The sequence below is a fragment of the Theropithecus gelada genome, chromosome 13 (assembly GCF_003255815.1).
Source record: "Theropithecus gelada isolate Dixy chromosome 13, Tgel_1.0, whole genome shotgun sequence".
Classification (NCBI taxonomy): domain Eukaryota; kingdom Metazoa; phylum Chordata; class Mammalia; order Primates; family Cercopithecidae; genus Theropithecus; species Theropithecus gelada.
This window is the reverse complement of record NC_037681.1, coordinates 95511591-95583679: the sequence shown is the minus strand read 5'-3', so window position 1 is coordinate 95583679 and position 72089 is coordinate 95511591. Positions and strand designations below refer to the sequence as shown.

The window sequence follows — 72089 nt, the reverse complement described above, 5'->3', positions numbered from 1 at the left end:
CAATATTTGAGACAAAACACTGGGTATCCTGTATTTTATCTATCAATCCTATGGGAGCATTTGGCATCTGAAGACATTTTGTCACAACTAGGGTTGGGGTTGCCACAACTACTGGCATCCAATGGATATAAGCTAAGGATGCTACTAAACATCCTACCGTGCACAGGACAGATCCTCCTTCCCACCCCGACAAAGAATTACCTGGCCTGAAATGTTAATAATGCTGAGGTTGAAAAATTGTGTTGTAATCTGCAATAATCAACCAGAAAAAACAATAAAAATCAAGGACCATGCACAGCAGCTATGAACTGTCTGTGTAATAACTTAAATAATTCACAAAACTATAGAGAAAACTTTGAAACTCTGCTAAAAAGTCAGAAGAGATTTTGTAAATATACGGAGAGATATTCTATGCTCTTGCAAATATTGTAAAAGTCAATTCTATCCCCAGATCAGTACATCCATTACACCTCTAATCAAAACTTGAACTGAATTTTTTCAGAGACCAGATAAATTTATTCTAAAATTTGCATGGAAGAATAAACAGCCATGAATAGCAAAAGTCAACTTTGAAAAAGAAGAGGGGAATCTAGCCCTGCTAGATATTAGGGCACACTATCAAGCCCTGGTAACAGAAACAGTATCTTACTGGCCCAAGAACAAGCAAAACAGATCAATGAGACAGAATAAAACACTCAGAAACAGACCCTTGCAAACTTAGACTATTTAAGAAAAGATGTCCAAAATCAGTAATAAAAGATTAAAACTAATTAAAACTCACTAATCATGTGAGAAAAAAAAAAAACAAGAAGCTACTTAATGTTACATAAAAAGATGGATTCTCTGAGGGTTTTATTAATCATTTAATTGAAACAGGACCTTTAAGGTAAAAAGTAAACCTACAAATACAATTAATAGAAGGCCATATTAGTGGTCTAAGACTGAGAAAGGTCCAAAGTACAAGCCATAAAGCAAAAAAAGACTGGTGGAATTAATTACACCAGAAGAAAGGATTCCTGGTCATTAAATGACACCATGGACAACAGGTTAGGAGAAGATACACGCAATATCTAAAGCCAACAAGGGACTAATCTGGATTAAACAAAAAACTCCAGAAAATCAGGAAGGAAAAAGAAAGAACCCTGATTGAAAAATTAGCAGTAAATATGAAAAGACAATTAAGGAAAATCCAAAAGCCTAAGAAACATATGAAGAGATGCTCAAGTTCATAGTAATTAGAGAAACGTAAATTAAAACAACTAAAAGACCTCACTTTCCACTCAACAGATTAACAACAATTAGAAAGTGGATAATGCCAGTGTTAGTGGAGATTTGCTGCTAGTGGGATTAGGGGCTGGGGAGGGCAGACTTTCAGAAGAATAATCTGGTAGTTCAGGGTCAAAAGAAACAAATGTACACACTGTGATCCCCCTTATCGTACTCCTGTGTAGATGCCCAGCGAGATTATCACAAAGACAATTAAGAGAACATGTGCAAAGATGCTTTTTACAATGATGTTTGCGTAACTAAAGTTGAGACAATGCACATATTTAGCACTAAGGGAGTGAATAGGAACACACAGTGCATCCACACAATGGGACTTTGTGCAGCAACTGGAAGTAATGAGTTAGATGTACACTGTCAGGCCTCTGAGCCCAAGCTAAGCCAGCATATCCCTTGTGACCTGCACGTATACATCCAGATGGCCTGAAGCAACTGAAGTTCCACAAAAGAAGTGAAAATAGCCTTAACTGATGACATTCCACCATTGTGATTTGTTTCTTCCCCACCCTAACTGATCAATTTACTTTGTAATCTCCCCCACCCTTAAGAAGGTCTTTATAATTTCCCCACCCTTAAGTAGGTTCTTTGTAATTCTCCCCACTCTTGAGAATGTACCTTGTGAGATCCACCCCCTGCCCGCAAAACATTGCTCCAAACTCCATCGCCTATCCCCAAACCTATAAGAACTAATGATAATCCCACCACCCTTTGCTGACTCTCTTTTCGGACTCAGCCCACCTGCACCCAGGTGAAATAAACAGCCTTGTTGCTCACACAAAGCCTGTTTGGTGGTCTCTTCACACAGACACGTGAGACATACACATAGAAGCATCTGTGGATCTTTAAAAGTATGGTGCTTAGTGGATGGAAAAAAAGAGATTTTAGCCAATAGAATTTTGTAAATTTTGTGTGCATGTAAAATTTCATGCACACAAAACAACATATGCTTTATAAAAACACATACGGCTGGGCGCGGTGGCTCAAGCCTGTAATCCCAGCACTTTGGGAGGCCGAGACGGGCGGATCACGAAGTCAGGAGATCGAGACCATCCTGGCTAACCCAGTGAAACCCCGTCTCTACTAAAAAAAAAAATACAAAAAACTAGCCAGGCGAGGTGGTGGGAGCCTGTAGTCCCAGCTACTCGGGAGGCTGAGGCAGGAGAATGGCGTAAACCCGGGAGGCGGAGCTTGCAGTGAGATGAGATCCGGCCACTGCACTCCAGCCTGGGCGACAGAGCAAGACTCCGTCTCAAAAAAAAAAAAAAAACCACATACAAAAATAAGTTGCACATCAAATACAATAACACAGTTATTGATTGTAAGTAGAGAATGGAAAATGAGGATAAAAGGGAATAAGAAAATGAAAAAGCCAGAAAGATTTATGCAAAGACTAGAAAATGCCCTGAATAAAGCAGAAGTATAAGTAATTTAGCCTTCTGCATCTGAGGCCCAAACTAAAGAAAACAAAGTGGAAAGGAAAGAAAGAAAGAAAAGGACCCAACAGGCTTGGAACAAGATGGAAAAGCAATTTCCAAGCCACAAACAACTTGAGCACAGACCACCCATTTCTTTGAAGGTTTAGGATAAAGAGAAAAAGCTTTCCCCTTCACTCTCTGAAGGTTTGTGAAGATGAGCTAACAAAAGGCAGATTAATTGAAGATAAAATGCATACAAATTTATTTTAACATGCATAAGTACAGGATAATCACAAGAGTATTACCCAATAACCCAGTGAGGTCCAGATGCGTATATACCCTTCTTCATAAAGGAAGAAGAGATGGGGAAAATGTGGCAGTTTTTTTTGAGGGATAGTAAATGGGTATTAGGGAGAATGAGTGGACTCAAAAGACAGAAATTAACTTGTAAATAATTCTCTTTGAAATTGAATGAGCCTAAGAGGCAGACATTATTTTGTGGAAAAGTCTGTCTAGGTGTGGTTGCATTCCTCAGGCTTCTTTTCTGAAACAGATAATGAAATATCAGGGAGAGGTTAGAGGACAGTTGTGCTCTCCCAGGTGGGTCCAGTCCTTATGCAGATAAAGGGGTATTAGAGAAAAGCCTCATCCTATGCTTTGGACAGACAGAGGCTTAGGGCGGGATGGGATTATAGAGAGCTCCTGAAGCTGCTGTTTTATTTGGTATGTCCACGCACCTTATTTTGGGGTATTATTTTCTGAGACCCAACATTCCCTGTCTGAAACTTTCCTAGAAGGTTTATATATTAAAAATTTAGGCCGGGCGCAGTGGCTTATGCCTGTAATCGCAGCACTTTGGGAGGCTGAGGTGGGCGGATCACAAGGTCAGGAGTTCGAGACCAGCCTGGCCAACATGGTGAAACCCTATCTCTACTACAAATACAAAAAAAAAAATTAGCTGGGCATAGTGGTGTGCACCTGTAATCCCAGCTACTCAGGAGGCTGAGGCAGGAGAATCGCCTGAACCCGGGAGGCAGAAGTTGCAGTGAGCCGAGATTGTGCCACTGCACTCCAGCCTGGGGGACAGAGCAAGACTCCATCTCAAAAAAATAAATCAATAAATAAATAAATAAAAATAAAAATAAAAATTTAGTGAGTAGCTGTGGAGAGAAAAATCAAGTTAGTAGCTGAATGGCAACGGGTCCCATTCAACCAGCCTTACACTCTTGGGAATAGACCAGTTCAATAAATGGTTGGCATTGCAGATGGGATCTCAAAGGTAGGCCTCCATATATGATTTAGCAAAAAGATCCTTCATAAGAGGCATTTCTATGGAAATAAGAAAAACAAGTGTCTGGAGTAGTCTGTAAACTGGTTTCTTTCGAGTCTAGAAGGCAGTCAGTTGAGAAGATTAGTGGCAATCTGACAGATTTTTTTTGGTTTGTAGTTTCCATGCACAAAGTTTGTCCAAATATAAGTGTCAGAGGCATCTGAACCAGAGCAACTTCATCTTGAATACAGGCTGGGTGAAATAAGGCTGAGACCTAATGGGCTGCATTCCCAGGAGGCGAGGCATTCTTAGAGACAGGATGAGATAGGAGGTCAGCACAAGATACAGGTCACAAAGACCTTGCTGATAAAACAGCAAGTGGTAAAGAAGCTGGCCAAAACCCACCCAAACCAAGATGGCGATGAAAATGACCTCTGGTCATCCTTATTGCTCATTATACGCTAATAATAATGTATTCGCATGCTAACAGACACTCCTGCCAGTGCCATGACAGTTTAAAAATGCCATGGCAGGCCGGGTGCGGTGGCTCAAGCCTGTAATCCCAGCACTTTGGGAGGCCGAGATGGGAGGATCACGAGGATGAAACCCCGTCTCTACTAAAAAAATACAAAAAAAAGCCAGGCGAGGTGGCAGGCGCCTATAGTCCCAGCTACTCGGGAGGCTGAGGCAGGAGAATGGCGTAAACCCGGGAGGTGGAGCTTGCAGTGAGCTGAGATTCGGCCACTGCACTCCAGCCTGGGCGACAGAGCGAGACTCTGTCTCAAAAAAAAAAATAAAAAATAAAAAATAAATGCCATGGCAACATCAGGAAGTTACCCTATATGGTCTAAAAGGAAGAGGAATCCTCAGTTCCAGGAATTGCTTACCCCTTTTCTAGAAAACTCATGAATAATCTCATGAGTTTTCTAGAAAACTCATGAATTATATACTAAACCCCTTTGTTTAGTATATAATCAAGAAATAGAGCCAGGCATGGTGTCTCACACCTGTAATACCAGCACTTTGGGAGGCCAAGGCGGGTGGATCACCTGAAGTCAGGAGTTTGAGACCAGCCTGACCAACATAGTGAAACCCCATCTGTAATAAAAATACAAAAATAAGCTGGGTATAGTGGCAGGTGCCTGTAATCTCAGCTACTCAGGAGGCTGAGGCAGGAGAATTGCTTGAACCCGGGAGGCGGAGGTTGCAGTGAGCCAAGATTACACCATTGCACTCTAGCCTGTGCGACAGAGCAAGACTCTGTCTCAAAAAAAAAAAAAAAAAAAAAAATTCAATAGGCAAAAATCTTTACTCTTTAATAGAGACTTAGTTTTTCAAGTAATCAAAAGAACTAAGAAAGACAGCATGAGGCATACAGAATCTGTTTCTCTCTCTCTTCCATTTTAAAATTTCTTTTGTACTTTGTGATAAAAGTGAACAAAGTCTTTTATTATCGCATATCAATGCAAGAAAATCTTATTTAAAAGGGAAAAACAAATTTTACTTTTGTATCATCAGTATTAAAGCTAATTTTAATGAAGCCTAATAAATCCATTCAATCTCAGTTTTGACCACACAAAATAACATTTTCATAAACCTTTTATAATCTCTTACAACTTTTTTATTCTCTTCCCCCAACTTTTTATATTCATTTAGTTTTATCTATTATCATTTCTTCCTTTATTCATTTATTATAAAATGAACTTTAAATAACTTCTCCCTAGACAAAAACATTTCTTTCCACAACAAAAAACCTATCTTCATACCTTATGACATCTTACTTTCCTCATATACTCTGTATACAGAATTATTTCTTATAGATAGTAGTTTTAATTACACATATTAATTATAATTTTACTTCTTGGTAGCCATAATTTCTATTAAAAACTTAGGAAGTAAGTTATTTTGAATTGTTTTATATAAGTATTTGTGGATGAAAACCTTTTTATATTTTTTAGAAATATATGTTCCTGGCCAGACACGGTGGCTCACACCTGTAATCCCATCATTTTGGGAGGCTGAGGCAGGAGTGCTTGAGGCCAGGGGCTTGAGAAATAAATGTTCCCTCCATTTTTTTTTCTGTTGTTTATTAACAGATTCAGATATGTTTAGCTTTTCTATACCATGTACAATAATATGTCAAAATATGTAAACAGAAATTTATGTTTAATAATTAATATTTCTGTATTTTAACTGAGAAATGAGTGAGACATTTTATGATTATCTATTACTTAATTGAACATGACTTGACTTTAAGATTTTAAGTTACCAAAAAGATTTTTGAAATGATGGCAAGCTTATAAAAGCATTTATCCCATTTACACTTACCATTTAATTTACTCATTCTTAACAATTATATTTGAATTGCTCAAGTTATATTTGAATGTAAAAGTTAGCCATTTATGTTATTTTTGTTTTGTTTCATTTAATTTAATTTAACTTAATTTAGGAGAGCTAAGTAATTAAACATGAGGCCAAAGTACATAAGAAAGTGGCAGTCTTTTATTGCAAATATGCGCACACTCTCGGGCGAGGTTCTCTGGTCCTCAGGTGTTGGGGGGCAGGGAAGTCGCACCGGCGCTCTTGGGTGATGTTCTCCAGTCCACAAATGCGGGGGCCGAAGAAGTCACACCGGCTCCTGCCAGCAGCGGACTTTTATGCATTGGTACTGGAAGGGGGAGGGCAGTGGGCAGGATAAGGGCGTGATAGGGGCGTCTCCGTAGGCGTGGCCGGATAAGATTTGATCTCTTCGGATTGACATCACCTGGCGCATGCTCGGTTGATCTGCATCTTCCCACGCGCGGGAAAGTTGGTGAGGAAGAACCCAGAAGCAACATGGATTATGCCTTCTTGTTCACCTTCCTCCATCTTGTCCTTTCTCCTTCACCCAAACAATTTTTTCTTCTGAAAAAGCAAACCCTGTATTAGCCAATCTCATCTTAACCAAGGTCTTTAAGATACTGGACACAGGTACCCTCCTCAATGTACCCCTCAGCCCCAGTCATCCTAGGTCCCAAATACCAATGTGGTACCCAGAGGAGTTATGAAGGGTAGGGCCTATTTGTGACCTGGATTTACATAGCAAGTGCAGAGCCCGGGACAGAGAATGGAGCTGTGAAGACAATGCATGGCCAGGAGGTAGAGCTGAGCCAAGGAAGATGTGGTCATGTTGGGCTTGGCTCTCCCCTGTGCTGTGCACACACATATCTCAAGTACTCACTATGGCCACCTATCCAGACCCCAGAATTCAAGGGCTCAAAACCAAAGATATAAGCTTGCAGCAAGATGTGTGTAGGGTTTTGGGGGAGTCCAGATGCCAGCCCTGACAGCTTTAGCTAACCAACAAATCAAGCAAGTATCAAAAATATCACAGAAGCAAGTTGTATGACCTTAATACATCAACAGAGACAGCATAAACCTGTCTAAGCAGTAGACCCAGGCAAAAATGTCAGAATGAATGTTGAAATGACATTTCAAAATTGTCAACATTAATTCTGTTTGCCTGGGATAGACAGGCTTATTTTACCAACAATTTTTGAACTAACTTTATTTACCAAAGATTTATTGAAGTGACATGAACTTGAAAAGCATTTGGACTTAAGTAAGTGTAAGAACAGGTCTTAGAAGAGCCAGTTTGGGGAGTTTTTAAGTTTCCCAGAAGGCCAATGAAGTTGTAGTTATCAGGGGTCCCAGAAAAAGAGGCCTCGTTGACTAAGAAGTTCCCATAGGAGAAATAGGACCTAAAAGATAACTTTTACAAAAATACCTGAATATCAGTTTTTAATTAAGCTGACTTCTGACCATATAGGTCTTAACAAAAATCCTTTCAAATATACAAGTGGTAAACTTTCTCCCCTGTGAGCAACTGACCTTCCCTGGAGCTGAGGAATGGTGGTAGTTGTGGCAGCAGTGGCTGTGAGAGCAGTATCTCCCCCTTCTGCCTGGGAGAGGCACCATAATTGCTCATGGCTCTGGCTCTCCTGCCCAGAAAGTAAAATAAATGGGGCGTGAGGGGTTGCGGGGGGAGTTGCCATCATGCTCTAAATGCAAACCAAAGTTTTAAACCAAAGGCATAACTTCAAATGACTCAAAACTGAAACAAATTAACACATATGAGACTAAAACCGTGAAGCCCTTTATGGCTTTAACCAAGGTCTCCAAAAGGGGAGCGAAAAGCTGCAACATTTCCAAGATCCAGACTACTCCCAACAACAACTTAAAAAAAGGAAAGTTTCACTAGCTGCAAATGGGATGCAACTCACACCTCCATCTGGACATATTCTCCAGGGTCCTAACCTCTCAGCTGGTCATCTGCATCAAAGACCCAAAAACACATGTGACCCAATGGATGGAAAATAGAAACAGGAAATCTACTGCTGTTCATGAGGGAAGAAAGGATTACAAATGACTGGATACCTCCAAAAGTCAAGAGTCATACAAATGTAAATTCAAGACAAATAATTTAAACTCTCATAAATGCTTTTTTCTCCGTCTCCTGAGTCAAAGGACTTTTATTTCCAAGGAACTGGTTCCCCTAACCAGGAATTGAACCTGGACTGGAGCACTGAAAACACTGAATTCTAAGCACTAGACCACAGGTTAGAATGCCTTGCTTATAAAATCCAAAGCAGACAGTTTGAGCATTTGAAGGATTTTTAACTTTGTTTTAAACCTAATGTCTGTTTTTCTTTTATTCTTGTCAAATAAGTCTTCAAGGCTATATTTCTTTTGTGTCTTTTCATGGGTACTAAGAAGACAGTTAAGGGAACCTAGGACTTGACAAACTGGCAAAACAGTTGTTTAAATATGGCTGATTTATTTATCCCATAAATGACTCAAACCAATAAGCCCTCTTTATGGAAAGTCCCAAAGGTAACTTTCTAGATTTACAATAACATGGGGCATTTTTTAAATGGGTGCAAAAAATGCAGCCCCCTGCCGGGCACGGTGGCTCACGCCTGTAATCCCAGCACTTTGGGAGGCCGAGGCGGGCGGATCACAAGGTCAGGAGATCGAGACCACGGTGAAACCCCGTTTCTACTAAAAATACAAAAAATTAGCCGGGCGCGGTGGCGGGCGCCTGTAGTCCCAGCTACTCAGGAGGCTGAGGCAGGAGAATGGCGTGAACCCGGGAGGCGGAGCTTGCAGTGAGCCGAGATTGCGCCACTGCACTCCAGCCTGGGCGACAGAGCGAGACTCTGTCTCAAAAAAAAAAAAAAAAAAATGCAGCCCCCATGATAAAAATATACCATGGTCACTAAACCTAAGGCTAGTCTATACAAATGTTTTTCTCCCCACTAACCTGAATTTGGAAAGGAAACAGAGACAGTGATTTTCACCATCTGCTCTATTGGATTCCACAGACAGACACCTAGGAATCTGACTGGTGAGAAATTCTTACCCTTTTTGCCAGTTTGTCAGGTCCTAGATTCTCTTGACTGTGGTTCCCAGGAGAGCAGAGTAGATTTGGTTTATCCTGTTCACAGCCTCAAATCTATAGAAGCAAAGAGAGAAAGCTTCCCCCTCCACCCTCTGAAGGTTTTCTGAAGATGAACTGACAAAAGGCAGATGAATAGGATTGTTCTCCTATTGCAATTTTATTTTGTGTACAAATTTATTTTAACATACTTAACACGGAAGAATCACAGAATGATTACCCAATAACGCAGTGAAGTCCAGATGCTTATATACCCTTCTTCATAGGGGAAGGAGAGATAGAGGAAATGTGATAACTTTTTCAAGGGGCAGTAAATGTTTATTAGAGAGAATGAATGTGCCAGGTAGACAGAAATTAACTTGTAAATGATTCTCTTTGGAATTTGAATGAAATGCTGGAATCCACGAACGTTATCTTGTGAAAAAATCCATCCAAGTGTGGTTGCATTCCTCAGTCTTCCTTTCTGCAACAGATAATAAAATTTCAGAGATAGGATAGAGGACAATTGTGTTCTCCTAGGTGGGTCCAGTCCTTAAGAGATTTCAGGGAAAGGACAGAAGGCACTTGTGTTCTCCTTGTGAAGAGGGGGTTCAGTCTTTATGCAGATCAGGGAATATCAGATAAAAGCCTTATCCTGTGCTTTGGGAGAAACAGAGAGTTGAGGGTGGGGCAGGAGGAAAGACCTTGAGGTTGCTTCTTTATTCAGCATGTCAAAGCACCATTATTTTGGAATATCGTTTTCTGAGTCCCAGTAAATGACACGGCTTTCTCCTGTGGTGAGGAACCCCACAGAGCAGGTGGGAGTTGGGCAGGGAGGCAGCCCAAGGGAAGCCATGAGCATGGGGAATCCAGGGCTTGGAGAGCATTCTAGTGCAAATACCTGTGTTAAATTATACAATAAAAATAAGTGTGTTTATCCATCCTTCCATTGCTACAAAGAACTACCTGAGATTGGGTAATTTATAAGAAAAGAGGTTTAATTGACTAACAGTTCGGCAAGATGCACAGGAAGCATGGCTGGGGAGGCCTCAGGAAACTTGCAATCATAGCAGAAGGTAAGGGGAAGCAAACACATCTTCACATGGCCAACAGGAGGAAGAGAGAGAAGGGGGAGGTGCTACACAGCTTCAAACAACCAGGTCTCCTAAGAACTGTATCATGAGAACAGCAAGGGGGAAGTCTGCCCCCATGATTCAATCACCCCCCCCACCAGACCCCTCCTCCAACACTGGGAATTACGATTTGACAGGAGATGCGGGTAGGGAGAGAGAGCCAAACCATCTCAAAAAGTATCTTCTGAATGTTTTGTCCAGTATTATGGTCTGTGGAGAATAAGTGTCTGTGGAGAATAAGTATCTGTGTCCACTTCGAGCCCCCAGTGGGAAATGGGAGTGCAGCTCTTCCCTGAGGCTGTGAAGTGGGGGCAGCTGTGGCCTAGGGAGGGTAGGTGGTACCAAAACTGCACTGAGCAGCAGCCTGGCTAAGGCTGGTGGACACCACCAAGCTGAACTGCAGCACACAGACCCCAGAGGGGTGAGTCATTTGAGGGAGAGCTGCTGAGGAAGGGGGCTGAGGCCCCTACCAGAGTTCAGCGAGGCAGAGGAGGCACTCAGGGAAACCCATTACAACTCTTACATCATATATCGTAATTTTTAACAAAAAGTATTTTTTAAACAAAAACAAGATCATAATACACTGTTCTGAAATATTATTTGGCATGAAGCAGCATACTGGTAATGTTTTCTATGTTACTAAATATTATCCTATAACCCTGCTCAATAATATTCTACAAAACCACACAGTGGTTTTACAAAACACAGTGGTTTTGTAAGTTGCATGCCAGTTTCTTTCCTAATTGCCCCATATCACAGGAGGCTCCATTTCCCAGGCTCCCTATGCCAACACACTTCCTGCTAGATTCAGCCAATGGAAACACTGCAGAAAATGAGTGGGTGGGAGAGAAGGCAGAGAATTTCTTCATCTCCCAGTCCATTCCAGGGTCCCAGTCCTTGCTTTGTGACTCCGATCCAGCCAGTGGGATTGAAGCTACTTTTCTTGATGTTGCTAATCCCTGGGTTGCTTCTCTACTGCTTGGCTTCTCAGCATTCCCATCACCTGTGTAACCAAGTCACAGTATTAAAATGTTTGCAATGACTGGAATGGATTGTTTTCCTGACTGTACCCTGATAAAGGGTGAGTGGATCCATTATATAGAGACAGTTTCTCTTTTTAGCTATTATAAGCCATATGACAGTCAATATCCTTAAAGTTAAATCTTAGTCTTCAACTATATGTATTTCCTTAGCACAAATTTCCAGAAAATTATACAAAACCTGCTGTGAGGCATATTGCCTATTTTCCCCACAGAAGGGCTATACCAATCATACTTCCACCAACAGTGTATGAGAATGCTCCCATAATCTCACCAATTTGATATCAGAAAAAAATAGGGTCTAATTTTCATCTTTCCCTCACCCATTGGCTATTTCCATTATCCTCTTAGCCGTGGTCATCCTCTTCCCTCGGTTATTGTCAAACAGGGCCATGTGAATGTTAATGGATATCACTGGGGACTTTTGATGAATTTACTCTCCAGACCTGTGTTCTGCTTATTGGGGAGAGGGGAAAGCTTGGTAGGGAGGGGACAGAGGCAAGTGCTTTTTGGATGTTCACATGAGAGCTATATATCCTGAATATGAATCACATTTGCCAACCAAGACCAGTCAGAGGCCCTGAGGGTGGCGCTAATTTCAGCCAAGCTATTTAAACAGTAGACCGCAGCCACTCTCCAGTGGCTTGAAATCTAAAGGGTCAAAGGCAACCCAGGAAAAGCTGCCTTCTAGTTCCACTGGGACTGAGTTTCCAGAAAGGCCACATGCCTCTCAAATACACACACTCAAAATCAAGACACCCATAAATTACTCATCAGGCTGGCCAGTAAGTACTGATATGACCGGAAGATGACTACACTCTTAAACACTCATGAATCACACATTTGATTATTTTGGAAAATGTTAAAATTTATTAATAGTTAACATCACATAGTTAATTAAACTAGTTATTTATTGTACATAATGACAACATCTTCACTAGACTGAGTGCTCAAGGATTTGAGATGATTCGCTATTCACCACACCCCGAAGATTGAGATCCCATGTATATTACACAAAGCAAAGCCATGTCAGCAAAGGACTGTCAACCTAATTCTGAGAACACAAACATTCAAAATTTATTTTCCAGTGTTCCTTTTTGGAAACCAACAACACATTTTTAATACCCACACACACACACACACATATCTCTACCTTAAAAAAAAAAAAAAAAAAAAGTGTAACTTCATAGATAGTACCTAATCTTCAAGCTTAAAATTTAAGTTAAAATTCATCTCTATTTTGTGGGCACCCTTTAGTGAACCTAAAATCTACGTGAAAGCTTTTGGCTTTTGTGTAGCAGGAAACACCCACATTTTGGGTCAATTAGTGCAGATGGGAGCAGCAGAAGAGCTACACCAGACAGCAAAGAGACTAGAGCAAGAGGACCAGCCCTTTGCCGCTCTGTGCTCCCAGGAGCTGGGCCATTTTCACCCAATAACACCCAACTTTGCTTAAAAGTCGTGCAATCAGACACTATTCTCAGCAGAAGTTTGATAAATATACAAAAACCGGGTGCAACTTCATCATGAGTTTCTTTCCATCTTTCCATTCTGATCCTTGTATCCAATTCAATGGAGTTACATCCCTCTTTATTATATAGTATCCAGGTTTAACGTCTGTGCTTGTGTGTATTTTAGAGCAGAGGTGGGCTTTCAGATTCAGAATCAACGGCACTCTTGAAAAGTAGGGACGGAAGTTTTTAAGCCACTCTCATCCCTCCCAATAGTTTGAAATAAATAGTGTGTATAAAAAACCCCCCACAAAAACAGGTCAGCAGACCAATGCCAGCTCAGCCTAGGGAAGCACATGGACAACAATTCTTGTAAAACATTTAAAATACAAACCCAAGGTGAAACTTGCTGGGAGGGCACAAAAACACCAAAAATGTTGTCCCTGAGGTTTTATTTGGTTGTTTAATTGTTCTGTTTTGGTTTGTTGTTGAGGATTAGATACAATTTTAAAAACTTTTTTTTTGGTGACTTCCTTTATCTTGTCAGAAAGCTTTAGAATACTACTGACTGCCCTAAGAAAAGATTTCTAAGCCATGAGTCCATTTGAAATGATTCCTTTGGTTTCCTTTGCTTAACATCCCATGGAATATTGCCCCAAGAAAATCTCTAGATGGAGGAACCAATTGCTGTGGTCTCTTCAGTCCGTTGGCTCAGCCTCCATCTCTGTCCCTGCCTTCTACACTTCCAAGACCACAGGGGAAGGAGGAGCCAGAAGCAACTGCTTTGCCACTCACTCACCCTGAAGAGGCTTCCCTTCTCTTCCCACAGGCGAATGAGGTATTTCTATGACTAGTCAGTATCTTCCCCTTCCGCCCGTTAACTACACTGAGGCCAATTCTGACAAGACTTGCATATCTATATACACAACAAATTAACATATAAATACATTACGTACAACTGACCATTACATGTCAAGATGAAGGAGCAGATCTACTTCAAGAACTAAATAAAATTTCAAATATAAATTAAAATGAAAATACAGTGTTTCCACTTTTGCAGGAAAAATTTGTAAAACAAACCAAAAACTCCCCCTTCCCCAAAAGTCCATCACTCGTGGATCATGTGTGCACCCCGCTAAGATGCGACGGCTGGCCCAACTGCAGGATGCGTCAACTTCTGGCTTTGGTTTCACTGCCTAGACTCGGGATTCCTTGATTCCAGGAATAGCAAATGCTGGAATCCACAGGACAAATGCTTGTAGATGAAGTTAAAGAGGGGCTGCTGCATGGATATCCATGGATTTCCCTCCATTGTCGCCCCTCCACCCTCCCCACATCTGCCTGTAGGACAATCAGGCTCACATCCTCAGTGGAGACCTCCCAGATCTCTGACAGGAGAATCAGTAACAACATCAGAGCTGGGGGATACACCCCACCTAGAAATGTCATGTTCAGGCTTCAAGGTGAAGCAACCATATCTTCATTAGTGTCCCCATCCTGTAGAATTATACAGGGACATGGAATTTGGCAAGGGGGATTACTAAGGGTGACAATTTTCGTGTTTTAAGAGAACCAATGGGAATGGTTGTGATGCATGTGAACAAACCCTTATTTGGAACTGTATTTATCTTAATAGGGCCAAGTTCGGCCACCAAGCTCTATGATGAGATGCAGAGACAAAACCCAGTCCAGTGGGGTCCTCTCTGCCAAGGAAAAGCCAAGGGGTCTGTCTCTGACACAAGGGGATGACATAATTTAAAACAGGGAAGAGGGAGAGAAAGAGGAAGTTCCTTCCGATTTCAGGGGTTCTATCGCTGTCCAGCCTCACGGATGCGGCAGGCCACAGCAGTGATGAGCGCTGCCCCCTTTCCGCTGCCATCCTCTGACTGCAGGAAAGACACATCACATTTTGGAGCCAGGTCCTTCACTGTCTCATGCATGACTTTGGCAAAGCTGGAAAAGGTGGGAGGAAGACACAAGAAAAACCATCTTAGCCATGATTGGTTTATATTTGCACTTAGAAATGGAAAGCTAAGAAGCGATGCTGGAAACCCAGAAATAATTAAGAAGAGGAGAAGGATGACAGCTATAATGTATTAAACATTTACTATATATTATTAAGTACCAGAAAACTGTGGCTTGGAGATACTAGTACTATGCCCAATTTCCACATCACATCAGCCATTGGAGAGCTGGGATTCAACTCTGGGACAAATGTCTGAGATCCCGGCAAATTGTGTTCTTAAAACTAATAATCAGTGAAAGAGAAGTTCGACAGCCATGGAAGCCACAAGTGTGCCTAAGAGAGGAGCACAATCTGTTCACAAACTCTGGAGGGGGAGACCAGGACTCATGAATGTGATTTTCTATCTTCCAGGCGCATAGCCTCGTATCAGAGCCACATCTGCTCCAAAATGCCATTGGAGGCAAAAGAAGCAGACTTACAGAGTCACTGCTAGGGTATCACAGTGATCACAGATCCTTCCTATATGGACCAGAGAAAGAGAGAGCTGTGATCTGTCCCAATACAACGGGGTCAGGACACCCTCCACATCTACAAAGCTAAAGATGCCATGTCCCGGGGTTGGTGGCTGGGCTTCTGTCCCCCTCCCAATCCTCAGGAAACTTTATGTACAATAACAGTCTGTGACTGTTGCCTGTCAACCCCTGCTCTAGAATGTTGAAAAAAATCTTGCTTCAGAGTTCTAGCATTACATTTGCCAGAACGTTCACAGTAGCACTGTTTGTAACGCTCAAAATCTAGAAGTAACCTAAATATCACATCAATGATAGAAAAAACCACAATATACTCAAAGGTACGCTATACAGCTCTGAAAATTAATGAACTACAACTGTATACTTCAATGAGGATGCATCTCTAAACAAACGCTGTGTGAGAAAAGCCAGCCACAGAAGAGATACCATATGATTTCATTTGTGGCAGGTCCAAAAATAAGTAAAACTAAACAATATGGATGCATACCTAGATATATGGGGGCGGAAAAGAAAAGCAAGGGACTGATTCAGCACAATGCTTACCCGTGGCACGGGAGTGTGAGGACACAAATGTGGAAGGGCTCAGGAGGGCTTCCCACGATGGGGGGTGAAACACAGGCCTATTTCTGGTTGTGAATCTTTAAACTATAATGCGTGTATTACATACACTGTTTGGAATGGCTGATAATTCACTATCAAGTAACAAAGGAAAGAGAGAAAAGGGGGAAAGAACAAAGAGACAGAAAGAAGGTGGGCAGGGAGGGCTGGGCTCAGGCACTCACTGAGGATGTAGCTTGTAGAGAGTCCCATCCACACCCACTGTCACTTTGAGAGCGTCCAGCCCACGGTTTTCTCGTATCTTGTCCACCACAGCGGCCATGCCTGCGCCACAGAGCTGGGCTGCGCGTCTGGCCACCACAGTGCACACCTCCTTAACAATGATGCTGTCATCACAGGTGCTCTCAAGCCCTAAGTGTTGCAGGATGGCGCGGACTTGCAGCAGGGCCAGGCAGTCACTGGGGTGAGAGGGAGACAGCAAGTGTTCAGTTATGCACCAAGAGGGCTGGTAGCCTACCACACCAGGTCCTGAGTCCTTTATAGGGGAGGCTCTGTGGGGGTCTGGCTCTCCAGGAGCTGGCCCCTCAGTGTGGTTCCCATTTCTAAATTCAGAGCACTGCTCATCCTACTGGACTACAATGACTCTTCTTGAGGGTGACAGGAATACAAAGAGCTCCTCATTCCACTCTCCATTCTCAAGGTAGAGCATTACTACTACAAAGTGGATACTCAAAACAAAGCAAATTCACTGTCGATCACAGTGGTCAGTTACAAAGCTCTTTCATGTCCATTCTCTCGCTGCTGGTCATGGGTCTGCAAGGCAGGAATTAACCAAGCAGCATTAGACTCATGCTTTCTTTCTGCTCTGCTGCTCTGGGTGGCCTGAACTGTATTTGTACGCTATTTACAAAGGAAGTGTAAATAAAGTTATAAAAAGAAAATAAACCCTCCTATATAAAGAAAGCCATTTTAAAAGCCTGGAATCACCTTGAACATAACAGACCTGTAAGCTAGAACATATCTTTCTATTCACTGGTGCAGATGCCCAAGGGGTCTACTCACGTCAGTTATCTAGTTCCTGTTCTTCTCTGCCCTGAGAGTAATGGCATAGCATTAATTTTTAAAGGGCTCTGAAATTCACTGTTCTAATTTGGAGCAGATTTTCCACCATTTGACTGTAGGAAGGCGGCTTTGCTCTAATGAGCCACTGTGTGGCATATGTCTGCACTGCCTGATGTTGCAACATTTACTCAATCCTGGCTGCCTGATTACTGCAGCCAGCAGTTAGGAAGGGCTTTCAAGCCGAGTGTGGATGCTTTAATAGGTTATCTTTCTCTGTGCATTTCAATTTACATGCTATGAGCAGGTATCTTTCTACCTTTGATACATGGTCTAAAACCCAACAATACCACTTTACATGACCTCAGGTCAGGCTTAGCACAAACTTTCATGAGAATGCTCTATGTTTGCCCTTAAAATGACAACTGTCCATAATGTGCTTTTAGTAAACACTATAGACACGAATGTGTTTGCCACTAAACTGACTTTTGTATGAGTCATGCCCTGAGCTGTGGAAATCCTTCAGTTTATCTGCCAGTGAGAAAAAAGAAGGAAGTGGCCCCCTGCTACCCTGATCCCTAAGCTCTCACCTCTCAATCTGAGACAAGAACTTGGTTTCGAAGATGCCCCTTGTCTTGAGCCGCTCTGAGATGCGACCTCGGAAGAGCAGCCCACGCTTGGTGAAATCGATGAGAATGTTACGGACAATCTCACCTAGGTACATTCCACTGATCATTTTCTCGAACCTGCAATGCGAGTAACATTCATGGAGGTTAAGTAGGAAGGTAGAGGGATGTGTTGAGACAGGACAGGCCAGCTTAGTCACACCCAGTGCATCAGAAGTGGCAGACAGGCAGACTCCCCTGATGGAAAAGGAATTGCTACTTGATTCACCTGGGCAGGATCCCTGGTGTCTCTGCATGCTAATTCACAACTTCAGCAACACTGACCACAGTGCCCGAGGCCGGTGGGGCTCCTGGGGAAATAAGCCTCGGAAAGGAACCCACAGGGAAAGGAACTCATTTCCTTTCCAAGGCTTATTTCGAAACTTCATGAAGCAACTCAAGAAGGAACACACACCATAACCCTACCAGACTTCTCGGAGCAGGGGAGAATGCTGAGTCTTAATCTTTAACCTCACTAGGCATTCAGCGTGCATTCTCTTGGACCTAATCATCATTACTCAAGTAACTACTGCCAGCTGTAGGGCCCCCCATCCTGGCCACTGGAACTAAACATGATTATGCAGTGACTTGAGGGTCTTTTGGTCCATGAACCTGCCTTGAAAAAAAAAAATCGATGTCCCCAGTTTCAACCAATACCCCATCGCCACCCCATCTTGGCTTGGCCCAGCCTGCCTCCTTCATTAATGCTGCCTACCTGGCCCCTAGAGGCATTTTAGTCTGTAACTTCTATTCTAGACACATTTTGCAAAGTGTATTCTGCAGAACGAGGGTGTTTGATTAATCTAGTTAGGAAACACTACAGACAACATCTTAATGAGAAGTGTATTGTCTCTCAGCTCAGACCCTGCTCCCCTACCATGCACAGGGTCTTGTGACACTGGGGCTGACCCAGTGCTCGGCACTGGAAGATGGAGGAGGGAGAGGATTTGCTCCCGTCTGCATCACCCCAGAGATGCTCTGCAGTCTGGCAGCAGCAGGTGCTTCAACTTTCTATTTGTTTCTCCTTAGAGTGCCAGACCTAGGCTCCAGTATTCTCCCACCTGTTCCCTGTTCTCCTAGGCTCTGGGGTGGGAGATGCTTCTTATGTTTACTAACTCAGAACTTTCCAGGTGCATCTGACAAGAAACCCTTTCCAAGGAAACCTCCTTTATTAACATCTCATGATAACGAGCATCCTGGGAGATGCTATTGTGGAAGCTCCGATCACTTGTTGCCATCCAGTCCTGGGACACACTTAACAGGGCCCCAGCTGGGTGCCTACCTCTGCTTGCCGGGGTTGAGTGAAAGCTCATCCACAGCCACATCAAATTCCGTGCGGAAGTCATCTAGGCATCCATTGTCCCCGAAGGCCCCCCATTCCATGTTCACACACATCCGCCCCTCTTCTCCTTCCACCAGTTCCACATTGCGCATCTCCTCCATGTAGCAGGCATTGCTGCCCGTGCCTGCCAATCACAGGATATCAGGGCCTTGCTCAGCACCATCCTTCCCACACCCGAGGCCGTGCAGCCCCATGTGGAAAGGACAGTCTGAGTCCTTACCAACGATGAGGCCAACTTCACAGTGAGGGTCTTCAAAGCCACAGGTCATCATAGTTCCAACTGTGTCGTTCACCACGGCCACCACATCCAGGTCAAACTCCTGAGAGGGCAGAAGCAGATGCCCCGTTCACAGGTGAACCCAATATTCTCCTTTCAGACATTTGCGTGGGAGATTTATAGGTATATAAAATATATCTCATACACCATGGCTGGCTCTCTCATTCCATTCAGGTCTGGGCTTAAATGTCACCGCTTTAGAGAGACCCTCCCCGCTCGTGCTATTTAACAGTGCCCTTTGCCAGCACACTTGCTCCAACTGCTCTCCTCACTCCACTTCACTCCTTTTCTTTTTTTTTTAAACTCTGTATGATCTAAAAAGGGAAGGCATGAATAATACACCCTTATTTAGCATATAATCAAGAAATAACCATAAAAATGGGCAACCAGCAGCCCTCATGGCTGCTCTGCTTATGGAGTAGCCATTCTTTTACTCCTTTACTTGTGTGTGTGTGTGTGTTTCACAGCTCTTAACAGCACCTGCCACTAGGTCATGGGCTTATTTGTTTATAGAATAAAGCTTTGCTGTGGTCACTCCTGAACCGCCAGTGCTGAGAGCATGGCTTGACACACAGTGCACACTCAACAACCCATGCAGCCACACTTAACGCTGCCCTCACTTTCTGAACACACAGACCAGGTCAATCATCGAGGAGCTGACACATCAGGCCTCGTGCCATGTGTCTCCTACCTCTCGCCGGTGGATCGCTTCCTTCAGCAGGGTCACCACGTCCTCGCCCTCACAGCCAGATGCCTTGAAGCCTTTTGTCCACTTGAGGAGGATGCTCTAAAAGTCACACATTAGCATGGAGAGGACATCAGGGAAGGGCTCCCAGGTCAGACGGATCCTCCAGTGTCACCAATCATCTCACCCACAAATTAGTCTGAACTGTTCCTAAAGTACTTACTTGGATTTATTAAGCACCTACTGTGTAGCAGGTACTGGGCTAAGCACAGATCATGTATTACATCATATAATCCTCACAGCACCCTTGTGGAACATCTGTCATGTTTATGGCCACTTTATAAGAACCTGAGGCTCTGGAGTGACTTGCTCAAGGCCTACAGCTTGGAAGAGAGAAGCAGGATGCACCCTGAGGCCCTCTGACCCCAGTGAATGGGCTCATAAGCACCATGCAGCTGCCCCTGCTGTGCAACTTCTTCCTGTGTGCTTGCTTCGCTCACTGGGCAAAGCAGTTTGCTCTGTCCCTATCCTTTACATCAGAAGGGTCGGTGTACGTCTCCTAATTTCAAACTCCACCATCTGGCGAACAAGCGCTTCACCCACAGCTGGGTGACAGCTAGGCTTCACCACCACCCCATGTCTTTCACTGAGAAAAACAACTCCGGGCTCCTCCTCAGCATCCTCAGTGGCCCCTTGCCTTCAATATGGTCCTCTGGGAGCAGATGCATGATGGCTTTGAACCTGGGGAAAATGCTTTGGGTTTTATTCCCTGATGCCCTCTCTGCTGCCACAGCCCACCAGAAAACAAGCCTCAGGGCTTCAGACCCCTTACCCAAGAGCTCGGCTTCCATAAATGAGCTGTGTGGTCATAACCCACCCACTTGCATGATTTCTTCAGGCCCTGCTCAGGGATTCAGCCCATCAGCTTGGCATTTCATTCACATCAACCTGGAGGTGTCACACTGTGTTCAGATCCCAGGAGATTCAGAAAACAAAGCGCATACCCTCAGAGAACTGGCTGGCACACCCACGACCAGACAAGTGTGTGCTTATCTCTACCCAGCTCTCCACAAGTTAGCTTCATATCTCTGACGAAAGTTTGTATTTAAAGAATGTTCAAATAACATTATTTCAGGTGATCCTTACTGATAAGGCAAGTGGAGCCCCAACAGCTGGGGAGGCTCACCCCAGGCCAGCAGCTGGGAAACACAGCTGGGGGGCCACTGAGCCCTAGGGCCTCTAAGCCCGGGGGCCTCTGCACTGGCGGGATTTCCCAGTCATAGGAGGATCTTGCCAGAGCCCACAGGGAGAAATGATTTCTGCTTTATTTGCTCTTAATTTTTACGGCTCTAGACCTAACAAGTGCTCCTCACAGAAACCTGGAACACAGAATAAAACCTCATCCAATGGCCTGGAATCTCACAATGCAGAAACAGTTAACACACCTTCCGGTTTCCCTGGCAAATATGTAAATAAATATATACCCTGTTGGCATGAAAAGTTAAGATAGTATCTACTAGAAAATATTTTGGTAGGAAGTCTAGAAGAGGATATACACTGGAGTGTTATGCTTTTATCATCCCGTTAATTGTATTTTATATTTTTCTATATCATAAAGAGATGACCATTTCTAAAGAAAAATAGTTTTAAAACTTTTTAGTCATACCACCAGTATTTTTTCATGTGACTGAAATTTCTTACAAATAACTAGTGGCTGATACTAGGCAATAAGTGGGTCAGAATTTATTTAACTATTATCTCACTATTGAACAAGTTTGTTTCTAATATTTGTTATCATAAGTAATGGTCCATTAAATAGTACAGAAGTATTTGTCCACATGAGGCATAAAGCAATGCTGGTCTGGTTAACACTAGATGAATATTAATAGGTGTTGAGAAATACCAGACTAAGCAGAATTTTTATTGCAGAACTTCTTAAAACCTTAATTACACTAGTGCACATGGGGAATTCTCTCAGATAAGGAGAAGGAGGCATTTACAGAACTCAGTGAAGCAAGTAGAGGGCCACTGTTGCAGGGACCCTATGGGAAATGCTGGTCTTTCCTTGTCACTGGGGTAGGCTTTTCTGGGCTGGCCCAGCTCTTTCTGTCACTTGCTCCCACCTACATGCCCCTCTCCACACTGGGCAGCCTGCTCGCTTTTCTTTCGCACCAACTCATTCTTCTGACTTGTTCCAAGTCCTGATGTCCCCCAGGTGTGCACTCAGATTAACAACATCTGTCTCACTACCTGTCCTGGGGGCTTCAGTATCCAGTATCCATCCCATTAGGGCCACATTCCAAACAGCAGCTCTTCCTTTTCTGAGCTTGCTTCGTCAGTCCAGCTTGTTTGTAAGCATCTAAAGGTAGGAGCCATGCCTTTTATGCCTAGCAGTGGCATGTGCAACATACCACACACCGGCAGCGTGCACATGCGCTTCTTCATGACTGAGACGGAGACACAACTGCTTAAAAACAGTCTCCTGATACCTAATGCTCAGGGCTACCAGTCATCAGCAGCAGATCCAGCACTGCCTACTCAGTTCTCCACTTCTCGGGGCACTCATGTCCAGAATATCCGGGAGTGCCAGATCCTCACGCACCTACTTCACACCCAAGGTAAGTTGAAGAGGAGTGAGAAGCAAAGACGAGACCAGAGAAGAGCCGGGGTATCCAAACAGCAGGAGATGGCATGAAAATGCCCTGATCCCATAACAAGGGCCTCAGGAGCCCCACAGCATAACTGAGAGCACAGCCTCAGGCATCAGGAACCCAGAATCCAAATCTTGGCTTGGCCAGTCCCAAGCTATTATGACCTGGGGCAAGATAGCCAGCACCTCTGTAGGGCTTATTTTCCTTTCTGTAGAATGGGTATTCAAACACGTCTCTTATATGGTTGCTGTGAGGGTTAAATGAGATAATGCACCTAAGAAGTCTAACATAGTATCTGGCATAAAGTAAGTGCTTAAAAATGATATATTCAGTAGAGATGGGGTCTTCCTATGTGGCCTAGGCCGGTCTTGAAATCCTGGCCTCAAGCAATCCTCCTGTCTCAGCCTCCCAAAGTGCTGAGATTACAGGTGTGAGTCACCATGCCGGGCAGTTGTTAACATTGAGTAACATCATCATCATTGCCCCAAAGGCTGTCACAGCAGAGCTCACCTACTTAACCTCCACCAGCCTCAACCTACTCATTCCCATCGAGGGGTCCCTCCCCACTACTAGTCACTCACGTCCTTCTTTCCTTAGTCTTAGCTCAACTTTCTCCCCTGCTCCATACCTGGCTGGTTTAGAGTCAATAAAGCCCTCAGGGGAGCCCTCCAGGAAGGTGTTATTACCTCGTCCAGGCTGTTCTGCTGGCAGGGGAAGGAGAAGGTAAAACCCAGAGGCAGGGACACGCCCTTCATGCCCATGTACTCAAGGAAGTCCGCGATGCACTGGACAATGTGGTCAAAGAGCTGCAGGGAGAAGTTAGGACACTGAGGGAGGGGCCCTGGGCAGGGCAGGCTCCCCCCAGCAGGGCCCGCACAAGACCTCAATGTTTCTTTCCACCCAGAAGAAATGCAAGCTCAGGCACAAACCTGAGTCAAGACCAGGCTGGAGCCCTGGGTCCAACTAGCCCTCCCCAGGGTCACAGACAAGCAGAGAAAGCACTGTCCTCGAAGGCAAGAGGTGACATCCACCAGGGGCCCCCTCCTGGAGGCGCCGCCCTGCTCACCTCGTCCCCGGTACCATGCATGACCTCCTGCGGGATGGCGTAGATCTTGTTGTGCATCTCCACTCCACCCCACTTCCCGTTCCGAACACGCACCAGCAGGACCCGGAAATTTGTTCCTCCAAGGTCCAAGGCCAAGAAGTCCCCTTTCTCTGGAAAGTAAGCCCAGGGAGGTCATAAGTTGGGACAGAACATGGGGAATGCTGAGACAGTACACTTAAAACTATCCAAATACACCATTCCTGTTCCATCAAATGCCAGCTTATATTACATTCTAGAATACAGAAGGAACAGAAGAGTCCAGCTCCCTGAAGGAAGCTGAAGGGAAATCTTTTAAAATGAGAAAACCCTCCCTTGTTGGACAATTACAATGTGCCACGTGCCTCACACACAGTCCTGATTCAATCCTTAGGAAGCCCTGAGAGGAAGACACTGCATTCCTCTCTTAAGGATGATTGGGATCCGGCTGATAGGTTAAATCACTTGCCCAGGGCCATACAACCAGGACAGGGTAGAGCAGGGACCAAATCCCAGTCTCTGTCTCTGGAACCTCTACCAACTGTGCTATGCTGGCCTGCTCATCGACTATCTTCTCTGAATTGGAATAAGACCACCATTTCTGAGGGTACAAGAGTTACAGCAGGGGTCAGAAATCTTCTTCTGTAAAGGCCTGGACAGCAAACAGTTCAGGCTCTGTGGGTCACGCAGTCTTTGCTGCCGCCACTCAACTTTGCCAAGACAGTGTAAAACAACAGTAAGATGGGCATGGCTGTGTAATAATAAAACCTTATGTACAAAAACAGGTGGTGGGCCACATTCAGACCATGGGCCATAGTTTGCCAACCCTGACTCAGACCAACGTGGTGATTGCAGGAGCAGATTCTAGAACCTGAATTCCTGGGTTTGAATCCCAGCTCTGACATTTTCTAGTTGCGTGAATTTAGGCAGCTGTCTTAACTTCTCTGCGCCTCAGTTTTCTGTCAAACACAGGTCAATACATAAAATTAACTGCTAATATTTTTTAAGTTAACAAAGATTAAATGAATTCATACACATAAAGTGCTTCGACACACAGTAAGTATTGAATAAGTATTGGCAATTATTACTGTTTGCAGAGGAGCACCTTGTCTGAGTTTATCAAAGATCAGAACTCCCTAGTAATACAGCTGAAGAAATGTGTTCTGGTTCAAATGTCCAATGCTAATGCTAAGGGAGTCCTCCCAGGGCATCAACACTAGGACAAAGGCCCACCATGTGAGCCAGGTGGCAACCCTGCCGCATACCTGTGCCATCAGGGGTGGCACACACGTAGGTGGGCAGCATCTTGACGGGGGCAATGGCATGAGTCTCCTTGCTTAGACCTCGCTCCATTTCCACCTTCATTCTTCTCTTGACCTCCAACAGCTGGTCATGGCTCAGCTGCAGAGGCTCCAGTGTCTTCTGGCGGGCACGGTGTTGATCGGCCAGCCGGTAAGCCACTGCTGTCACCATGGCTGCACCTTTGCCACTGCCATCCTCGGAGCGGAGGAAGCGGACATCGCAGTCGGGCACCAGCCGCCGCACGGTCTTATGTAGACACTTAGCAAAACTGTAGTTCCCCAGGGCGGATAAAGTGACAGGTGTCCATGGTTAGGGTCAATGGTGCAAATGGTTAGACAGTTGCCCACTGCCTTAGCCCAAATGCCAAAAAGCACCTGCAGGAGTGGGTGCCGCCCTAAATATCCTCTCTCCACTCTCCCAAGTTAGGAACCACTAGAAGAACATAACAACTATGACCACTGGGATTGGTTCACCCCCACCACTGAAAGGAAGACTTTCTAATAAGCCACTGTCCCCTACATGCAGTCACACAAGACCTCCTCTTCCTCACTGAAGAAGGCCCCCTGGCCACTGCTCCTCTGCCCAACATGGTACCATCAGCCTCTTTGCTGGAGCAGCCCTGTGGTATGAGGTGGTTCTGATGCCACCTACTTGTCTTGTTCCATCACTATTTCACTAGCTGCTGTCTGGGAAAGACCCAAAATTAAAAGCTAGAGATGCTCTTCTGGACTTTAGCTTCTCTTTCGCCAGTTTCTGCCAATGATCCCAAAGGTGTCTGCACAGCTAAAGACAATGGGTGTGTTCAGCCAGGAACTCTCTGGGTAGTGGCCACTTGGAGTCATGGTCTCCAGGGCCTTCCTACTCCAAGTGTGATCTGTGGGCTGCAGCCTCACTGGGGGCTGTGAGAGATGCGGGATCTCAGGCTCACCCCAGACCTTCCGATCAGAATCTGCCTCCTAACAAGGTCCCCACATGACTCACGTGCACACTCAAGTTTTGCATCACTGAGTAGGAACAGGGAATCTCAGGGCTGAGTCCTCCTGCACCAACCAGTTAAGAAAACGAAGGCACATTGACCTGGCATTCTTATTAGGTGAAAATGATGGGGAAATAAGTAGGGCACAAAAGAGAGACATCTTCTAGGTCTCAGCTGAAATGTGAACATTCTGGTACCTATGACCTGAGGGATCAAAATGTGGACAGGGCAGGATCAATTTAATACCAAGGTCAGCCAGAGAAGCTGGTAACCCCCACTGGGCTGGGGTGGCCCCTGGCAGAGGACATAGCACCTGCAGGAATCACCAAGAATTCTAAGAGTAAAGACAGGAATAATAACGCATAAAAAAGAGGATGGCAAAGACAGTGCCCAGCAGCCAGAGGAGCTCTGCGGAGAGCCCGAGTCATTGGTAACCTTCAGAAATCACCTCCACCCACGCCAGATATGACTCCCTCCCATTCCCCCTTGCCCAGGTGGGAACTTTTATTCCAAGACCCTCAGCTCCATGGTCCCTCCACACCGCCCCCCGAAATGCAAAATGGAGCTGGCATGAGGAATCACTCAGCCCCAGGTGCTCCAGGAACTCTGTGTCTCCAGGCCCTGCACACTGACTCACTGGGGGTGTTTCTTGTAGACGGAGCCGTCGACCCCAATAGTAGAGCGCAGCCGCTCCTCGCCTTTGTTCTCCTTGATGCGCTGCAGCACGGCGGCCAGGGTGGCTGCGCACAGGCTGGCGGAGCGTGTGGACACAATCTGGCAGATCCGGTGAGTGGCCACGCAGTCCTCCTGAGTCGGGTCCAGGCCCAACCGCATCAGGACCTCACGGGCCTTCCGGATGCCATCCTTCTCCCTGGGAAACAGAAAGACAGCATGTGGGCCCATGTCTGACCCACTGTGGCCAGCGTGTGTGTTGGGGGGTGGTAAGGAAGCCCTTTAGCTCCAGCAAATTCACTGCCCAGTGGGGACAGAATCCCTCTGCATTGCTCAGTCCACCTGTGCGGGGCAGGAGGAGGAGGAAGAGGGTGCAAAATACAGTACAGCCACCCTGAGGCTCCTCTCCCAGAGGCCCCACACACACGCACACGCACACGCACACACAGAGACACAGGGAGTTGAGAAAAACAAGTATTTCTTATGCATGTGCTGTGTAAAAACAAGGCCCTGTTCTTGGTGCTTTACCACCGAGTTGTGTGAGAGTTTGTGTTACATTTGCTTGTGTTAGGAGAGAGAGACAGTGTCTCTGCTGTCAGCCACTCTCTACATGTGAACCCTGCTGTGATGCCCACCTGGTTTCTCTCTCTAAAGCAGTCGGAGTCTATTGCATTTCACCATGGACTTGGCACTGCTTTAGCTTGTGTCTAAAGACAGTTGGTAAGGGGCTAGTGCTATAACCTTAGCACCCTTCTCAAGGGAACTAAATCTTGTATCACCTGGGGGTACTTGCATCACCTTGGGGTATAGCAAAAAGTAGGCCCCATTCCTTCAAGAGTTTCCCCTTAAAACAAAGTCATTCGAACTTTTCCACTGCTCCATTTGGCTCCAAAGACACCTCCTCTCCACCATCTGGTCCCTGAAACACCAGGACTTCTTCAATCTACAAGTGGAAATCTCAAGAACAGCAAACGAGGCCCGCCCAACTCTTGGGATATTGTTAACAAAAAACAAAAACAAAAATTAAGCCATCCTCACTCTCGCCCCTGCTGGGCTGTGAAAATGCAGGCCCCAGCTCTGCTTATTAGAATTAATTGGGTAGCTATATCTCTGGCCCATCCAAAGACCTAGCTTTCTATTATGAAGCAGGGGTCATGATAGAGTCCTTTTTGAGAATTGCCAATAGGGAATCAGATGTCAGAGCTTCAGGAGAAGGAAAAGGAGGCAGATGCAGGGAAGTCGTTCAGGGGCCCTCTGGGATCCTACAGCTTTAAACCCAGTGCAACAGCCCAAGTCCCTGCATATGGAGGCCAACCACCGTTTCCAGCACCATGCGTCACTGGTAGCAATCACACTCGAAATCGACAAGAGTGGAGACTGGTAAGTGAAGTGAAGCCATAGGCCTGCCATGGTCCATGTCGTGTGAGACCCTCTTGCAGTCTACACTTGAAGAGTCAAAAGGTAGTGCCCCCTCCTCATTCCCCAACTACCCGTCCACTCTTGTGGTGACCCAGTGAATAGAGGGGGCTGGCCAGACGCTCACCCTTCGATATCTGAGATGTCTTTGGTCTCAAAGCGACCGGTGTTGAGGAGCTCTGGGCTGAGCTTCCCCCCAAAGAGCAGCTCCTCCTTGGCCATCTTCACCAGGATAAGCCTCACCAGCTCCCCCATGTACATCCCACTGATCATCTTCTCAAACCTGCCGAAAGATACAAACCAAAAACATAAAGTCCCTGTTGAAGCAAAATGTGCACATGTGAAACTTTACAACTAAGGGTTAATGTGTGCTGCATGGCCCAGGAGTAAGATATGTGGAGAGGTGACAGCTCAGGGTGGCTGACTTGGGCTGTCCCTGCAGGCTGGTGGGCCTTGACCTATGGAGAAGAATAAATGAGCCTTAAACAGCCAAATGAAACACCCAGGGAGTATGGAACATTCTGGAACAGCCTGTATTTAAGTAAAGTTATGCATAGGGTGGTAATCTTTAAAAATCTTCTCTAGCCAGGAAATAATTTTTAAAATTAAAATCTCACATAGCCCAATATTTATTTACAAGAGAAAATGGCAATCTGATTAAATATGTGGCACAGGCCTAGAAATTCATCAACTCATACTGTCCACCCCTGCAAGATGTTCATGGGCTCCAAGGAAAAGGGTGTGAAAACCACCCGGGCCAAGGGATGATGGGGCAACACTATAAAGGCAGGTTGGGACAGAGAAATCCGCATTGGGCTAAGAGCTCTAAATGACAGGTCTCAGGGGTGTGGGAGTGAAACACGCTTCTGAGCAGGCAGGTGACAAGATAAAGGCATGTTTTAGAAAGGCAGGGGCCGGCCCCCAAACCGGTAGCGCTGTCGGGTGATTTAATTTTTCAACACTAGGTGGCACTGTTTTCTTGGGTAATTGGACTTTCTGGCTAGAACTGAGAGGAAACCAAGCCCTGGTGATTCTTTTTGGCAAAAGGCCCATTTCTGGGTGTTTGAGAAAGAACCTGTCTTAGAGAAGGCACCTGGGCCTGCTGCCACTAACTAGGATGAGCCCCAGCGAGGAGGGGGTCCAGGACTGAGATGTGAAAGGGATTCCAAGGTTACCTTTCGGAGAGGAAACCCAGGCCTCCAGGAAGTAGCCTGCTCAAGACCCAGGGCCAAGTACAGCAGCATGGCGGCTAGCTGAGAGCCGGCAAAATTGCGAAGATGACAGCGCGCATTTTAAATGTTAGTGCACCCACACAGGCAGAACTTCAGGAGAAGGAAACCAGCGTGGATGCGAGCCTGGCTTCAACAGTAAGGAACTCCATGTCTGCCCCAACATCTTCTCCCACAGAGCTGGTTCTACGGGAGCTGGGGGGAGTGAGGTGGGGGGTGCGCTGGGCCCGGTGGGGCTCCCAAGTGTGGGTGGTTTTTTATAATGGGTGATTTTTTTATAAGTTTTTATTCTAGTTTTTAAAAACACTTTGTTCCAGTCAACATTTGGAAGATACTTACTTGGAAATACATTACAGAGGGCAAAAAAATGGTCTACGGTGACTTCAGGGCAGCCATGGATGACAATTTGGTGGGTGTCTGAGGATAAGCCGGGGGTGTGTTGTCATGGTCTGGCTGGCAAATTTGTCTGTTGACACTTGAAAGGGCCTATAGTTCCTCGGAATGACTTGGGTGTGCCTCATTCGCGGAGGCAGACACTGAGTGACTTTTCAGCTCATAAACCTCTCATCAGCCGTGGCAGACACAACCAGTATGTTCCTCAGAAAGTCCGAGTAAAGGACTCATTTCAACATGTGAAAGAAGCTTGTGACTTAGATAAATAAACCATGCTTTGAGAAAGCAAGGACTCTCCTGGAAAGAAAAAGGTTACCCACCACTGACTTGGTTTATAGGGTTCAATTTTCCTCTCCAGGTAGAGATCTACACGAAAAGCTTTTCTACAACAGTCACAAGACAAACGATGATCTGTATTGCTCAAAATATTTTGCAACTGCTTCAGACCTTCCTGTTTCAAGACCTTCACACACACATTTGGCAAATGTTTGTGAAAGTGAAATAAGGTTTTGTAAGAGATAAAAGCGACTAAAAACAAAGGCAGGCCAGGCTGGAGAATACAATATTCAGGATCCAAAATGCTAGAAGCCCCTCCTCCAGTCCATCCAATGTCCAAGGGAAAGAGGCCAAGGAAGCTCCTCAGCCAATGTCTCCCGAGGCCATGGGTCTGCCTGCAGCTGCAGCAGGAGGCCCTGGGACCCCAGAGACCAGCAATGAGCAGCCAGCTGTCAGCCTGTCCTCTGGGCAGTGATGGAGTTGGAGCTACGAAAGGAGCTTTCAGAGACCCCAATCTTGGCCACCTCAACACTTTTCTTAGGTGGCTCACAGTCCCCATGGACAATTTACAAATAGAAGGTGGAAAGAAAGAACAGGGCCACCCACTTACACTCAGAATAGAACCTTCTAAAATGACTCCTGTGAAGGACACACATTATTAGCTATAATCTGGTGTATCCGCTTGCTCTCTGTTTTAGATCCTCTCAGCAATTTATAGTCACAGACATTCCTATGACCAGTGGCCGCCTTGGCCACCTCTGGGGATGTAAGACTGTAAAGAAACAACCCCCTGGCCCCAACCAGCCCCAAACTCAGCTCCAGGCCCCCTCCAAGCCACTCGCACAGGAAAGGCCCACTCACAGTTGCTTCCCTGGGTTCAGCGAGCCCATGTCAATCTCCTGGTCAAACTCAGTGCGAATGTCGTTGAGCGAGCCATCGTCCCCGAAGGCCCCCCACTCCATATTGATACACATCCGCCCCTCGTCACCTTCCACCATGTCGATGTGGCGCATCTCTTCCATGTAGCAGGCGTTGCTGCCCGTGCCTGCCAAAACAAGGGATGGCTATGCACACACCTGCTCCAGCCCCTTCCCATCCCTCTTCCCTCTTACACTACTGTCCCGAGACTGCCCGGCCAGGGTGGCTGGGATTTCTCACTGCAGACTCTGGGGGCATCACAATACATGGTCTAATCTTCTGCCACCCCCAACTCCATGAGTCCCTGTTCAGCTCTCCAAAGTGATTGGACCATTATCTTAAAATATGAACCAAAGGAACAACCAACTCATGGGCCCCTTCTCCCTTTCCGGCCCACACCCCCATCAGCACGGGCCCTCATGCCCAGTATTCACTCACCCACAATGAGACCAATCTCACAGTTGTGGTCATCATAACCACAGGTCATCATGGTCCCAACTGTGTCATTCACCACAGCCACAATGTCGATATCAAAGTCCTGTGGAGATAAAAGGGAGGGCTCTGACCTTCAAAATCACAGAGGGCAACTTTCCTAACACCAGCTGTACATCACTCCTCCTCTTCCACCTCCTCCTTCTCTCCCTCTCCCTCTCACTCTTTCCCCTTCCCTCCCCAGAACTCCTCCTGTAATAAGACTTTTAACTGATTCTCTCTCTGCACCATTCCACTCCCATGTCAACATCATTCCAACTTTCTTACTTAGAAATGATATTCAAGTCTTCTTCAGGTTAAGAACTAAAGAGTTGGCCGGGCGCGGTGGCTCAAGCCTGTAATCCCAGCACTTTGGGAGGCCAAGACGGGCAGATCATGAGGTCAGGAGATCGAGACCATCCTGGCTAATACGGTGAAACCCCGTCTCTACTAAAAAATACAAAAAACTAGCCGGGCGAAGTGGCGGGTGCCTGTAGTCCCACCTACTCGGGAGGCTGAGGCAGGAGAATGGCGTGAACCCGAGAGGAGGAGCTTGCAGTGAGCTGAGATCCGGCCACTGTACTCCAGCCTGGGTGACAGAGCAAGACTCCGTCTCAAAAAAAAAGAACTAAAGAGTTTTTCTTGTGCCAAGGCTTAGATTATTTATCCATTGCAATAATCTAAAAACCCCCAAAGCAGCGGATCATATGCAAAATTATTGAGTACTTGTGTCAGGGAAACGAGAACCTCTCCTTAAGCTCCACAAAAGCAGATCATGATGAGTCAAGGACATTCAAGGAGTCTTCAGGGTGGACCCAGAAAAGCCCACAGACCCCAAGCTCCTGCCACCCCACTCACCCCTCTCCGCTGGATGGCCTTCCGGATCAAAGTCACAACGTCTCTGCCTTCCACTCCACTGGACTTGAATCCCTTGGTCCATGAGACCAGGAAACTCTGGAAAAGGACCAAGGAGTGAATACTGATTTCCCACTAAAACTGAAACTCACACCATACCCCTCAAACCTGCGTCATTGGCAGAGACCTCTGCCACTGGGGTAAAGTCGTGGTTGAATATTTGTATTACTTCCTGGCTAGCCTAGGAAAAAGAAACTCAGGACAACCAACACTATAAGACACAGTTACGTGCCCCATAACAATGTTTCAGTCAGTGACCGATTGTGTATACTGTGGTGGTAACAAGATTATAATAGAGCTCGATAGTTACTATTGCCTAGTTTAGATAACACAGATATCACTGTGTCACAATTGCCTATAGCATTCAGTACAGTAGCATGCTATACAGATTTGTGGCCTAGGAGTAACAGACTGTCCCATACAGCCTAGGTGTGTAGTAGTAGTCTGTACCATCTCGGTTTGTGTAAGTGCACTCTATGATGTTTACACATAAGTGAAATCACCTAATAAAGCATTTCTCAGCACATATCCCCATTGTTAAGCAATACATGACTGTACTAGTTTCCTTACATCAATAACTCTCCAAGCATCTTTCTTCCAAGGGTCTTTATCACAACACTTTAGACTGGGGAGTTCCTGAGTTCTCACTGTGGATGGGATAAGGATACTGTGCAATGTGTGTGGGAGACAGAGTGATAAAGAGCACTCCCAACCCCCTAAATATTTCTTCACCAGCCCCCACACTGACATACACAGTCACCCAGAAAGGCAGAACTTCATCTCTACAATCCTCCAGTGCTACCACCACCACCACAGCAGGTGGCTCAGAAGTCCCTCTCGGCCCTCCCAGCCCCAAGAGTAAAGCAACAAAAGTGTCCAAAGAGCCCATCTTACCTCGTCTAGTTTAGTCTGGTGGCAGGGGAACGAGAAGGTAAAACCCAATGGGAGCTTCTTGTCTTTGATTTGTAGCTTATCCATGAAGTTAGCCAGGCATTCGGCAATGTGGTCAAACAGCTAAGGACACATGACAGGGTGGTAAGCAGAGAGGTCGAACAGCATAGAGATTAAGGGCGTGCACTTCTGGCTCAGCAAGTAACTAGCTGAATGTGTGCAAAACCCATTATCTCCTCTTATATCTTCATTTGCTCATCTACCAAAAGGGGAATTATAACTGGACCTGTCCTCATGGAGTTATGAAAAGGAGTACATGAGGCAATACATATAAAGCCTTAACATTAGTTTTTGCCCACTAAATATTGTCCTCTACTTAAGCCATTTATCTAAACTGCTGTCAAAATAACCCTGTGAGGTAGGGGAAATCATGGCCAACATTAATCAGAAAGTCACTGCATGCCTGGGGAACAGAACATTCTTTGGTGGCCCTGTCAGAAACCCATTGACATGGATGCCCAGTTGACGACCGTACCAGAAAGGCCAGCCTATCTTGCTGCCAAGAAGTATTTTAGTATCCCTGTCTGTGGTGATGGGGTCGGGGGTGGTTTGCGGGGACAACATTGTCTGTTGGCATTCTATGAACCAACTTAACAAAAACAAGCAATTTTTACATTTTCTTCTCCATTCTAGAAAACTAATCTGAGGGCAATTCAAAGAAGTTATCTTTGTTTTCTAACTTTCTAAACAGAACATCCAGTAAGTTCATGAAGAGCGCTGAGAAATAAATAGCGTTTTGTGGGTGAGCAGCCTCACAACCATGACCACATACACTCACTGTGCAGGACCCAGAGCTCCTAAGCCTTAGAAAAGCAGTATTCACAATAAACCAGGCTTTCAATCAGCTCCAAAGCCCACACTCTCCTGACTTCCTTCTTGCCCCCGCCTACACCCTCAAAGAGAAGCTGCTGACCCCTCTAGGTGTTTGAGGGCTGAGACCAGAGGCATTCTGGTGTAAAAAGTAAGCACAGGCCAAAGAGGCTGGGCAGATTCCAAGGGCCAGGTTGACTACGTGGCAAAATCTAAAAGCCAAGGTGGGTAAGAGGACAGCTATCCTTTAGATTCGACTAAACCATGGCTTTTCAAAGTGTGCTCCTGGAACAGCAACCTCAGCCCCATCACCTGGGAACATGTTAGAAATTCTAGGGTCTAGGGCCCATCCTAGACCGGCTGTAGCAGAAATTCTGGGGGCGGGACCCACTCATCTGTTAGCAAGGCTTCCATCCTCCAGGTGATCCTGGAACAGTAGTTTGAGAACCACTATGCCAAACCACAGAAAGTATTTACATTTATAAAGGAACTGAGAGGTTGGGAGAGGGAAGCTGACAGACCTGTTGGCTCTCCTGATGCCTAGGGTATGGTCAGCAGGAGGGACCCAGGAAGACAAGGCCACTACAATCTGGAAGATGGCCAGATCTAACTAAACTTCCCGCATCCATTCTGTCTGTCCCTCTGTCTGATCCCATGCGAAGTTAACAACAGCTGAGGCTGAACCTTCGACCTCCAAACCAAAACATTTTCAAGAGCAAAGGCTGGGGAGGACAAGGCTCTCTTGCCATGGGGATCACCAGTGCAGGTGAGCCAACTCCCTTGAACAGAGTTCAAGTATTTTAACATGAAAATAGGGAAATATTCAGCAAATTCTGTTCTGTTGGGAAGGTGACTGGAGTTGAATTATATGGTACGTATATTAAACAAATTTCCAGCACCTTCTTCCTGGTACTCTAGTCAAAATGATCTTTAGTACAAACAGTTTTTATCCAAAAAAAAAAAAAGAGAGAGAGAGTTGCAGAAGTTGTGCGAAGAGAGGGGGTTAGAAGGGGGAAAAGCAAAAGGGTTTCTCCTCCCCCAGCTCTGATCACTGCTTTCTTTCCAATTGCGCTCCTAACATAGGAAGGTAGAGAAAAATAGGCCACAAAGAAGCATTAGATACTGCTCTGCCCAATACAGTAGCCACTGGCCTTCTGTGGCTATGTCAATTAATTAGAATTTTTAAAACAGGCCAGTGCAGTGTCTCCTGCCTATAATCCCAGCACTTTGGGAGGCCAAGGCGGGTGGATCACTTGAGGTCAGAAGTTCAAAGCCAACATGGTGATTCAAAAAATTAGCTGTCTCTACTAAAAATTCAAAAAATTAGCCAGGCCTGGTGGTGCACACCTGTAGTCCCAGCTACTCGGGAGGCTGAGGAAGGAGAATCGCTTGAACCTGGGGGGTGGAAGTTGCAGTGAGCCAAGATGGTGCCACTGCACTCCAGCTTGGGTGACAGAGTGAGACTGTCTCAAAAAAATAAAAGACCTTAAAAATTCAGTTCCTCAGTCACACCAGCCACACTTCAAGGGCTCGATGTCACAGGGTCAGTGCCTATCACATTGCACAGGGAAGGCAGGAGACAGTTCCATTGCTGCAAGCAGTTCCACTGGCTAGTGCTGGGTTCAAAGAACCTACATCTTTTCTCAGGTGAGAAGAGGAGACCTTCTGCTTCCTTGAATTGAAAGATTATCTCATCCTCTTTGAGGAGGATCTAAGGGTGAGATGCAGAGAAAGAGTTAACACCTTCCTGTCATAAAAAGGCTCAAAGGGCATCATTTTATGAAGTTAAAATGGTTTCCTTTTCCTTACTGGTCTGAAAACCTGCTCACTTCCCTTTCCACAAGATATACTTTTAAAATCTTAAGTGGCTGATAGTCAGGTTTGCAATCCACTGATCTTCAGGAGAAGTTAATGTGCCGGACGACAGACTTTACCCAGGGACCCCCATTGCCCAGGTTCACAATTCTTCAAAAACCTTTGCAAGTTTGGGATTTCAACATTTGTTCTTGGTTTCAACTAAATTGTATTTTTACAATCCATTTGTTTTCCTTTAAGTAAAATACTGATACCGAATACCAAAAAAGGGGGGGAAATATGGGGAAAATATAGCACCAGTAATTCCATCACTAAAATAGCCACAATGAACTTCCTTTCAGCCTTTTTTCCAAGTGTTTTCTGCTGCTTTTAGGTACATAGTAGTCTTTCTATTCCTTAGGGTCAAAGATACCTATATTTTCTTCTAGTTTTCTTTCTGTTTCATTTTTAGATAGCATTTTTTCCACTTACTCAAAATCTTTCTAATATCCCAGCAGTTTTAATGTTCTTCAAGGTGGGTCTCATAGTTGTTTTTTGTTTTTAATCCGGACTAAAATGTTTTGCTTATATATTGCATGGAGAGTAGATTTTCTTGATACCCTCTAACTAGGTGGTCTGAGCAATTTTAAGGTTAAGTTTTTCAAGAAAAACTTCACTCGCATCTTGAATGTTTAAAATGGATTCTTTTTCTCAATTGGCAGAGATGCACTTCCTTGTCCTTGCCAGGCTCTAAGGATGGTGCTGCAGGGACTGCAAGGTGCCTGGGCCCTGCATGTTGTCAGGGTACAAGCAACAGGGAGGGTGTTGTTCTTGTAAAACTTAAAAATCCACCTAACACATCACTGTCAAGCTACAAGTCTTTTACATAATCACAGCCAAACTTCAGATGTTATTTTGTTTGTTGGTTTTGTCTTATCTTGTTTCTTAAATATTTATCATCTGGGGGATGTGGCCCAAGGCAGGAGATTGAGGCAATGGGAAGAAAAGGCAACCATATCCCCCAACAGGGAACAATGCAATTACTAGCCACAGAGAGTGACAGCATAAGAAGCTATTAGATAAACAGACAAAAACCCCTGTGAAAAAACAGGGCACTAGATTATGCACCAGCACTAAGCAAATACTTAACAGGTATCATCTCCTCTAATCTACACCCCAATCTGTATACTATCATCCCTTTTTACAGATGAATAAACTGAGGCTCTGCCAAGCTCTATCACCTGCCCAGAATCACATGGCTCGAGTGCCTGGATACAGGGCCCAACCTCTTTACTACCTCAGCTTGGTGCAGGCATAGGAGAGGCAGTGGAAGGGCCTCTACCCTTTGTGTCCCTCCTGATGTTATACTGGAGACACGTGACAACTTCGGTAAAGCTCAAATGCCCACAGCCCTAGGGAAGCAGCCTCCCTTCTCCAACCCCAGCATGATAACGAGGAAAGCAGGTTTACCTCAAGGCCACCCCAAAGACAAAATGAGTCTAAAAATATCTCCCCCCGCGTGTTCTACTCATGGTCAGAAATTCCTTTCCCAGGAGGGAGCCTTGTGTGGGAGAGAGAACAGCAGACCAGGAGTCAGAGGGCTTGACCTCTTCCAAGTCCTGAGGCCCAAGATGTGACAACACTGAACAGCGCCTTACTTGGATTTAATGCTTCTTCTCTAGTCACTCCTTTTAATACATGTTGGGTATAAAATACAACCAGAACAGCCTGAGCTCGGGCCGAGAGGGAGCCCTTACAGCTGTGCTGGCATCCACAAGTGTCTTGGACGACTGCCTATGCAAACACTGGGAGCGGCTGGAGAAAGTGCAGAAAGAACATCCCAAGGAAGTTTTTGTCACCAGGGGCCGCCCTGAGACAAGGGTCATACCTGGGTGCCACTGCCTCGCATGATGTCCTCAGGGATGGCATAGATCTGGTTCTCCATCTCCACCTTCTGAAGCCCATTGTCCGTTACTTTCACCCAAAGCACACGGAAGTTGGTCCCTCCAAGGTCCAGAGCCAGGAACTCTCCGTGTTCTGCAGAGAAAGGAAGGGCCACTATTAATTTTGGGCAAAACTCTTCCAGGAACCACCAAGACTTAAAACTCCAAGTCCCTCCAGGAGTATCTGTGGGTAAGGGGTGGCCAGTGGGATTCACTTATCTCTACAGACATTACATATAGTCTAATGTCATGCCATACACCTTTACATTATTGTTATTTTTTTAATTCTCAAGAGCTTTATTAAAACCAGAAACTCACAGGGTAGTTTTTTTTAAACCCCTCACTCCCTTCCCATCCTTTCCTCTGAGTCTCCAAAGTCCATTGTATTATTCTTACGCCTTTGTATCCTCATAGCTTAGTTCCCAATTATGAGTGAGAACATATGATGTTTGGTTTTCCATTTCTGAGTTACTTCACTTAGAATAACGGTCTCCAATCCTATCCAGGTTGCTACGAATGCCATTAATTTGTTCCTTTTTATGGCTGAGTAGTATTCCATCACATATACATTACTTTTATAATTCAATCAACAATAAGACAGTTACATCCAACGATGTGCTCACCCCTCCTGAGAGCTGACTATCTCCTCAGTGCTTTCAGCAAGCCCCATGCCAGGGGTCCATGCTCCATCCTGTTCCTCCTACCCCCAGAACACCAAACTGCGATCACAGTATTAAATTTACTTTCTGATGTTTGTATATCATGTTTGCATATAATGTTTGCGTACTGCAATTGCAGTACTAAATTTACTTTCTAATGTTTGCATATTATGAGGCCCATGTCCTGCAGCAAGATCAAAGGGGTCAAGTAATGGAGAGGAATGAGGTCCAATTCACTACAAACTAAGAGGCCTGGTGAATAAGCCAAGCAAGTGGCCCCTCAAAGGATCTCAGGCTTATTAGAATGCAAGAGAATGCTGACCCCAGAGCGTGTACGTACGACAACAGTCAGGTCACTCATGCCACAGAAAAGCTCTGAAAGAGCAGGAGAGAGGCCAAGTGAGACTCCAGAAAGGAGCCACAGACAGAGATGGGTGAAGACTGTCATGCATCACTGAGAAGGTGCAGTTCCTACCCTCCAGGAAACAGCAGTGTAGACAGGAAACATCCAGATCCTGGGTAATAATACCACCGACTCTGGGGAAGGGCCCCATTGTGTGGCACAGAATGAAAGTGCTGAAGAGGCGCGGAGCCTGCAGCGGGACAGGGGCTGGTGGGGCAGGCAAGGCGCATCCCCAGGTGACTGCCAACCGCGAGCAGCACCGCCAGTCTTCTGCTGCCCTGCCACAACCTTCTCAAAGGACACAAGGCAATTAATTTCCCCAGGGGTTCACTTATTGGCATGTTTGTCAACACTCAACCCCTTTCCCAGTGGGAGAACAGCAATGAAGTGAAGCGGAACAGGTCAGAGGTCAGGGAGAGGCTCTGACTCAGTAACCCAAGAATGTTTGTTTTATACCCAGCTCCACTCAGCACCTCCAGCACTTAGGCCCTGAGAAAAGCCACATCTGCCCAGCTCCCTGAGAGCATCACCCACAGTCCCCAGGGTCCCAAGGGGAAAAAGGGTAGATATCATCCACCAGAGACCACACAGGCAGAAGTGTGTCAGGCAGCGTGACACACGGAGACTGGCTCTGGATCTGGAGTCCAATCACCTGCTCCAGAACCCCGGCCACTTTCCAGCAGAGGCAAGTTCCTGAGCCTCTGAGCCTCAGCTGCCTCATCTCTAAAATGGGAACATCGCATCTCATTGGGTTGCTGTGAGGGGAAAAATTAGACAAGTGTGGTGCGGGACCAAGAACTCAGGACTCACTAAGTACTAGGTACTCTCTCTCCGGGCTCTCGGCAAGCCCTGTCCCACAGCCTCACTTGAGTGTCCCAGGCCAACGACAGCAGAAGGGATTGCAGAAACCTGTCCAAGAAAAGTCACTGGAATCAGCTCCAGTGACTACAGCATTCCTCCTTAGGGGCACTACTTTTCCATTTCCTGCCCAGTGACTAGAGGTGGCCCCACCCCTAGCTACAGCTGCGGGCTAACTACAGCAACATCGCCCTCATCTGGGGTTAGCCTGCCTGCCTCATGGCCATGGTTGACTTTTCCAGACACTCCAGCTCTGAGCCTTCCCCGGTAGTGGGAACTCAGCCAAATTCTAGGAAACGCAATGTGGTGGCTGTCATGAGGGATGAAAGGGATATCAAAGATGAACTGCCTCATCAGCACTCTCAAGTCCAGGATACACGCGATCCGCTGAATCAGTGACCACAGGGGACTGAGGCGGTGAGGCTGCCCCGGTGGGTCGTCATCCGAGGCCAGCCCAGCTGGACTCACCAGAGGCCACCGCTCCACCAAGAACGGGTGGTGTGCAGGATTTGCTGATGGACTGAAGGAAAAATACAAATAATAAAGTATTGCTGATAACCCTGTTCCCAGGAGGGAGGTCCTTTCTTGCTTTGCTTACAGGACTCCTCTGGAACACACATTCCCTGACAACCCTCCTCCCTGCGGCTCTCCTCCACACACACAGGAAGCCACAACCACCATAGCCAAGGACTGCATTCCTTCCAAGCCCGGAATGTGAGGCAGGCCGAGCACTGTGACTCGGCAGTCCTGAGATGGACCCTCTCCTAATGCCCACGCATGAGAGGCTCCCACAGAGCAGTGGTGAGGCACTGGACCTCAGACAGGTGGGCAGGCCTCGTTTTGAATTCCAGCTCAGCGGTTTCACTACCTGTGTGGTGTGGGCACATCACAGGGCTCTCTCACCTCACCTGTAGAACAGGATTCTACAGCGGTTGTGACGCTTACGTGAAACATGGACTATGTTGTATGTGAACATACAGAAACACACAGGCCGGATGCGGTGGCTCATGCTGGTAATCCCAGCACTTTGGGAGGCCAAGGCGGGCAGATTAGTTGAGGTCAGGAGTTTGAGACCAGCCTGGCCAACATGGTGAAACCCTGTCTCTACTAATACAAAAATTTGCCGGGCATCGTGGCATGGCCCTGTAATCCCAGCTACTCAGGAGGCTGAGGCAAGAGAATCACTTGAACTCAGGAGGTGGAGGTTGCAGTGAACTGAGATCTCGCCACTGTATCCCAGCCTGGGCCATAGAGCCAGACTGTCTCAAAAGAAAAAAAAAAAAAACCCAAAGAAGAAACACAGTAATTATTCCTCCGTTAATAGATCTTATCAAGGTACTTGTTCCCTTTCTCCCTGTCAAGGCCGTGGAGGTTTGTGGCATGCTCTGGTGTCCAGCAAGGCAGGACAGAGGTTTGGTATAACTACGATTGGCACTAATTTGTGGGTGCCAAAAAATGGCATGTCCAGAGTGTCTACAACATAGGGCTCACGTGACATGGCTATAAGCGCACAGCAAATACCATTGCCAAGGACTTTCATTCTTAAGAAGGTCAAATCTGTTTCCAAAAGGGCTCTAGTGACTAACGGCACTGTGGAGGGCAGGGCTAGCAGCACAAGGGAGGCAGCTCAGGGGCTGCTGCCATAGTTGAGCTGAGCAGCAGTGAGGGCATGGGCTCCAGGGCCATGGAGGGTGGCCAACCATCCCAGTTTGCCCAGGATGGAGGGGTTTCCTATGACATGGGACTTTCAATGCCAAAACTGGGAGAGGCTCAGGAATCAGAATGCTGGACTGTATTTGATCCAACCATACAGCCTCCAGCTCTTCCTTGTCACTCAATGCCTGAGGCACGCAGTCATAAACTTGGAGTGGGTCAAAGACACACACGCATACTTTCACATTCAGTTCCTGAACCAGTCCTATATTTATAACTTAATGCCCCTAAAGGGACTTGCCCTTCCTGCCCTACAATAGCACTTCCAGTGGCCCCAGGTAACTGCACTGAACATTCCAATCATTCTCTATGGGGTGACTCTGGGTTGAGGGGATCTTGTTTTCTTCCTTTAGTTTTCAAGCACCTGCTAGCACACAACAGTGGACTGCTCTGAGAATGTATGGCATATACTCCAAATGAAACGAGGACCAAAAAGATACATCTCCAAGTCCTAAGCAGGTAATGAGGCAAGACACAAGGTCTCAAGGCACGTATTTTCCATGAACCCAGAATCACCATGATCACTACCACACCTGGCGGCCTCTTTTTAACCCCCAGGATTCCAGTTACTCCATTACAATGCAATGCTGGCCACCATTCAAGAGCTCAGCCATACAGAAGTATTCAATACTCCGTGTCATTAAAGGCATTGAATCACAGTTAATGCTGGTGTCTGGTACAGACTAGGAATGGAGTGAGCTGATCTTCTACATCATTTGTTTTCAAATGCAACAGAATGCTTATTTCCAAATAAAATTGGTGGACCAAATACCACAACGTAAAATAGAGAAAAACAGAGCTGCTCCAACTGAAGGGAGAGGCGTGGAACATGTAAAACACATGACTAGCACCCCAAAGCTCCTAGGACACCTCTTGGAAAGCATCACTCTGGTGCTCTTTTTACCCAGGAAGTGTTTCTTAAGTTCAAAATAGGTGCCAGTCACAGAGAGGTGTAATTAGCCGCACAGATGTGAAACCACTCTTCAAAGGGTTAAAACACGATTACGTTTCAATATTGTGTAGGCTTTGAGCATGTTCAGCTTTTTAGGCAGGCAGACCTGGGGTCAAATCCCACTCTAACATGTATTAGCCATGTAGCTTTTGGCAATTTATTAGAAATCTGACACTCAGATTTCATCATCTGTTTTAAAAGGGTTATGATAACCTCCTCCTAGTCAGCACCTCCCTCCACAACCCAGAACGAGAACACAGGAAAACACACACATATACATGTACACATACACACACGCACCTTGTCAAGATTCAGTGCAAGGAAGTGTAAGGCATTTGGCACAACGCCTGACAATGTTAAGTGCCATCTGCTGTACTGAGGCTATCTATCAGTACAATCTTCAATTTATATTGCCTGGACTACGTAAGTCCACTAATTAACTTGCTGTGTGCTAGCTCTGGATGTATGTCTCCGCTGTACAGTAGTTAATATAATGCAGAGCAACCAAGATAAGGGCTTCTTTCGGGTTTAACCAGCTTCCATGCAACGTATCACCAGCCCGGTCTCCCTTTATCGTATCATGTGCTTGCATTATATGGCCCGATATCTCTAATTGTTTTGTCTACATGGGCCTTATCTCCCCAGCACAACTTTCACTCTTCAAAGGCAGGGCACGAGGCAGCGTAGCACACTGCTGCTGCACGGAGGACCAAGACTCGGAGAGGACTGTTGAATGAACTGAACAGCTAGGCCTGGGTTAGTAAGAGAAGAATCCATACATTGTGCTAGCAGCATGGAAGGTACATAAAATGTGCCACTGGTGGCGTGCTTAAAAGCCCAGGCATTAGCAATTCAGCTGGCCGAGTTCCAATTCCAATGCTGCCACTTGCTCACTATGTGACTTTGGGCAAGTTGCCTAACTGCTCCAAATCTATTTTCTTTTTCTGTGAAGTAGAGTTCAGCATACCTACCATTGGATGACTGTAACAAATGAGATAGCTCAAACACAGCGTTTAGCACAGTACCTGGCACTTACGATGTCTACAATTTTTATCATCACCATCATCACCGTTACCATCGGCATCATGGTTCCCTGCTCTCTAGAGGGGTTAAGTCTGGCTAGAGGATGGAGGTGTACTTACCTGTGAAAATAATTCACAATTCAGAGGTGAAGAAGAGTCACATGATCGATTTGACACTGCCTTTACCCTCGCTCTGTCTCATGAGGCATAGTTATATCCAAACGATCTTGCCAAGACAAGGTTGATAAAGACACCACAAAGATACTTCATTTCTAAGTTAGACCATGCGGCTGGCACATTTTCAGTTGGGTTGTACTTGAGCTTCTTATTTGAATGATACAAAGCCAACTCGTATTTAGGATCCATTTAAAAAGATAATCATCTGATTTTCCCTAGAAACTTTTGTTCAGCAGCACAAGCCAATGTAAACTGTGAATCTTATGGCCATGGAGTCAGGACTATCTATGCTTACATCCCAACTGTCACCGTCTGACCACAGGTGACCTTGGCAACCATCAATCCTTTTTTAGCCTTGGTTGCCTCATTTTTAAAGTAAGAATGACTCTCTTGTAAAGTTTTTGTAGAGAGTAAAATAGATTTATGTAAATGGCCTAGTACAGACACCATGGGTGCTCATTAAATGCTATCAATTCTTCCTGCATTTCCTTTTTTTTTTCGGAGTCTCACTCTGTCGCCCAGGCTGGAGTGCAGCGGCATGATCTCAGCTCACTGCAACCTCTGCCTCCCAGATTCTCCTGCCTCAGCCCCCCGAGTAGCTGGGACTACAGGCCCACGCCACCACAACTGGCTAACTTTTTGCATTTTCAGTAGAGATGGGGGTTTCACCATGTTGGCCAGGCTGGTCCTGACCTCAAGTGATCCACCCACCTTGGCCTCCCAAAGTGCTAGGATTACAGGTGTAAGCCACTGTGCCCAGCCCCTGCATTCCCCCTTTTAAGATGGAAATGTCCTCTGAAAGCCAGGCCCTTATCTGTGGCCCCTATGTGTGGTGGGGCCCCTGACAGAACTGTGTTAGGACTGGTACCACAGTCCCACGCAGGGTTGTGGCACAGATTAGGGCTGCCTACAGAGAGGTCAAGATGGTGTGATTCCTGGCAAATACAAATGAATGCTTTCTTTAATCAACTCTCCACTGAAAAAAAGAAACAAGGGCATACAGACAACAAACGCTGTTGAGGATATGGAGCAGGCAGAGCTCTCATACATTATTGGTGGGAGTATAAATGGTTCAACAATTTGGGGAAAAGGTCTGGCAATTTTCTAAAAATTAAACGTATACCAAACTCTATGAATGATCCAGTAATTCCACTCCTAGTTGATTATACAAGAAACTAAAAACGTGTCCACAAAAAGGCTCGTACAATAATGTCCATAGCCGCTTTACTCAAATAGTCAAAAAGTGGAAACTGCCCAGGTGTCCATCAATATTCATATCATAGATTCTAATCATACTATGAAATCAGCAACCAAAAGGAACGAGACACTGATAGACACAACACAGATAAATCCCACATTATGAAAAGTAAAAGAAGACTTGCATAAAAAACAAATACTGTATGAGTCGATTTATGTGAAGTTCTGGAACAGGCAACACTGATATATGTGGAAAATAGAATGTGATTGCCTCTGGGGGGTCAGGAACAGGGACTGACTGGGAAGGGGCTCAAGGTAACTTTCTGGGGTAATGGTAATGTTCTCTATCTTGATGGAGGTTTTTTTTTAGTTGTATACATTTATGAGATACAAGTCTAATTTTGTTACATGGATATACTGCACAATGGTGAAGTTAGGGCTTTCAGTGTATCCAACACCCACTGTATCCGTTAAGTAATTTCTCATCATCCACAGCGCCCCCCACCCTCCTACCCTCATGCCCCCACCCTCCTACCCTCACCCTTCCAAGTCTCCGTTGTCTATTATTCCACTTTCTATGTCCATGTGGAGACATTTTTAGCTCCCACTTATAAGTGAAAACATGCAGTATTTGTCTGCTTTGGAGCTGTTTCACTTAAAATAACAGCCTCCAGTTCCATCCATGATGCTGCAAAACACATTATTTCATTCTATTTTAAGACTGAACAGTATTCTATTATGTATATATACTACATTTTCTTTATCCCATCATCTGTCCATTGATGGGCATTGACTCCACATCTTTGCTATTGTGAATGGTGCTGTAATAAACATACAAGTGCAGGCGTCTTTTTGGTATGATTTCTTTTCCTTTGGGTAGATACTCAATAGTGAGATTGCTGGATGGAATGGTAGTTCTATTCTCAGTTCTTTGAGAAATGTCAACTGTTTTCCATAGAGGCTGTACTTATTTACATTCCCACCAACAGTGTATAAGCATTCCCTTTTCTGATGGAGGTTGTATTAAACAGGTGTCAATTCATCAGATAAATTCTTTTTTTTTTTTTTTTTTTTTTTTTGAGACGGAGACTCGCTCTGTGGCCCAGGCTGGAATGCAGTGGCGTGATCTCGGCTCACTGCAAGCTCTGCCTCCCGGGTTCACACCATTCTTCCTGCTTCAGCCGCCCACCACCATGCCTGGCTAATTTTTTGTATTTTTAGTAGAGATGAGGTTTCACTGTGTTAGCCAGGATGGTTAACTCACATACCTTTTCTTAGTAAATTTGGCAATGAGCATGCCTTTTGCAGTGGTGGTTTGTGGCTGCAGGAGTGTTTGTAGCGTATGTGAGAAAGTCACATATCTGATTCTCCCTTAATTCTCAGAAAACCCATGAAGTTTCCCCTTTTCACAAATGGGGAAATAGAGGATCACAGCATAAATTGCTCTGGAGCACACAGCTTGAATTCAAACCCATTTGAACATATAATTCTGATTCTCACCTCTCACCCCACACTGTCCTGAAACTACACATTTCATGCCAGCGAGAAATGAAATGCTAATCTAGAACCAAACTGGGCCAAGGATCATTTAAGGCAGTGGCTTTCAAACTGCAAGGTAAAAAACATTTAGTAGGTTCCGACTAGCAACCTTCTTAAAGACTAGAAGACAAACCCAACTTCATCATGTTTCAGAATAAATTCTGGTCCCCAAATTTATTTCCTTTCATATAAATATTTATATGCATGTGTTTCTTGATGTGAAGATATAGTCCAGAAAAGTTAGAAAGCTATGGATTTAAAGATTGGCTTCCTCTAGATCTGGGGTTTGATTTTTCAGATTTGAAAAGTAATACTAGTCATGAACAGGCTGAGAAACGAAGGTTCTGAGAAAGGTGGTGCTGAACAGGTGTCCCTGGAGCAAATGCCTCGAGCCTTCTGTGGAAGAGCGATGCAGTTTCACCCCCAGCAGCAATGGCAGGCACCCAGGCTGTGTGCGACCACATGGGAGGGAATCGCTAACACAACTTCACCTCGGCCTTTCCTCTCAGCACTTCACTAGGGTGCTGACAACAGAGAATTTTCATTTTTGATAGTCTGCATCAACTTAGGAGTTACCTATTTTCACTGCCATAATCCATAACTCATACCCCCAAGTGACAAAACAAAACTTGAAAGCCCTGATGCTGACCACTTTATTTTTTTTTTAATTTATCTATTTTTGTTTGTTTTTTGAGACACAGTCTCATTCTGTCACCCAGGCTGGAGTGCAGTGATGCAAACTCAGCTCACGGCAACCTCCATCTCCCGGGTTCAGGCAATTCTGTCTGCCTCAGCCTCCCAAGTAGCTGGGATTATAGGTGCGATTATAGTAGGTGGGATTATAGTAGAGACGGTGTTTCACTATGTGAAACCGGGTGTGGTGGTGGGTGCCTGTAATCCCAGCTACTCAGGAGGTTGAGACAGGAGAATCGACTGAACCTGGGCAGAGGCTGCAGTGAGCTGAGATCGTACCACTGAGTGATAGAGCAAAACTCCACCTAAAACAAACAAACAAAAAATTCTAATACATTGCCATTATAAGCAACACTGTAATGAACATTATTGGGCCATGTCTCCTTGGATTCATACAGGAGTCTGTTCAAGGCATATAGTTGGAAGTGGAATTGCTGAGTTGTTATATATACATATGTTCCACTTTACAGCAACACAAAAATGAACTAAGACACCATCCAATGAACACCAAGGGTTTATCTCCCATTACAGGATCTCAGATGTGTTTGTGTAAATAGACTAGCATACTAGTTCTAGTAGATGTGCAGAACAGACTGGAACTGCTGGGTCCAACCTCTTTACTTTACAAAAACAAAGGCTGAGTCCCAGAGAGTATGGAGGTGAGGAGCTAACCTATGGACTCCCTGCAGATGGGGAGGGAGGGATTAGGTATGGGTTTCCTGCAATCTGGTCTCCATTATTCCAGGAGCCACTTCCTTTGTTTCAGTGAGTAAGACATTTCAGTATGTGCTGCAAACAGTGCAAGCTTCAAAGTGCATGGGAGGTCTTGGTGCCTCCAGCTTCAGGAAAGCAATGAGAATTTTGAAAGCTTGCCCCATAATTAGTTCTCCCCAACAAACTTAATTCACCTGCCTATAATACAGGCTAAACAATCAGTCCCAACTCCATTCCAAAAAATTTTAGGTGAGCATTTGCAGTGTGCTCCAGCACCAAGTGCACAGGCTAACACGCACATGAACACATAGAACGCATCACGTGTAGTACCGACGCCTGAACTTCGGCTTCCGCAAGCTTGATTCCTAACTCGGCCTCTCACTGGCTGTATGATTTTGGACGACTTTTTGACATTCGAGCCTCAAATTCCTCATCTATAAATTGTGGATAAAATTTGTACTTACCATAAAGGTTTCTGAAAAGTAAATGAGTTAATACATTGAGGTGCCCAGAAGAGTCCTTAGCCCATATGTATTTAGAAAAGATTTAGGGTACTTACTTAGTGCTAGTGCTGGGTGAAATAAAGACAAGGCCTTGGCCTTCAGGAGTACATTTATCTGAATGTCAAACAACAATCTCAGAAATGGGTGTGGTTTCCAGTCAGAGGGAGTGGTAGGTAAACATGCCAATCTAGAGGACATGGAAGAGATAAGAGGCCCCTCACCTCGAGGGTCTCTTTGAAGGGCCAAGAAACACACTCAGGAAACAATCCTAAACAAGGTCATACCCTCAGCACTGGGTCCAGGCTGGGTCCCAAGGCTTCAGCAAACACTTATTTTGGGAACCATACAGTCTCATTAGACAAACCAGGTCCCTAGAGGCACTTAGGGAGATGAGCCTCAAGGACACACGTGTGCTGGAAATAGCACAGGCACTTGGCATTCACAGGCCCTGACCCACACCCTGCCCCTAACTCCCCTCCCAACAACGCCCCTGCAGATGCCTCACAAGCGACCTGTCAGCTTCCTGGAGATCTCGTCCCCCTTAGGTTTTCGGACACTGTGCTTCCTGCTTCTTCCTCTGCCCTGGCAGCTGCCCCTTGGGCTCTCTCTCCTGCCCTCCAGATGTGAGTACCTACCCGCCACCCTCCACCCCTCATGGGCCTCACAAGCACCTCATCTCTAAAATGGAGACACCTATTATGAGGATTAAATAAAAGCTCTGACACAACTTTGTTTGGTCCCCTTCTCTGGGATGCTGCCATTCCCAGGCAGCTGGGCTCCACACCCAGGCCCCACCCTTGAATCCTCTTTCTGCCCACCCACCACCACCCAACAGGGCCATGTCTTGTGTTCTACCAGTCGGGCCTCGCTCCCCCCTCCACTCTACCTATACTGCCAAAGACATACGTTACCAAGACACTCCTGAAAAACTTGCGTTTACTCCCCAAGGCTACTGCAGAGACTAAACGTTTTAGGCTTGCATTCAAGGCCTTCAGTGATCTAGCCCTAATCCACTGGACCTTTCCAACCTTTCCAACTTGAATCTCCACCATGATCCTTTTTCCCCTACCTGATTAAATCACTTGCTGGGTGGTGCGCCATAAAATAAGGATTCTGGGCTGGGTGCGGTGGCTCACGCCTGTAATCCCAGCACTTTGGGAGGCCGAGGCGGGCCGATCACGAGGTCAGGAGATTAAGATCATCCTAGCTAATGGAGATCGAACCACTGAGCTCCAGGCTGGGTGACAGAGTGAGACACCGTCTCAAAAAAAAAGGATTCTGTATCCAAATAAGGTGATTAAACAAAGTTTTTCCCAAGCTTCCCGTCCATCCGTCACACAGCCTTCCATTCAATTCCCTGGATGTTTCCCTTAGCCACGGTTGGTTTCTGAGGCTTCTGAGTTATTTGGGTCCTGAATAAAGCCAACTAAATCACCCCCGAGTAACGCAGCAGCTAGAGCCATCCCCCAGGTGCCGCACCTGTCCCATCTGGAGTGGACCTCACAAAGGTGGGCAGCATCTTCACTGCTGCAGTGGGGTGGGTGGTGGCTCCAAGCCCTTTCTCCATCTCCTTGCGGAACCGCTTAGAGATCTCCAAGAGGGTCTCATCAGAGAGGCGCATGTGGTAGAGATACTGGTCAACCTGAAAGGGGAGGAAGACAAGAGCAAAGCCATTGGTTAAATAAATTATGGCATAGGTCTATGTCATGGAACACTACTCAGCTCTTCAAAAGAACAAAATCTGTTATGTACAGAAAGTTATTATTAAAGACCATTAGTAGCAAACGATTTGACAGGACTTTGTCTTAAAAAAAAAATTAAAATTATAAAAATAGACCTAATTTTTGGAGAACTGGTGCATACCAGAGGAAAGGCCTATTAGGGCAGAGGAGAGTTATTTTCAGAATGGTTGAGTCGGAAGGCCTGTGACAACATCACTGGAGCCAGGGTTCATTACCCTCATCTCTTGTTCCCCCAGTACCTAACACGGCCAGTCACATCAATCCCATTGCCCCTCACCCTAGGCCGGGTAGCCATCACCTTTTTCCTGGACTCCTACAATCCCCAGTTCGGCTTTTACCTCTTCCATCCACTTTCCATGCCCAGCCAGACTCAGCCTGAAAGCCAGCTGATCCCTGGCTTTCAGGGCTTTCCGTTGGAACAAAGCTCAAAATCCTTTCAGGGCCCCACCTCCTAATCGGGCCTCTAGCCACCTCCTAATCTTTTTTTTTTTTTTTTAACAGGGTATCGCTCCAGTTGTCCAGGCTGGAGTGCAGTGATGAGATCTCAGCCAGCTTCAGGTGATCCTCCCACCTCAGCCTCCTGAGTAGCTGGGACTTTCAGGCACGTGCCACCTTGTCTGGCTAATTTTTTTGTTGTTGTGTGTGTGTGATTTTTCTTTTTCTTTTTTTTTTTTTTTTTTTTTTTGAGGCTGAGTCTCACCCTGTTACCCAGGCTGGAATGCAATGGTGCAATCTCGGCTCACTGCAACCTCTGCTTCCCGAGTTCAAGCAATTCTAGTGCCTCAGCCTCCCAAGTAGCTGGGATTACAGCAGTGTGCCACCACACCCAGCCAATTTTTTGTTTTGTTTTGTTTTGTTTTTTTCAGCAGAGACAAGGTTTCACCATGTTGTCTAGGCTGGTCTCAAACTCCTGGACTCAAGCAATCCACCCGCCTCGGCCTCCCAAAGTGCTGGGATCAAAGGGGTGAGCCACCGCGCCTGGCCCCACCTCCTAACCTTATGGTAAGGTCTGCACTCTTTGTGTAGATTCTCTCCCTGGTTCAGTTCCCCAACTTCCCCAACTTGCCCATCCCTGCCTTGGAGCTCATGCACACAGGCCCTCCAGGTATATGCCCTGCCAATCTGCTACCAGTCCTTCAGGCCTCTCTCCATAGAGGCCTCTTCTCATCCTCCAGATCACAATAGTCAGGCTCCCTGTTATTCTAAGAACTTGAGCTTTTCCCTTCACAAGACTATCTACAATTTGGAACTAAATATTTATTAGGGTCCAAATCATAAGCACCAAAGGCTAGAAGAACAATGTCTACTTGTTCACCTTTGCATACCTGGAGGCTGGCACGGTACCTGGCACAATGGAGAGGCTCTATGTAAATGATAATGCACCCTCTGTGCTCAGGTGGAGGCAACTCTCCCTAGTTCTTTCACTGAATCTGTTTCCCACATAAATTCCCATGAACTTTTCCCAGATTTAAACCAGGAGAATGAGAAGCATCAGATAACTCTCACTTGTTTGTTTGTTTTGTTTAATCTTTTATTTATTAATTTATTATTGAGGCAGGGTCTTGCTATATTGAGACAGGGTCTTGCTATATTGCCCAGCTTGTTTCCAACTCCTGGAATCTACCTCAGCCTCCAGGGCTGTGGGCCACTAGCCCCCCACCCTCCATCCCACAAGCTGGGTCCCTGACCTCTAGTTCCTACAATATCTGGGAGCCAAGGTGCTCCTGAGGAGGCCTGGACCTCCCCCACAAGGACATTTGAGGCTCCCCAGGAAGACAAAGGGTGCAGCTTCGGCCTGACACTAGACAAGCCCCCTTCTTTTTGGTGAAGTGTCAGACAAGTCTCTAGCCATCTCCAGTGACCCTAGTTTAAGGGCAACTCTGACCACCCCAGAGTCCTCCCACTCCAGATCCAGTGACACATTGACTGGCCCAGGAATGCTACTTCACAACTTTCACATCTCAGGGCTAATGTACAAAGTCTGGGGCTACCCAGACCAGAGGCCAATGGGAGGCCACATCCAGGAAAAGCCTGAGATGCACTCATGGGCAACTGTAATAATGGCAAGCCCTCATGTGGCTCCTGCTTTGCGCCAGATCCTATTCTCCACGTTTGCTCCCATTATTCATTTCATCCTTAGAACAGCCCTCTGAGGTAGGAAGTGTCAGCACCTCTATTCTACAGAAAGGGGAAGTCACACAGACACGAGGGGCCATGCTTGGCTTGATAGAGCAGTCTGGCTGGCCTGTGCTTTTGTCCACTCTGCTAGATGACTGCCTCCTACCTGCCTGGATACAGCAGGGTCTATGCAGGTCAAACAGCATTGCAGTGAATACAGGCTGGCCATATCCATTAAAAGGCCATCTTCTATTCCAGTCATCTCCCAATGCAGGCCTGAACGGCAGACAGTGGAGAGTGAGGCCCACAGGGGTGACCGAGGAGGTTGAGGGCAGCAGACATGTCTCTGAACATTGTCATGAGGGTGACACGTGACAAAGACACTCCCACCTCACTACTTTCCCAAAGAGAAGAAAGGCCCAGAAGCCTCACTGATGCTCCCCACCTCCCCGCGAACTCCACCCTCTATAGAAGGCTTCAGATGTTTGCAAAGGGCGCAGGAGCTCCTGCACTGAGAAGCTGAGCCTGTACCACCTCATTAAAAGGTCCCATCATCATGTCCAGAAGCATGAGGTTGTGCACACACAAGAGTTAATTCTATAGCAGCCAATCTTAGTTTATCTTCGATGTTTAAACTGCTTCAAGACTTGTTGGAAATCCAGTCAGACACTTCTCATCCTTAACCCTCGAAGAATCAAATTAAATGGTCACCCTTTATCCACCTTGCCTTTTGTCCCATAGATAACCATCTTCCACGTGTTCAATGACAGATGAAAACAGTAGTGGTGATAGTTACAGCGGCTAAACATTCCTCAAGCATTTCTCACCTGTCAGGCACCATCCTCCGGCTTTACTGACCTGTTCTCCATTATCTTTGTAAAACTTCTGTACCCCCATTTTATAGATCACTTGGGTGATGAGGGGCAGAACTGAGATTCCACAGAGGTCTCTCTGGCCCCAATGCCAGGCCCTCAGGACAGCCACCCTCGCCTGTCCTGTGGGCCCCTCTTAGTGTAGATGGGCACTCCCTGCCTGCCCTGTGGTTTCTCGGATGACCCTGGGACCTTAGTTTCCTCTCCATCGCATGAGGAGACTAAGAGAGAGGATATGAAACAGTGAAAAATGTCCAGGCCAGTAGCTTGGCCCAAACTTTCCCTCTTTCACATCGGAGCTGTTTGAACTATCAAAACTTGAGAATAGCCGGGCGCGGTGGCTCACGCCTGTAATCCCAGCACTTTGGGAGGCCGAGGCAGGCGGATCACGAGGTCAGGAGATCGAGACCATCTTGGCTAACACAGTGAAACCCCGTCTCTACTAAAAATACAAAAAATTAGCCGGGTGCTGTGGCGGGCGCCTGTAGTCCCAGCTACTCGGGAGGCTGAGGCAGGAGAATGGCGTGAACCCGGGAGGCAGAGCTTGCAGTGAGCTGAGATCCAGCCACTGCACTCCAGCCTGGGCGACAGAGCCAGACTCTGTCTCAAAAAAAAAAAAAAACTTGAGAATAGATGGCACCAGGGCATGATGATGTGTTCACTCAGCTTATTGGGGCCACTCAGGAAGGGATAATTAATAATTAATCACTTAATGTCACAGCTTCCTAAACACACCAGTGGAGCCCACCCAGCCCTGGTAGGCATTGCTGTGTTGGTGGGCACTGCTGTGTTGGTAGCCAAGGGAAGCGGAAGTCAGAAACAAGAAGCAGCCACCATACAAAGATGATTTTCCTGGATTGGGAAGGAGATGCATGCAATTTTCAGAATCTTGCCAACTTTCACCCACAGTGCCATCATTGGAAGGAGCACCAGGCCCAATGTCAAGGGAGAAAGCCAAGCAGGTGATAGCAGATGTACACACAGCAGTGGGAATGCAGCTTAAAAGTATTCACCCTTAGAAAGGAAAGGCCCTTAGGGTAACTAGTTCAAAAATCCCACTAAACATAGTATTCGAGTTTATCTAGTTTGTCTCTCTCCACCTAGTCATCCAGCAGAGGTTTGAATACTTCCAATCCTGAGAGGCGCACTATTTCTCTAAATTCCATTATTGAACAGCTCTACTTGTTTCAAAGTTTCCTCAATCAAAGATAAATCTGCTTTCTGATACTTCTGCCTAATCTCCATCCTGTCACTTGTGGTAAGAGTTTCCAAACTTGCTGCACATCAGAATCACAAGAGGAGCTTTCAAAAAAAACAGTAAGAATTCCAAGGATCCATTCCAGACTAACCAAATGACACCTCGAGGGCTGGGGCTCAAACACTTTCCCCTCTCTTCTGGCGGGTTTCCAATATGCCAATAATGTGCTCGTGGTTGGCCCTGTTCTGATCAACTCTGCATACCACTTTTCTACCTGGGATCTTTGAGAATCAGTGGTTAAGATATTAGGCCAGCTGTGTCCCTGTGAAGGAATCCTGTGTTGATCCAGACTGCTGGGAGTTGGGAAGACAAACCCTACATTTGTTGTTAAGAGATGTAAGTTTCTGGAAACTATCAAAGCAGACTCATTTAGGTCAACCCTCGATTTGTAGCTTGTGGTGGTGACGGGAGTGCTCTGGCATCAGAAACACCAGTATGCAAATCCTAGTGGTGGCGTTCATTAGAGGTTGTGCGACATTAGAGAACTCACTCTTAATCTGAACCTCAGTTTCCTCTCCACAAAGCCCCACAGGATAGTCATAAGCATAACTGTGGGGACAAACGAGTTCTCTATCACCCTCCCCTTTCCTTCCACCCCTTCTTTCTTCTAAGGCTTCTCTCCACCCAGGGGCACCTTCAGGCAATCAGACATTTCTCAACCCTCCTTAGTCACAAAGCAGAGGCTGTTTCCCCAAACTATTCCTTCTCTTTCTGTGATAGGCGTGGACAAGGCTGTTTCTCTTTAAATCTCTATCTGGGAGAGAGAAGGAAAGGGGGAGGGGGCATTCCAGGCTGGGGAATCAGAGGCAGGCCAGAGCACAGCCTGGCTGAGGAACGGGTTACCTTCTCGTCTGCCAACCTGCCAGCCCAGGAAGAGAGGGTGTGTGTTAGACAGAAAGAGATAGCACTGTTAGTTGATATCTCTTCAGCAAGGGTTAGATTAGAGCTTCCTCATTGGGTAATTTTGGTCAGTTTCAGTTTTTCCCATAACATACCAGTCTGACATGCCCGCTTCCTCTACAGAATTGGGGATGGTGTCAGGGTAAGCCCTAAAGAGAAATTAACCCCATACTCTCTAGGAATTAAGATAATATCCAAAATGGGAAGCCATTAACACCTATCCCCTTAAGTACCTGCATTTTCTTCCAGACCAGCACTTAAAAAAGGAGAGGAAATTGTGTCACTGTCAGAAACCAAGGAATGGAGAGAACAAAAGAGGACACTCATGGAGGCTCCACTTTGAAGTATGCAGTGGGCAGGGTGGGCCAGACACAGTCCTAGCCAGGTATGGAGGAGCTCAGGAATGGCCTGGAGGTGAGTGCAAGAAAGGGATCTCAGAGAAACCAAGGCCCATCGGGGAGCAGCCTCAACCCAGGTCACACAGTTGAAACTAGAATATGGATCACCCGGATGAATGTCAACCCTTCTGGTCCAGAAGCACCCATCTCATTCTGCAGGCCCAATGCAACTGAAAGATTGGTGCCATTGCCTGGATCCTGAGCCCACCCCATCTGGTCCCTGTGGGAACCTGGCCTTGATCATATTATTTACATCCAGAAGACAGCAATATTCCAATTTTGACAGTTTTCATATAAAGTACTACAGATCCTACCTTGAGTGCCTTAATGGGTTTAAAAGGGAAGTGTAGAAGAAACGAAACCTTAAATTTCAATGTCTGAGTCTGTAAGATCCATATCATTCAATCCCTGAATCTGACTACTGTTGCAAACCTAACATCTTCCATGTTATGGCATTTATGGAACAGCTATTATATACAAAGCACTACAGTGTACAGAAACATAATTTTATAAGAAATTCTGGAAATGAATCGTGGTGGTAGTTGCACAGCAATGTGAATGATACACTTAATGCCACTAAATTATACACTTAAAATGGTTAAAATGGTAAATTTTGTGATTAATTTTTTTTATAATTTTTAAAAATTTTAAGAAATCAACAGCTCTGCTCTCTAGGACTTTATACCAAAGAAGCTGGCTCATATTATAGACCAATGAGTGTCTCTAGAATGCGTGGAGAGATAAATCTTGTCAGATAAGAATGTCAGGCACAATACAAGGCAGCCCATGGGAAGGGTCACAGATTTAAGTGGCCTGAGAGACCGGCAATCAAAGCGGGTAGTTTTGGAGCTCAGCCATCTCAGCAGATAAATGCTGACTTAGAGACAGCAGTGTGAAAAGGCTCAGGAGGCATGGACAAGCCCCCAAGACCCTGGGAAATTACCAATTCCAAGAACAGAAAGCTCCTCACCTTTACAACCTTATATTAGCTCCCCAGGAAATGCTTCACAGGTTTAATTCTATCACTTTTAATCAAGGGCTCACAGGAAAGACTATACAGACCTCTGCACCGTGTAAAGCTGCTGTGTCTTTCACTAACACTTCCCTAGCCATTCAGTCCCCAGTAGGGTTTAGTGTCAGGAGAAAGTCTGGCCGCCCAGACACTGTGCTTCCTGTTATAGGCCGATGGGATGAAAATGACTGACTCAAAGAGAGCTATCCTTTTTGCCTTGACTGTCAGGAAGCTTGGAGCTCCGTCAAGTTTGTTTAACTTTAGAGACAGAGTCTTGCTCTGTTGCCCAGGCTGGAGTGCAGTGATGCAATCATGGTTCACTGCAGCCTCAAACTCCTAGGCTGCAGCCTCAAACTCCTGGGCTCGTGATCCTTCCACTGCAGCTTCCCAAGTAGCTAAGACTGTAGGTATGCACCCTTGTACCCAGCTGATTTTTTAATTTTATTTTTTCTGTAGATACAGAGTCTCACTGTGTTGTCCAGACAGGTCTCAAACTCCTGGCCTTAAACAATCCTTCCACCTTGGCCTCCCAAAGTGCTGGGATTACAAGCATGAGCCATCACACCAGGCCTGTCAAGTTTTTCAGTAATCATCTCTGCCAGTTTGATGACTCTTGTTCTAGAAATCTTTTTACTGAAAGCTGAACCAAATCACCAAATCCTTTTAGTAAGCAAGTAGAAAATACATAATACATGAATAAGCAAATGTTCATCACTTGTGTCTACAGGGCACACCCTCCAGGTAGAGGGCTGAATTCAAGTGATCAAATAGGATAAGGAAGTTACTCCGCAAGCATAGAAGCATCAAAGCAAAGGATGCAGGATGCCTGTGGCACAGCTGAACTTCAACTCTTTGGTCTTGGGATATTTCTAATTGATTATCTAGAACCCTCTCTCCAGGCAGCCCTAGATGACCACAGCTAAAAATCCTACCTTTTAGCTTCTAGACCCTAGAAGACCAATTGATTGAACTTCACCTTTCTTAACATGCATGTTCTTGTCCTGAAGATACAATCAGGTCATCTATATATTAGGTCAACACTCCTATTTGGCCCCTTTGACAGAAACTTAGAAAGGACCATACCTTCTGGAAGTCAGGGGCCTTATTATGACTACTTTCGTCTGCTTTAAACCAACCACAGTTGAAACAGGGTGGTGGGATGGGCACAGTGGCTCACACCAGTAATCCTAACTCTTTGGGAGGCTGAGGCGAGAGGATCATTTGAAGCCAGGAGGCCAAAGCTGTAGTGAGTCATGATCACACCACTGCACTCCAGCCTGGGCAACAGTGCAAGACCCTGTCTCTTAAAAACAAACAAACAAGGCCGGGCGCGGTGGCTCAAGCCTGTAATCCCAGCACTTTGGGAGGTCGAGATGGGCGGATCACAAGGTCAGGAGATCGAGACCATCCTGGCTAACACGGTGAAACCCCGTCTCTACTAAAAAATACAAAAAACTAGCCGGGCGAGGTGGCGGGCGCCTGTAGTCCCAGCTACTCCGGAGGCTGAGGCAGGAGAATGGCGTAAACCCGGGAGGCGGAGCTTGCAGTGAGCTGAGATCCGGCCACTGCACTCCAGCCTGGGCGACAGAGCCAGACTCAGTCTCAAAAAAACAAACAAACAAACAAGCCAGAGCGGTGCAAGAGATAGTATACAGCAACAAGAATGCACCACCTACCACCATAGGCAACCACATAGGTGAATCTCAAAATACAATAAAATGCTGGGTGAAAAATGCCAGACACAAAAGGCATCTTTTATATCCTGCATGAGTCTATTTATATTAAGTACAAAAACAGACCTATGCTGTTAGTCAGAATGGTGATTACACTTGGTGGTGGTGGGTAGGACAATGTGGGGCTGGTTCAGGTAATGATCTGTTACTGGATCTGGATGTGGTTACCCGGTACGTTCAGTTTCCCATGTGCATTATACTTCAATTCAAGACGCTGGAAGAAAAAAAGGCAGGTGGCACTGACTTGGCCCTAGTTTACCCACTATACACGGTCAACGAGCCAAAGAAGATTAAAGAGGTCAAAAGAGGCCAAACAAAGAGAGACCCATCATTTAAATCTGGCCACGCAAACACTTCCAGTGACCCCGTGCTGACACATGCTTGCAACTGAATTTCAAAAGAATTTCATATTTTTGCATTATTCCTTTGCCAGTGTTTTACCACAAATCTCTGACAAGGAAACCAAGGCTTGGAGAAGCGTCCCCAAATCACAGGCCTAGTCCCTGTAAGGCCTATAGCATCCAGTGACCAGCTGAGTGCCCTAACCTAGGGCACAGGTGCGCCCATCCTGGGAAAGCCAGGCAACTGCTGTCAGTTACCTCATTAATAATAATGCCCTCACAGACTCCTCCTGGAAAGGCTGAGGCTGTACAAAGAGCAGCAAGTTTATTCTACAAAGTTGCCAGAGCAGGGCGAGATGTTTCTGATAAAAAGAAAAAAAAAGATGAGCCGGGGGAAGACACACGGCAGAACATGGATTCTGTAAGTCTCTGAAAGCCCACTGACCGAAACTGACAGATCTGCTATGCCACTTCTTCAGATGGGACAAGGAACTTATCCTCGCCAGGGCAGCCATGCCACCTCAGGCCAATGCCAGCTCTGACACACTGCAGACTCACAAGCCCGGGGCGGCAGGTAAGCGCAGAGCTGACCAGGGAGGCATACGGGCCACTCCTCCAGGATCCTGTTGCAGTGTTGTGAGTCACAGGACTTCCTGTTCTTCCAGTTCTCACTCACTCTCAGCTGCATCAAGTTACAGCCAGACAGACCTTAAGCAGCAGCACCTGTCCAGGGTCTAGGAGATGGACATTTGGGACACCCAGTCCGGGGTCCTCCTGTCCTCAGACATTCTGCTCCAACTGCGGGGCAGCAGGGGGCTTATGTCCCAGATGCACGTGACCCTGGCACAGTTCACCTGCCAACAGATATTGACTGAGCGCCAAGTTGAGCATGCCAGGGCTGGGCACTGAGGATACTGGTATAAAGGAGACACCGGCCTCTGCCAGCAAGGGGCTCAGTCTATTGGCAGGAGACAGATACATTAATAAGTAATTACAAACTGACGGGAAGGGCAGAGCAATGGGCAGCTTCTTTTACAGTAATAAAACATGGATTTACAATCACTTAAATCACATACATCAATGTGAATCTGAGGAGTGTTTGTCTTGGTTAGAAATGTGTGTGTGTTGGCCTCACTGCCCAGAATGTCCCCTCCCCTTGTCTAACAAACTCCCACTTACCCTCCATAGCCCAGCACAAATGGCCTCTCTCCAGTCATAGCAGCAGCTATCTCAATACTAGAGATATAATAGGTGCTCAAGAAACCTTTGTTATAGTTACACACAAGGGGCTATGGGAACACCAAAGAGAAAAGTTGGAAAAGTAACTTGGTGAAGGGGAAGAGCTGGCTGCTCCTGACTGACCAGGTGCTCTATGTCGGACCTTGCTCTTCAGGCCTGCGCCACACTGCATGGGATCCCCGCAGCAGCATGGTTTCCTCCCAGTCTACCTGTCTGCCCTGCCTAGGATGCTAGGTCCCCTAGAAGTCAGACTCCGCCTACCCCTCGACAGCCCCAGGCCAGGGACGAGAATCTGCCTCTGAGCCTCTTGTCCCACAGTGGCATCTGAACTCCCCACTCCTGTCTGCTGCCAGCGGTCCACTTGCTGGACCAAATGCCTCTGGGTCTGTCCCAGTCTCCCCCATCCACCCCAAGATCGCACCCACCACAGGCAAGGTACCCACACTTCCCTGTTTACCCAGGACAATCTCAGTTTACACCTGTGCTCACGGCATAACTACTACTGACAGTGCTTTCTTCCATTCTAAAAAGCGGCTCAGTTTGGACAATTAATTAGGGCAGCCCCCTAGATACAGCTAAGTAAATCCTGCCTTTGAGCTTGGGAAACTGACACCTAAAATGATAAGCCTTCATGCTGCACAAATGGTGTTTTAAAAAAACATGATGGGGATCAAGAAACTGGGTTCCAGATCTGGGGCTTATCCTATGTGAGCTTGGGCTGATGATCCCTTAGTACACAATATCTGGTTTCCTTAACTGTAAAATGAAGGGTTTGTTTAGACTATGTGGTCCCAAAGGTCCCTTCCCAGCTGATACCTGACTCATATCCCATGAAACTGAAACATAAATGACTGTCTCTAGTTGTCCCTGCAGCTTTGTGCTGGGGGTTAAGGGCACTGGCTCTGGAGTCAGACTGTGTGGGTCTGGATTCTGACTTGCCGTGGGGCAAGGTACTATCCTATTCTGTGCCTGGTCTCCTCATCTGAATAATAGATAATAACAGGACCTACCTGGAGGGCAGCTTGAGGGTGGCCTGTGTTACTATACATGGAGCTGATGGGAAGAGGCTACAGGACTTCGTGGAGGGGACTGAGACAGAAAAATTTGGGAGGAAACAGGAAGCAGGAAGAGGAAGTCCCTCAAATGGGAAAGAAGGAAAAGTGGCAGCTTCGAATGCCCTCATTTAACCCTAATTAAAGCTGTCAGATGGTTCATCTGGCTTTATTCCTTCAGACAATATGGAGATGCCAGAAGGAAGGGATTGGGAAAAGGCCTTTTAAGAACATGGACCACCTCCAAGCATCCAGGGCAGAAATGGTGGAAAGGCAGGAAGGCTGGGTGGGCGGGAGGTGGGTGGGCCCCAAGGGCTTCCAGAGCCAGGTTCTGAGAGCCTGACTCACTCTCCTGGTTAATGCTGAGATAAGGTTTAACCAAGGCGGGAAAGAATGTCCGGGAAATGCTTAGAGATCCATCTGCAAACAAAATGAGTGACCACCCCTAAAAGAGGGCAGCATTTTAGGGGAAATGAGATTCTCTGTTCACCGGAACAGGGCCAAGACTCCTGACTCCTGACGTGGATAAGGCAACGGCTGTTCAAGAGGTGGGATGGAGGATATGGGTTCCACATGCAGAATCCCCCTGGGCTTCATCAAGAACCCAGGGCACCCTGGGCTCAGCTCAACAGCTGTATGAGAGGCAAAGAGCTGTCTGCCAAAGCCCAGGATGCCCAGGGAACCTCACCCAATCTGCTGAAAGAATGTGAGAATGGCCATTCCCTTCTGTGAAATTCCAGAGGTCGGTGGGGCCAAACCTATCATGGCGGGTCCTGTGACTCGTCAGCACAGGGCACTGCAAATGATTTCCCCTGTGGAAAGCTGGGGTCTGGGAGAGATGTGAGGATGAGTGAACAAGTATTTAATGACAAACTCCACAGCACAAGAATACAAAATCCCAAGTAAGCAGCCTCCACAACTGCCCTCTGAAGCCTCTGCTCTTCTCTGGGTTAGTTACTGGGGAGAGAGAGGTTAGGCTTCTCCAGTGAAAAGGAGCTGGAACTAACACTGATCATTCAGCACGGCTGTGTCTCCTGCGGCATCGCAAGGATGCTTCAACCTGAGGCGCAATGTCCCAGGCATCCCAGAGACCTCGAATGGGAGTGCCACCTCCGTAGAAGACCAGAAGAAAAGCAATTTAGAGGAAGAGCTTAAGGATGGATCTCCTAAGCCCAGGAAAAAGAAGGTTTTAGAAACCTCTACAAAGAAGCAGGGTGGGCACATCCTTCTTCCCTGGCTTCAGGAACTTTCCATCCTTCTGACTTCTCTGTCCTCTGATTCAATCCAATGTCAGACAGAGACTCAAATGGACCTGAAACCACTTACTCTAAAAGAAGCTATTGGGAATTATCCAGGGTAAAGCAGGGCCTCTTTTTGCTCCTGCCCAGGCGGACAGTGCAGTGGGACATCTAAGACTGTGTCTCTCATTATGTACAGATGCTCCGACTTACAATGAGGTTATGTCCCGATTAGTAAGTCAAAAATGCATTTCATACACCTAACCTACCATCGAACACAAAGCTTATTTTACAATAAAGTGCTGAATATCTCATGTAATTTACTGAATACTGTAATGGTTATATGAACACGAAAGTACAAGTTCTACTGAATGCGTATCACTTTTGTACTACTGTAAAGTCAAAAAAAATCATTAAGTTGAACCATTGTTAAGTACCAATACTTAATACGTAAAGCATTGACTATATGTCAGGCACAGTTCTCAGAGCTTCACACTTTTTAACCCTCTTTCTCTTTCATTCTTACAAATACTATATTAAAGTGTTATCCAAACAATCTTTACATTTTATCAGGAAAAGAAACTGAGGCCTGGAGAGGTTGAATAAATGACCCAAGCTCACACTGCATGTTATGCAGACAGCCAGAGTTCAACCCCAGGGAGCCTGACTCCAGCTCATCAAACAGCCTCTCCCAGTAACTGTCAGGCTGTCCCTCAGTGGATGTCACTGCCGTCTCTCCTCTGCTCCCCGGCTCAAGTGCCTTCTGAGCTCCCACTACACCAGCTCACATGTCTGCCTTGTTGGGAAGCCTGGCTCATGCCCAGCCTTCATGGAAACTCCAGCAGCACCAGGGTGAGCATCTCCCAAGGACAATTGAGCAGACTTCTCTTGCTGGCTTTGCTGACTTTCTGGAGCACTTGTATTGCCCACATTTCTCGGGTTGAGAATACAGAAACAGCAACTAGCTCCTGTCCCCTGAAAACCTGCCCCCCAGCAAGGGACTGTGGGCATCTGCAGACTGCTGTGAACTGTAGACCTCATCTTAAGTTCATCTTTTGTAGAAGCCCATTTCCCACTATGACCATCCCATGACATGGCACACTGTTGAGAACTCAGGGCTCTGGTCCCAACTAGGGCTACTAACTTGCTGTATGACCATCAGCAATACACCTGAAAACTGAAGGGGGTGGGGGGTATGGACCATGTTCTTCTAAAGCAGTTTCTCAAACTTGACACTGTAGACATTTTGGGCCAGGTAATTTTTTGTTGTGGGGAGCTATCTTGTGCATGGTGGGATATTCAGCAACATTCCTAGCCTCTCTTACTAGATATCAGTAACACACACTCATCCAAACCTGCCTCTGCTTACTAGATGTAACACACACTCACCCAAACCATTTTGACAACCAAAAATGTCTCCAGACACTGCCAAAGTCCACTGGGGGGCAAAATCACTCCTAGTTGAAAACTACTGCTCTAAATGAAGAATTTTTAAAAGATAGGCTTTGTCTCTGGAAATCTGAGTAAGGTGGACATTCTTGCTCTTTATGATAGGCTGGCATAGCCCCTCACCAAAAAAAGTATCTGTCCCAAAATGTCAATAGCACCAAGGCTGAGAAAACTGTTTTAGAGATAAGCAGAAAGAGCCACTCCAGCGCAAAGAAGAATGATGTGTGATCCACAGAGTGTGATATGAAGAGGTGTCCAGTGAGCTGTGGGATTTAATTTGCCACACCCCAACCCCCACAGCTTTGAAAAGGCAAAGACAGTCAACATACAGTGTTGGAAAACAAACCAAACCTGCTGACTTCAAAGCTCAAGGACGATAGATAATGAGGAACCTCTTATCAAGATTTGGTGTTTTAAACCGGAAGTATCTGAACAAAGGAAGCCAGTTTTCTGGGGCTCCAAGGTCTTTCAATTATCAGATCTCCTTACTCCCACTGCCAACTGTGGTTTGTGTTGCTCTGATTCCCCCTGGAAAAAGACCTCCAATTGCCCCAAACTCCCCTGGGTACTGGAAAAGTTCATCTTTGAAAAGTGATGTTTAAAAAAAGCCTGGGCACAGTGGCTCACGCCTGTAATCCCAGCACTTTGGGAGGCTGAGGTGGGCAGATCATGAGGTCAGGAGATTGGGACCATCCTGGCTAACACAGTGAAAAACCCCGTCTCTACTAAAAATATAAAAAAATTAACCGGGCGTGGTGGCGGGCGCCAGCTACTCAGGAGGCTGAGGCAGGAGAATAGTGTGAACCTGGGAGGTGGAGGTTGTAGTGAACTGAGATCACGTCACTGCACTCCAGCCTGGGCAACAGAGCAAGACTCCATCTCAAAAAAAAGAAAAAAAATGCCAGGCGCGGTGGCTCATGCCTGTAATCCCAGCACTTTGGGAGGCCAAGGTGGGCAGATCATGAGGTCAAGAGATCGAGACCATCCTGGTCAACATGGTGAAACCCCATCTCTACCAAAAATACAAAAATTAGCTGAGTGTGGTGGTGCGCGCCTGTAGTCCCAGCTACTCAGGAGGCTGAGGCAGGAGAATCACTTGAACCCAGGAGCTGGTGGTTGCAGTGATCTAAGATTGCACCACTGCACTCCAGCCTGGTGGCAGAGTGAAACTCTGTCTCACACACACACACACAAAAAGTGCTTCTTAGCTCTCTCTGACATAGAAGTTTGGCAATATAAACAAATGGATGGTTAACGAAAGCTACAAAGTATTCCTACTATCATCAGTTGTCTTCTGAGCAGAGAAAGGGACAGTTAGGTTAACAAGATGTTACAAATGGAACAAATAGAGTGAATTGTACCTGTCAATGTCAGTTTGCCCAATCAAAGTTAAGGTAGACAAAAATATTAAAGTTTTAATCAGCAATTTACTCTTGATAGTCTAATCCCATACGTGCGGACTCATGGCACACAGTAGGTGTCCAAAATGTGCCAAGGTTTCTTGAGGCCTCTAACTCCCACCCCACTCATGGTAATTCATTCTTTTGACTTAGCGGCCATAAATTATCTCTTCCTGGAGCTTTATCTCTCTAGACAACTGAAAAGTGTCTGGGTTTCTGTCTCCCACATCACACTCAGAGGGCCTTGCACTCACTGTACAAGCATTAAAATTCTTGGCTTTCTTTATTCTTGGGGTCTCTGTTAAATCTTTTCGCTTCCAAGATATTCCTCTCAAGCCCAGCATTGAAGATCACCCCTTGCTCATACAACAAGGACTCTACATGAACTATGTCTATACAGGATTCCAGTGCAAATGTCACCAGTCTATGTGTATTAAAACAATTTGGTCAATGGCTAGAGGAAGGAGTATATACTTCATTTTTTCTCTATGGTTAACCCTGATTCTCCATTCTTAAGAGACAAAATCCTGCATCTTCTATACTAACTTATCTCAATTAATAGAAAGAATCCTCTATCTGTCCACAGGGAGGACACACAGTCTTGATTGCTGAAGGACAGGAAACTCTCCTCCCTTTCTCTCTCCCTCCTCAGAACTGGACTCAGGTCATGCTTTGGATGAAGAGATAGCTGAGAACTGTCCCTCCCTCTAAGTGTCCACCCATATACCATCCCTTTAGCCTAAGACTAGCCGCCCGCGCCCAGCTCCTCCACTTCCTGCAGCCCTGGTTTAGCTTCTTTCTCCAGAAAGATCTCCTCCTTTACTCTTGTACTCACTGAACACCTCACCAGTGGCCAGGAACGGCAGCAACAAACCTAACAGCCGAGATTCTCCCTGCCCTGAAGAAGGAACCCGAACCAAAAACCACCGACTCTAACAGATGGTGGAATGAAACAAATGTCATGCAAGGTTCAAACACACTAGTGTTGGCACCCAGAAGCGGGAGAAGGAGGCAGAAAGAAAATTAAGCGAGGAAACCGCATTTGAGCTGGAAGGGGTTAAGTGGAAAGAAGCCAAGCAGAGTTCAGGGCCACAAAAATGGCAAGGGCAAAAGGACCCAGTGTGAACAGGCAAGACAGAGGAATGAAAGCATGGAGAGGAAGATGAGGCTGAGCTGGGGGGTAGAAGCGAGAGGCAATGAAGAGCTGTAGAGGGCTCCTGAAATGATCCAGTCTGGCTCCAGAGTTTTAGGGACACCCTTAGGAGGCCTCCAAGGTAACCCAGAGACCAGTTAACAAAGTTAGAGAGTTGATGAAAATGAATCCAGGACTCTCAGCTGGAATTGCCAGAGGGTACTGGTACCACTTATTAAACCAACAGAAGAGCTAGTTCCACCTGTGGTCATGATGGGTGGGGGTGCTACCAGCAGCCAGGAGTGGGCGTGGGCGCAGGCCCATGCCAGAAGCCCGCTCACGTTCCCCAGAGACAGGCGAGTACGTGCTCAAGAGCATGGTGCTCTAAAGCCAAATGCATGGCTTCAATTCCCAGCTCGTACAGAAAAGCTGATGACCTTGGGCAAGTTACCCCTTGGCCTCAGTTAAACAGGGATGCTAATAACAATCAGTCTTTACCTCATGGGATTGATTTGAATGTTAACAAGCTGACATACCTAAAGAGCTTAGAACAGTGCCAGGTACATAGTAGGTGCTCTGCAGTCACTCCTGAGTTCCAAAGTGTCAACTGGCAAAAGTGAGCAAATAACCCTTATTCTCATCTCTCATGCCCCAAAACACTGGGCTTGTCCATCAGGATATGACGAGTGACCTCACTGGGCAGGTGAACCCAAGCCTTCCTTGTCCTCACACTACAACCCAGAATATCTTATCAGAAGGAGATTTCAGAAGGGTCCAAATCAAAAGGTCTTTTCAAAAGACTCTAAAGTTATACTAAATTTTCAGTCTTCCCTCTTAATTCTTCTTTCCAACGGCAGCTCAGAAAGATGGTTCCAAGATACTCTCTGAGTTTTTCTCTGCTTTCTATGTAACTGCCACTAAGCTGGGAGTCAAATCCCAGGTTCTGACACCTACTGAGTTAAAGGCCTGATTCAATTCTGCCCCCATTGGTAGTTTAGAGGAAATACACCCAAAGGTCCTCGGACACTTCTGAAACTGACAGGTGGCTGCAAGGGTGGGGAAAAGAAGCCTACAGGAATGACAGTTGCACACTGCAGTGCTTAATCATCGCAACTCCATAAGTGGACAAGTCTACTGTTATTATTGCATTTTACAGAAAGAAACGAACGGGCTGTCCAAAGAGGCTCAGGGTGCTATAGTTAATAAACCACAAGACAGGGATTACAACTCATTTCCAGATACCCTCGCTAATTCCCGTTCCACTCTGGGAGCAGACAGATGACCCCCATTCCAAGATTGAGAGTGGTATAACTCCAACGGGTGTCCAGTCCTAGTGCCCTCCTCTGGTTTGAGTACATTTATGCAAGGATTCAAATGTCCTGGGGTAATCCCCAAAGGAGAAGAACTCCCTGGGATTAAGGATGCTTCACTGTGTATTTTAGGACTTGCCAAGAGATGATAGCCTTCCCCAAGAGTTCTTGGAAGTTGAGAAGTTACCAAGATCCTGCCAGCTCAAATGCACGTTTTTAAGTAAACTGAATCAAGGTGCAGAGCCATATCCCAGGAATTAGAGAATAACAGCCATTTACAAACAGTAAAACCCAAGTAAACCAACCGCCTCTGCTCGCTCCTCCAGACTTAAGGCTGGGTAACTCCTGCTTTTCTCGGAGGTTCACCTGCCATCGCTACATTAATATGCCTCCTATGCCCTCGGGACCGCCAGAATGGGAATATGAGCAGGTTGTCGTACAGAACGATAAAGGCAAGACATTTTCCCAAAAATATGTTCCCGTCAGACATTGAAATTTCAAGTATGTAACTGAGCAACGCACAGTTGCCTCACAGCTCTAAAACAACCTCCCTCCCGCTAATCCCTTCCCAACTTGTCCCCTACCTCAAATCGTAGCCCAGGCCCGGGCCAGGAGCCAATCCCCTAATCCCAGGCATTTCAGAAACTCAATTCTGAGCGCGCCCCTGGCCCTGCCCGGCCCCATCCCCACCCCCATACCCTGAGGCGGGGAATGAGAGATTCTCTGCTTGGCCTGAGGCTCTTTCTTATGTAAATGAACCGGCCGGGGCGAGCGCTCAGCCGTAAGGAGCTGCAGAGAGCGAGGTGGGCACAGACAGGTCGAGGCCTAAGGGAAAAAAAAGCTCATTTTCGGAAGGCACAAATCTCAAGAATCTCAAGTAATCCAGGAACGCGTAGACTTGGCCCTCTCCGAGTAACTTCTGGGGCAAACCAGAAAGTAACCACCAAAGTCCTCCCCTGAGACTCGGAGGCAGGCCCTGAGGACACGAGGCTGGGCGGTCCCGAGGTTGATTTGGGGGGGCGGGCGTTGATGGGGGACGCCCCTCGCCGAGCCTCAGTTCCGGGCGCCACAGTTCCGGGGAGGGGGCGCGGCGGGCGGAGTTCCTCTGCCCCTTTCCTACTCCTTCCCGGGTCAGCTTCTCCCCAAGCCCACCCCCGCAGGGCCGCAGGGAAGAAGGGAACCGCTGGTCTCCTACAGGCGGTCCGCGAGCGCAGACTGCCACCGGCGGCCCCACGCGGCAGCGGAGCAGCCTCCAGCAGCCACGATTCTCTCCACGTGCTCTCGCCGGAACTCGCGCTGCAGAAGGGGGCTCCCTCCCACATGGGCGCAGCAATCCCTGAGTACCTGCGGGGGTTACCCGCCCCTCCAGTAACAGGGAAAAAGGGGTTGGGGGAGAGAGCGTGAGCGCGTGCGGGAGCTCAGAGAGGGAGAGCGCCAGGCGGAGCGCGACCCCGGCTCCCCGCCGGCGCGCACTCGCCGGCCTTGCCTAGCGGACGTGGCTCCTGGCGCCCAGGAGTGTCCCGGCTGCCCAAACTTTTTCCGCGTCCCGGGCCCCGAGTAGGGAGGGAGCAGGTCCCCGCAGGGTCGAGGAAAAGACTCCTGGAGGCCACGCCACTTTGCCGGAGCCCAGCCTGCCGCCCCGCCCGCGCTGACTTACCTTCTGCACTTGGTCATGGTTGAGCTCCGTGAAGAAGTAGGCGAGCAGATGCGAGGCAATCATTCTGCCGCGGCCCGACGGCGCAGAGTTGGGAAACCGAAACGGGGGCGCGAGCGGGGAGGCGGGTGGCGCGGTCCGACTGCTTTGTGCTGGGGCTCGGCTGCCGGGCCGGGAGCTGGGAGTCCGAACGACGCACAAAGAGGGCTAACGGCTAGGGTGCGCCCGGCTGGCGGAGGGCGCGGGTCTCCAGAGACAGGATTTTGGTGTCACAACTGCTACCAGGCGCCTCAGTTCTCTCCTGGCGGCGTGTCCGGTTTTCCCACGTCAAGGCGCTAACTTCGGCCACAGGATCACTGAGGCTCAACTTGAGAAGAATCGCAGCCCGGCTCCACTCCGGCAGTGGGACCTCTCTGGTTCACAGGCGCGTGGCTCCGGCCCGCGGATTTTCTTAGCTGGGTGACACGATGTTGCCAGCGGCGGCCCGGGACTCTTGCGCTGGAGTTTCATGCAACAATGTGGCTTATTGAGGGGCTGCCGGCCCGCGGGCCTCCGGGTCAGTGACGTGCGCACGCCCATTGGCTGCGCGGGGAGGGTGTGTGCGCCCGCGGGCCGCCCGCCGCAGCGTCGCGGCCAATCAGCGCTCACGGCTCGCGGGCGCGGCCGCTCAGACACCCGAGCCGGCTGCCTGGGGAGGCGCGCCGGGGGCGGGGGGCGGGGGCGGGGCGGGGCGGGGCGCCTGAGATGGGACGTGTGGTCCGTGGCTAAAGGCTAGGACGGAAAGGCGCATGAGCCACCGCCGCGTCAGGCTCGGCTATGGGTGGGGGGAGCGTGATCGCGGACCCGGGGTGTGGGGCGACTGGAAAAACGGGTCACTGGACCAGCGCACACCCTGTGCGGAGAGACACTGTCTGGCATCTCGGTATCATGTGAGGGGCTCCCATTGCCCAGTCACACGTCTAAAGCATCCTAGTTCTTACCTATTGTAGCACGGCTGGAAAGTGAGCCGCCTTAGCGGCTGATTGCACTACAGCAGGCAATACAAGAGTCGGCCCATCCTTCACACCACTGATAGGATGTGAGTTTCACTAACCCCATTTTACAGATGAGGAAACTGAGGCCAGCCTAGGGCTCACACCTGTAATCCCAGCACTTTGGGAGTCCAAGGTTGGAGGGTTGCTTGAGACCAGGAGTTCATGACCAGCCTGGGCGATATAGTGAGACCCCCATCTTCCCAAATAAAAATAAATATATCTGCCGGACATGGTGGCGTGTGCCTGTAGTCCCTGCTGCTCAGAAGGCTGAGGTGGAAGGATCGCTTGAGCCCAGGAGTTTGAGGCTGCAGTGAGCTATGATCATACCACTGTACTCCAGCCTAGATGACAGAGGGAGACCCTGTCTCAAAAAGAAAAGAGACTTGAACGAGGTCACATAGCTAATAAGTAGCAGATGGGGAAAAGAACCCCTGTCCCTCTACTTTAAGGTCCTATTCGCTTGCTCCATTATCCCGTGCTGCTAAAAGCCAGAGAAGTAGGAGATGGAAAAAAAGCATCTCTACAGCTCTGGGACTGATGCCGTAAATGAACTGGGTAGATGGTAAGTCTGTAACTGGATGATCTTGGACATGGGATGAGGTGGATGAGGGGGCTTACCAATGCTGAGAGGAGTGGAAGCCCCCGCCCCAGCTAATGCTAGACACCAGACTCCAAATTTAAACACACAGTGGAAACTGGCAAGAATGAAATACTGACTTCAATACTGATTTCAAGAGACATGACATTAGCGCTGGTGGAGAATGGCAAGCCTAAGGTTGGAAAAGGTTCAGTGAAGGAAGATGAAGGTTTGCCATGTTCTACTGAGGAGCAGTTTTTCTCTCAAACAGTGGGGTGCTGTCTGCAATGTGTATAGACTTAAAATTATTATTATATAAGTAATCAATGCTCATTGTTGAAAAATAAGAAGACATGGATAAACAGGGGGAAAAAAATATCCATGATCCATCTAGCCTCTCAACAAAACTTCTTTTTTTTTTTTTTTAAAGCAGGGCCTCGATATGTTGCCCAGGCTGATCTTGAACTCTTGGGCTCAAGCAGTCCTCCCATTTCAGCGTCCCAAATAGTTGGGATTACAGATGTGCTCAGAAAAATTTCTTAAGAACTATGTACCCTTCTAAATGCACGTCCTCAGCCCTCCTTCCCTATACTCCAGACAGAATTGAGCTCAAACTGCTTTTGTCATAGTCATCATAATGACCTACCTGTTGCCAAATCTTGCATTCTCTTCCCTGCCCTTGTCTTACTCCTCCTTTCAGGGATGTTGAGGACAGTTAATCATATCCTCCTTCTGGACACACCTTCCTCACTTAGTAAGAGCACCAGTGCTCCACTCTGCTGGTATCCAGCTAACCTCACTCCCCAGGCTCCTCAGTCCCTGCTTGCTCTATTGGTAAATGCTGGGGCATTTGGGGCTGCCCTCCACCCTCTTCTCTGAACTAGTTACAGTTTCAGACTCCCTGAGGAGAAACTAACTTCCTAGCCCCATGACTGTTATATCATCTACATGGTGATGACTCACGATAGTAAATCTACAGCGAGGACCTCTCCTGGAGTTGCAGGCTTATTTCTCCAGCTGCCATTTGTCATCTCCACTGAAGTGACTAGCATATCACACATAACATGAACAAAGCTGAACTTAACTTTTCTTCCCAATCTTTTTCTTCCCCAGTTGTCTCAGCAAATGGCATCACCATCCACCCTAACTCATCTTCGATTCCTTCTTGCCACTCATCCTCACAGCCAGTCAATCCATCAGCAAGCAGTTGATTCCACCTATAACACAGACCCTGCATCTGACCACTTCTCTCCATGCCCTTAGACACCTCTTGAGATCTTCCCCCAGAACACTGCTTGGCATTCACACTAG

The 72089-nt window shown here is 46.7% G+C and overlaps 1 protein-coding gene across 2 annotated transcripts; it reads right to left on the bottom strand.

Moving 5' to 3' along the window:
* Positions 1-12405: 12405 nt before the first annotated feature.
* HK2 (hexokinase 2) lies at positions 12406-71167 on the bottom strand. Of its 2 annotated transcripts, none has more exons than XM_025354393.1 (18): positions 69171-71167; positions 49799-49961; positions 37835-37983; positions 33286-33405; positions 32335-32430; positions 31444-31543; positions 30949-31132; positions 28317-28472; positions 26739-26972; positions 25089-25393; positions 23809-23957; positions 23429-23548; positions 20098-20193; positions 19350-19449; positions 19070-19253; positions 17713-17868; positions 16288-16521; positions 12406-14962 (listed from the first exon to the last, which is right to left on the bottom strand). In XM_025354393.1, exons 1-18 carry the CDS (start codon positions 69231-69233, stop codon positions 14818-14820), a joined length of 2754 nt encoding a protein of 917 aa, XP_025210178.1. In that variant the 5' UTR covers positions 69234-71167; the 3' UTR covers positions 12406-14817. The 2 variants fall into 2 exon arrangements, with proteins under 2 accessions (XP_025210178.1, XP_025210179.1); XM_025354394.1 differs by having other exon boundaries at positions 68477-69827.
* Positions 71168-72089: the final 922 nt, after the last annotated feature.

Coding starts and splice junctions, on each gene's coding strand:
- HK2 (XM_025354393.1), bottom strand. CDS start 69,233: ATGATTGCCTCGCATCTGCTCGCCTACTTCTTCACGGAGCTCAACCAT. Junction 31,544..32,334: donor AGGCCATCCAGCGGAGAGGG/GTGAGTGGGGTG, acceptor TTATCTCCACAG/GACTTTGATATCGACATTGT. Junction 28,473..30,948: donor CTGAACCCAGGGAAGCAACT/GTGAGTGGGCCT, acceptor ATCTTTCGGCAG/GTTTGAGAAGATGATCAGTG.